Genomic DNA, 57,158 nt, shown 5'->3' with positions numbered 1-57,158 from the left:
ACCAAGTAATCTAGCTCACTCTGTATGACTCTCCTCTCAGTATTACTGAACATTTTGCCATTCATTTTGAAACCTACAAATTTTATGAATAGCAATTTCATATTGATTGCGAGATGATGAAAATGGTGACTAGTAGAAGTCCAAGTGTCCCTTCCTCTGTAACTTCCTCAGAAATACCCTTAAGCAGCATTGATCCACCGCTGAGGATTCCTTTGCTTTTTGAAATGCCAGCCAGTTCTCCAGCCAGGAAGCATATATCTTCAGGCATCGCACAGCGCTAATTCTTAATCAAAACATCATGAGAAGCAGAAGACAGAAGTAATGGGACGTGTACGAGGTCAGGTTCAAGGACAACTATGTGAATAATTTATTTCTTTGGTCTGGTGGCTAACCTAACATAAAAAATAAATTGCTTTCTCACTTCAAGAAGAAAATGGAAAAAAAAACCCAAACAAACCAAACACCATTCTATGTAAAAAAAAAAAAAAAAAGTATTAGATCAGAAATTAAACACCTTCTGGTTTTAAGAATTTTCCCACTTTCAAAAAAGTAAGCACATTCAGACTATACTTGGCCAACAGACATTGCTTTTCACCAAAGCTTGAATAGTTCATTTTGCAAATGTTTAAAAAGATTCAAACTTTCCAAACTTCCCACAGTTTTTGAGTTCAGAACTTCTCAAAAAAATTTTTTTTTTATCCCAGTAAACATTTTTGACCAGTTAAACCATACATGTAAGCATTTCCTAGGTTTGATACATGATAGGTAATGCAGAGCAGGGTCAATAAGTTATTCACAGCTGGATTAGCAGCATGTGTGTAAAATAAAGACTGTGATATGTTTACAAAGCCATGTGGTTTTGAATAAGCTTGTACAGCCCCTTCGTACCATATGGTCCACTTTATCCAGTGCTAAGAGCCTTACATATTCACAAACTTGTAATTAGCCAACTCAGACACCAAAATTAAACCACAAAAAGAGGTTCAAGGGGAAGAAAATAGAATATTAAGAAGAACTGGTGTTGCTTATAGCCAGGCAGCTATAAACATCTGCAAGCACTAACAGCTTACTGTCTGCACAGAGAACATGACTGCACGGTTCTCAGAACACGCCATGAGACTGAGGAAACCAAGGGAGCATCTCCCTAGTGCAGGAGCTGAAGCAGATCGCTCACCTACAATTTTACCTTCTAAACAACAATTTTGTATTGTGTCACATAAACTGTGTTGCGAAATAGCTCACAAAGTTATGTGTTTACCATGGAGCGTTAAATAACGCATCACAGCAAAGGAACAAGGAGAAACATCAAAGTAGGAGGGAGAAAAGATAATTTTTCAGCTGAGACTAGTATAACAGCTGGAGACAGAGACCCTGGCAACTTCCAACGGTGAGAGGAGGCTCCTGAATCAGGAGGCAATATTGCCAGATGTAACAACAGCAATTCTGTTGCTAAATGACTGACAGAAATGGGTAGGAGAGATGACGGATGAGTTTTGCTCAGGAAAATTATTGATAAACGATACATGTCAAAGTGTTGTATCTTTAGCTTTGTCTAAAGTGCTCATAAGAGGCCAGCTGTCTCGGAGAGAAAGGGAAGTATCTGTCACTCATAGAGGTGATGACAGAGCTGCTGTCACCACAATGCAAAGCCAAAGTCTGATTCCCACTGGAGATGACAAGAGTTTTGGCATAGAAAGACTGCAACAGGACTGTCCTTACCTTCCTCCAAATCTCCCCCATCCTAGAAATTGTAGCAGATAAATTTAGTCTGCAGGACTGGTCTGCCCTGCAGATTAGAAGACGATAAGACAGACAAAATGACTAGAAGACTGCAAGACAGACATTTAGTCTGCCTTACAGTCTTCCTGCCTCTTATCGTATGATTTTTTAATTTCTAATAGGCTGTGTTTGTTTCTTAATCATTCTACCCTTTTCTTCTCTGGCCAGCTTCTGTTTCTCTTCTAGATGAACCATGCCTAGCACAATGGGACTCTTCTCCCTTTGATTCACTAGATGCTAACATAATGATAGCAGTTACTAATTAATAACTAAATTTCTTTGTTTATATATGGTACCATATACTGCCACTTCAACACAAACAGCAACTTACCCATATAAAGCTCCACCTAGTTCCCATCTACTACAACTCCCTGAGAAGTATTTGTTCCCTATTCCACATTTTAACTATACTCTAAAGAGTACATCTCTTGGCTTGATTTAAAAAAAACTTCTATGTAACATACAGATGCCCATTAAACACAGACAGTACAACTCCTGGCATTTAATAGAGAAGTTTTTATTTTAAATCAATATATTTCTACCCCACTTTCAATCTCTCTTCTTCACTTCTCTCTCATGTCCCAATTCAATGATATCCAAGTAGCAGATATCAGAGATTTTATTCCAATCCATTTGCTCTGTATTTTCTGCTTTTTACTTGGACACCTTCAGCTAGATGAACCATAAAGTTACTGAACTTACTGGAAACTATCTGAATAGACAGGATGCCTGGAAAAAAAAAGGGGGGGGGGAGGGGTATTGTACTAAGCTCCCCTCTTTTCCTTTTTCTTCCAAGAATGCCTAAGGGATCTGTATTGCTCTTGCTTTTCTGGTGCAGCCTTGTTGGGATGGCGCCATTTCCATCGGGTCCATCTCCTCTGCCCAAGTTTGCCGAGGCCAGCAATGCCTGGGGAAGTATCCAAGCGGGACAGACACGCAATACGGGACACACCGTGCACGTTGCTTCGGGGGGGTTCACTACACCGCGGCCGTCAGGCGGCGGGTCCGGTCCCGGAGTCGTGGGCCCCACGCAGCCCGGCTGGCTGCCAGGCCCGGGGGTGGCTGCGGCCTGCCGCAACCCACGCCTCGCAGCGGCCTTGAGGCCAGCCCGCACGGACGGAGCCGTCCTCCACAATCCTGTGCGCCCTGAGTCGGCCCTAGAGGAGGCAGATGCCCTCCGGGCCGCCGCGTCCGTCGGAAGGGCCGCTCTGCCCGAGGGCGCAGCCGCTCCCCGACCGCCGCGGCCCAGGCCCGAGCCCCCGCCCTGCCGGCGGCCCCGCCCCAAAGCCCCTCAGCGCCGCTGGGGTGGGCAAACGACAACTCCCAAGACGCCTTGCGGTCTCGTCCGCGTGCGCATCATCACGCCGCGTGTGACGTCACCCAGACTACAATTCCCAGCTACACACCGTGGGGCGTGGCGCATGCGCAACTGCTGCCACCGCTCCTTCCCCCGCGGCCTGGCTCCCGAGAAGACGACGGAGGCGGCAAGATGGCGCTCACCAGGTGGGTTTGGCTGGCGCCGTCCGGCCTGCTTCGGGTGACTGCTCTCCCCGGCCTGCCTGTGGCTTCCCAGCCGCTGTGCGAGGCTCCGGCCGACGAAAGAGGCCGCGCTCGGGGAGCGCGCTGCAGGGCCGCGGCCTCTCCTGGGCAGTGGGCCCGCTGGCCGGTGAGGAGGCCGGGCCGCGGCCAGAGGGAGGGCGGCGAGGGTCGGGTCGGGGCTGGGGGAGCTGCCTTGCCCCGCTTTGTCCTGCGCTGGCGGGAGGGGGTGTTTGGCAGTGCCGCTGGTTCAGGGCTCTACCTGATTCGCCTGTTTTCTGCGGGAAGAAGAAGCTCCTGCGCTTCGGCTGGAGGTGATCGGATCAGTGGGGGTTTTGTTGAGGTCTCCTTACTGTGAGTGAGGGCGAGAGGCCTTTGTTACAAGCTGCTGCGGCTCTTGCAAAGCTTAGGAGTGTAGCTTCGGTGGCTGCCCTGGAATGCCGGCTTTTTGGGAGGTAGACACTTCCTTAATAAACGTGTAAAAGGGTTCCGCAGTGTAGACGAGCTGAAAAATGGGAAGTCAAGAAACTGGAGTGCGACTTTTTGGCTTTGGCCGGGAGGTATCTGGCGTTAAGGGAGGAGGTTGTTGACAGATCTCTTTGTGGATGTTTGCCTTGAGAGAAGGGAACGGGGAGTTGTTGGGACTGGGGCATATTTTCTTTTTCTGCTCTGTAGCGGTGGAAAGAATACTTAGTGGTATGTGACATTCCTGTTGGAGAATGGGCATTGTCACACTGCTGTTCAAACATGATGTAAATGTGGATGAATTTAGCATCAGTTTTTATAGGAATCTTCCAGAGTGCTGAGAGAGCACACATTGCTTTTGCCTGTATAATCTCAGAAGTTACTGTTCTCAGGTTTATGAGTGCAATACTCAAGTTTCGTAAATTGTTTCTTAATCTCTATAGAGTGATTGTAGAGAAAGTAATAATTTAGTAGTAGATTCAAGCATATTTGAGTGTCACTGAGTGAAATTATCAGAATTAACTTTTTATGTCTTTCTTTTTTTGGTGGCTGTCTATGGATGTGCAGTTTTTTACCAGCTCCAACCCAGCTGTCTCAAGACCAGCTAGAACTAGAAGAAAGAGCAAGAGCTCAAAGATCTAGGCAGACTGCTCTAGTCTCATCACGAAAGGAACCTCCCCCATACGGTTACCGGAAAGGATGGATACCACGAGTGCTAGAGGTAGATATTTAAATTCACCCTGTAGTAGTGTGTCTGCTAATGGGGAGAAAAAAAAATATTTTCTGGAGTAGAAATAAACTCTGAGCATCTTGAGTGTAGCTCAGAATTGTGCAAAGCCTTACCACGTGCAGCATTTCCATCCAGACTGCTTGATATATTCTTGGGTTGGGGGAAGTTGTTCTAATTCACCAGATTGCTTAAAACATTTGATGGTAAACAGGATGTTATAAGGATTCTTCCCTTCAAAGATTGTTGTGTTGTAGTATGGAAATAGGTATATGGTCCTTTCAGTTTAAAATCTGTGAATGCAAGGATCCTCTGAGAAAGACATCTATATTGTTCCTCTGTTGTTACTTGTTAAATAAGCGGACATGTGTATATCAGAGAAGAGAATGCTCATGTGTATTCTGTTCTTAGCGTAACAAAAGATAGCTGCTCTTGGGGGAGAAAATTGTTAGAGTTGGAAGGCAACTTAAAAATTTGTCACATAGTCAGTGTTTAAGTATATCACTGGCAAAAGGGTTTTGGACAATGTTGTGTGTATTTAGCTGTAATCCTTGCCAGTTTAATGTAATTTCAACTGGAAATGTTAAAAGGTAGAAGGGAAAATACAGATGTATAGCTCTGATTACAAAACTGTTCTAGTACAGTTTCTCACTGTGAGACATAAAACCTTGCAGATTTTGAAATGGTACTTGACAATAACATCTGAGACCTGCTCTGATGAGTCACAAGCCAGTGCGCTTGGGACAAAGCATGCTGTTGAGGTTTTGATACAGTGTTTCATGTATGATCCTGCATTGTTCCCAAATAGCATAATTTCATGAGCTAGTAACAGCCTTGCCCTCATTTATGTTTGAGTCCCATTTTTGTAAAGATGGATCCAACACTGTACCATGGTGATCCATTAGTGCTAGATAAGGTGACTTCAAATAGTAGTTCCAGTGGTTCTCTAAAAGAAAACATTTTTATGTAGGTTCAGCATTTAATAAAGCGTATGATGTTAAAAATTACACCTTCATTATATCCAGCGTAGGGTTCCCTCCCTACACTGTTGATTACTAAAGTTCATATTTTAGTGCTTATTCTCTCTAAATGTTAGTAAAAGAACTTAATGAAGTTGATGAAGGCTTTCAAAGGGTTTCCAGCATCACTGGGCCAAAAACTGATACACATCTCAAAAAGACTGTTAAGGACTCCTTTCTGCCTCATAAACAAATGCAGATTCTTCAAGAGCAGTAAATGTTTCCAAAGCATAACCTTTGTCCAGTGATCCTGGAATGCCATTGGAAAAAACAAAATCTGTTCTTAATAGATCAAGAGTTATGGAAAAAATTTTGAGGAATGACACGACTTTTGTTCTGGCTAATACTTTAACATTGATTCTGTAACTAACTGTTGAATGTGGGCCATCCAGTAGAAGATTTTAAATAACTGAAGCTGTATTTCAGTGAGCACTTAAAGATGGCATAAGCGTGTTCTTCTTTGGAAGGAAATGTTCTGCTCATTCATTCCTGGCTCAGTCCATGCAGTCTGTTGCAGTCATGTTAACTATTTGGTCACATGGTGAGCATGGAGGGAGATACACCTACCCAAGACACCCATTCTTCTTCTTTGATCGGGTTCGTTATCAGACTGCACATAAGCAGTGCCATTGCAACAGAGGAAGGGGGAGATGCTCATGCTGCTTTAAGCAAATGCTTCCTCTGAAGAACTGCATTTGAAACTGTGGCCTGAGGTTTTTTTATGAATAGTACCAATTCTATGTGCGTCCTTGGTGTTGCTGAGTCAGGATGGTCTGCTTTAAGAGGTCTTTTGGTTATCTGTCCATTAAATGCTTTTACAGCAACATGTTGAATGAGAGAGGAAGTAAACTTTAAGAATATTGGGCTGTTGGGTGCTGGCTCAGTTTGCAATGTATTCACACGTCAAAGTAAGGAAACGGGATAGCTTGGCATTCGTACCATTGTAAAGCTATGAGCTACAGGCTTTGAAAGGAATGGAAAGCTTTTCTAACTTCTCCACTTCATTATGGTGTGAAAAGCGACACATAGCCAGTGGAAATTTTCATTAAAAAAAATGCTGCTCTTGTAATTTTAGTGTTTCCACAGTTGCTTTATTGCAGAACGTAAATTTCTGAAGTTCTAATTCATAACTCAGATGTGAATTAAATACTTAATCATGTATTGTCTGTAGCGTAGTAGTGCCTGCACGTTCTAGTCAGTGATATGGGCTCTTGCTCTGTGCAGGGAGTAATTACTGCAAGATGTCTTGTCTTTTAATAAGTGTAAGTTCTATAGTCCATTGCTCTCTTACCAGCTAAAATAATAAAGTTACTAGAGCATTCTGGCAATGTTTCATTTTATTAAAATCAATTGACTCTTTGATTCCGTTTCCCACCCATGCAAATGTTATACCATGTCTTTGTCTTTCAGTCATTCACTACTTTTTCTTTTGTGTAGGATTTTGGAGATGGGGGTGCTTTCCCAGAAATTCATGTGGCCCAATATCCATTGGATATGGGCCGAAAGAAGAAAATGTCCAATGCTTTGGCTGTTCAGGTGGATGCAGAAGGAAAAATAAAATACGATGCAATTGCTCGACAAGGACAATCAAAGGACAAGGTAATATTTCTTCAAATATGTAGACTGGCATGTATACCTAGAAAAGTTGTATGTACACATTGCATATACTTAAACTCATGGTCTGGCATTAGCCAAATGGATTGTGTCCTGTTTTCTTGAAGTTTAAGAACTGAAATAATGTCAGACAGACATGAGCATTTTGACTGGGATCACTGTATGATCTTCTCTGTTATGTAATTAAAAGGTAAGGCAAAAATGGTGAGAGTCTCTACACAAAACTTGCTTGATAGCTTAGCAGCTTTCATTAGAGAGCTCTCCAATGAAGGCAAGAAACTGAAAACAGGCCTGATCACAGGCAGCCTCGTTTCAGTGGGTAGAGAGAGGGGGCAAAAAAAAAGACAGAAAACACAGAATACTATTTCAGTATTTCAGAATTCAAATTTCAGAATACTACACCTTGTGTCTTACTAATTTAACATTTGATGCTTCTGGCTGTTTTCAGTATTGCTGGGCGCTTTTTTTTTCTTTTTTTAATTGCAGCAGAAAGTATTGCCAGTGGTTATACTCCAAAATTTTTGTGCTAAGTTCAGTGATGCCAAGATTCTCATCGAGTTTAATGGGAACCAACTTCAATTTCCTGTATACGGTAGCCTTTCTAAAAACAAAGAGATGACACTTTATCTTGAAGTCCTAACTAGTGTTGAGGAGACCAGGTACTTGGGTCTCCTAAGTACACTTTGAGGAGTATTTACGTCTGCCTTTTCAAATGTAACAAAGTGGACTACATTAAAACTTCAATTCTCTTAAGCAGGTGTTGGGGACTGGAAGACTGCTGAGGTGTTACCAAGTGTGTGAATGACCAGCTGCTTGTTACAGCAAGCATCACCTGTAAAGAATAGGGTAACCCCCCAAAAAAATCTAAAAAGAGGGTTAACTACAAAGGGTGTTTTAGTTAATAGATATGAATAGTTGTTTTCAAAATAATTTGACTTCTCCTGCTTTAGTTTAGGATGCCTTGAAAAGCTTATGGGTATGTAATATGCCCCATGTCTTACTGCAAATGAGGAAAGGGGAAAACCTATCTAAACAGAAAAACAAAAGGTTAACTTTACCTCTCAAACGAAAAAAAAATAGGGTGAGCATTCTAAGAACATCAGGGGAAATCTTTCTTTCTTAACAGATAAATTTTTTTTGTTCTAAATTGATCCTACAATTGCCAAAGTTGCAGAAAGATAATGCCAATAGGATTTTATATTTAACTAACACTCTGTTGAATGTCAAAAAAGTGTCACATCTTGTATATCCTCATCCTGTGCATCATAAGTTACTGCAATACCTTTGAAAAAAATGAATTCAAATCAGACTCCATGCTGTCATGTGGTAGAAAGTAATCAGACTAAACCGAAACAGCAGTTGCAATATTTTTATTGAGGGGACTTTCATTGGGGTTCCATCAGACTTTATGTAGTGTCTTGAATTATTTGTCAAGAGGAAGGTGTTAAAATATTAATTACACTTAAAGAATTTTGTGACTAAATATTTGATACTTGAAACTAAATACTTGATACTAAATAGAAATTTGACTTATCCCAAAGCATAAAAAATAGTTTGGAGCAGATAAGTAGGCAAGAAGTAATAATCATACTGATTTTGGGGAAGCTGTAGGGCAAATAAGAAGGGAAAAAAAAAAAAAAGGTGTAGTTAAACACTCATTTTCACAACTTGTCAAATATATCTTTACCTACCTGCAGGATCAGATTTAACTTGCATGTAACAGAATGTTCATGCATGTTCAGACTGGGATCTAAGTATATTTGAAAAAGAACTAGAAATGATAGTAGGCTTTAGGCAAAAATGACTAATCTTTCGCTGTGCCTTATTTGGTTCAGAGTTAGGAAAATACTTAGAACAGGTAAAGTTAAATTTAAGCTGTTAACATTTGTCATATTTGATTCATGAAGATCTGTATCAGTGTTCATTAATTTTCCATATGGCATCTATAACAAAGCAGTAATATTCTCATTTTGTAGCCATACTTACCAAGATGGAAGAGATGTGTGGCTTTTCCAAAACTGGACTCTGTAGAACTGGAATTAGGGTTTCCTAACCCTAAGCTCTGCCTTCTGGGTCAGCTTGATTCTGATTGCATCCAGCTCGTTGTAAATGCTGAGACTAAAGATTAAGTATTGTGATTCAAGGGGAAGTAAAACTGGGGGAAGATAAGATATTTGAAACAATTTCACTGGAAGTAGCAGAACTACTATTGCTTGATTTGTTTTGCAGGAGAGAGAAAGTATTGGCAGAGATGTCATAGGGAGCGGTTCTTCAGTGATATGTCTTATGTGGAATATTTTCTCTGAGGGAACTTCTGATAGTACAGTGTCAGTAGGATTACATACAGAAGTTTGATTATCCTGAGAGCTGCAGTGATAATTCAAATATTTCTTCAATCTTAATACTTAGAGCTAAGAGAAACAGATGCTTAGAAGCCTGCCAGAAATGAGATGGAATTTCTGATCCTATTCTATGAGCTACTTGCTTGGTCTGAGTTAAGAAGCAAATTTTGCTTTTGCTACAGCTTATGGATTTTTTGAAGTTGAATTTAGTATTCTGCCTTCTTGTAAAGGCAGCAGTTCCATCACCCAGACCCTGTATCTAGATGGCTTGTCAGCACTTTCTACTATTGCAGTGGTTCATCTCTCTTGCATCTGTTCCCTTACATATTTAAAAAATAGTTGCTTCAGAGAATTTTCCTTGAAAAATGCTGACATATATGAGATAGTCTGACAAGTCTCCTGTTTGGGGCTGGCAGAAAGTCTGCTAGACATGAAATGCTGGATAATGTTGATGAACCTGGATGCATGACCTTATGGATCCGAGGATGGAGTTCCGTCTGGTTGTCCAGATGAAGCATTTCCAGCATTAGCCACATGGCTAGGTCTTGTGCTGCTATAGATTCTTCCAATACTTTCTCTACTCACATTACTAAAAGCCAGGCTAAAATAATGCATCGATAATTGATATATTTTGGTGAGGCTGATGCTCTGTCCCCTTATTAGGAAAATAAGGACATATAATTGCTTCCTGTGTTTTTATTAAGACAGAAGAGAGAGTGAAATCAAGGAATGGAACTATTAGGTCCATTACTTTTTTTCTGGCGAGGATTTTTCTGTGCAGGAGTTGGATTTCTTCTTGGTGGCCCAAGGCTGTGGCTTAGATGTTAAAGGAGAAAAAAGTACCACAAATCTTACCTACAGTTTTCTTCTCAAGATTGTGAATTCAATTGAAACATTGACAAGAGAGAGCAGTTCCATTGTTGAAGGAACTCCTGTCACAGCAATGGAACAGGTCAAGAGAACATGAATATAACTAAAATAATCAAAAGTGTTCTTTATTCATAATGTATTTGCCTTTGTGGTAGAGCTTGGTTTGAGAGCTTATCGCCAGTTTTCTCTGGTGTGTGTGCCAGGCTTTCAACCAGGTAATTGTAATGACTTCTAAAATGTTATATGCTTCATATGGAGAAACCGTTCTTTGACAAGGAAGGAATTCATTCTGCAATGCTTGACGGTAGCTTCTTGATTTACACATAGGATTGATGAGCCCTGTACAGGGCTGCTTCGGATATATAGAATAAAATATGTTGAAGGGAGGGATTTATGTGTTACAAATTAAGAAATTTCTGTCGAGACACTTGCGTCTATCAGGTGTCTTGTGAAACTCTGAATGTGATTGATGTCTAAATCCTACCATGAGCTACAGTATCTTACACAACTAGTTAGGTAAGATTGTTCTCTTTCTCATGGTAGTGGCATGCAGATTTCTAATTTCTGCCTGTTAAGGCCGCCCCAGCCAGAGAGGGAATCATGCAGCTGTACCAAAAATTGAGCATTTAGTTTCTGCCTAGAAGGCAATTCTGCTTTTCAGTAGCAATCAAAATGAAATATCTGAAATGCAGGCTGATGCTTTCTTTTAAATTTTGTAGATGAAAAATGGTAGTGGATGGGCATACTACAGTATCAAACAATCCGAGTCTCCTCTTTATCTTAGATAAATAAAATGTCTCAACATTACTGTTAAAATAAGGTAAATATCTAGAAAAATAACACAGTGCAACATCTTTATCTGCCTGTCTGTATCACCTCAAAAAAGCACTCCAATTAGAACATGCAGGTGTATCAAGTTTTTGATGGAGACAAAAATTTTTGTATTTTCAGGCTAGTTCAATCTATATTATGGATTTCTTCCATATCAATGCAGCTTGCCATTTGCATGCAATACTTTAGGGTTTAAATAGTTCATGTAGCTCATTTGTACCTCAGTGTACTGTAGTTCTTAGAGCACCTCTTAGACTTTTTTATTTTCTTTTTTGTCTTCTGGGATACTCTGAGCTCTTTCAGCATACTTTGTTCTTCATGCAGCAAGACACTTGGACTTAGAGTTAATTACCTTAGAGGAACACTGCTCTTCAGATGTCCTTCATTCAGCATCTGAGAAGCTAGGATATTATTGATACTAATTCAAAGGATTAAAATTTTAGGAGTGAAGGCTGAGAAGCAGTAAGTGGCTCTTGTGTGACAAATTAATGCTGAGGCTAAAGGTCAATTTCATAGTTGGACATGCACTTTATAATGAACTTGAAATAATAGTTGTAATGACTTTTAACCCTTTGAACTAAGACTTTCTGATGTTATTTTGTTGGACAAATGTGAAGCATTAATGCAATACAATAATTTTTTCCCTGTAGCCATCTAATAGTTTTCTTTCCCTATATTTAAAATCGGGGCTTAAAGCTACTGACAGCTGCTGCATGTTGTATGAAGACTGAAGTACCTATATAAGGGAAAGTGTCAAAAACAGATTTCTTGAGCATTTATTTTCTCAAGAAAATAGCAAACACAATGCAATGACAAAAAATCTAGATGCTGAAAAAGACTTGTATCAAATTATTAAGTAATCCTTGAAAACAGAAGTACAAATGTGGATTTTTTTTTTTTTTTTTTTTTTTTTTTTTGGTCTGTCTTGGGGACCCTGAAAAAGGGAAAGATTAGGAAAGGGAGGCAGGAAACTGGTGTCTAATCCCAGCTCTGAGAGTGATTTACATATTATATTTATTTAATCAGATTGCTTCTTTTCTTCAATTATTCCGTCTGTAAAATGGGGTCCAGAGTATATTCTTGTTCTATTGGAGTCATTGATGAGTATGTAATTGTAATGCATTTAGAGTTGTATACAAGTTTTAATTAGTACCTAAAGTATAATCTAGGCCTGAAACATTTCCTTTGATATATGTACATTTATTCCTATTCGCCAGCACTAATAAAATATAATGTCTTCCAGGTTATTTACAGCAAATATACAGATCTTGTGCCAAAAGAGGTCATGAACGTGGATGATCCTGAACTGCAAAGACCAGACGAGGAGGCAATTAGAGAGGTATTATATGCACTGATGTTCCTAGTTCTCAGTGGTACATTGTATGTCTTGCATATGTGATGAGATGCATACTGTGGTAATTTTGTCTTCAGATAACAGAGAAGACAAGAGCAGCCTTGGAGAAATCAGTCTCCCAAAAAGTTGCAGCAGCCATGCCAGTTCGAGCAGCTGACAAACTAGCTCCTGCACAGTACATTCGGTATGTAGTGCGGGTGTGTATGTAAGATGTTATATATAAAATTGATTAAAATTGGGATATTCCTTGAATTTCTGAGAACAGAAATTCCTCTTGAATTCTGTTCTTCTGGAAGTAATATGAAACTGTCTTACATATTTTGAATTAACCCACTAATGATAACCTAATTTGAAATGTGTGGAAATATGTCTTAACATGTCATGAGTTGTGGCACTTTGTGGAGGGGTTATGTTTTAGTAACAAAATATACATTTGTCAGGGAGCACTATTAATGATGCTGCCCTGAAAACAGTCTTTACTGGGAGTTTCAAGCCAAGACAAGGCATGTAACAAAGTTCTTCCCTCATATACAATGAGCAATTGGAAAGAAATAGAATTACTAGGAGGCTGATACTCATTTATGATTTTCTGCTGCAAATACAGAAAAATTCCATGGCAGGGTTAGGCTTGGCCTGAGGTGAATTCTGAAGAACGTATGCGAAGAGGTTCTTAATAACCAGTAAGTAGTCATCAGGGATTCACAGACATAGGTAAAGAGTATTGTGACATGCTCTGTGTCCTCTATTAGTTTGTTTCTTCTATTTCAGAATCTAGGTTGAAACAGGAGAATATAGCCCTGGGAAGATACATTCTGTCTGGTGTAATTGATTCTCTGCATTCAGTCCGGTATCCTCTGTGCAGTTACCTGCTCTTGGCATTCACTGTGGAAAAGTCTTAAACTGGTGTGGATAAAATGAAAATGTGGCTAGAGCAGTGAACTGAGTAAAAATGGCGATGGGCAAGGAATATCTAGCTGTGTGCAGAGAACTGAGTGCTTTGTTTTATTCAGGTACACACCATCTCAGCAAGGTGTTGCCTTCAACTCTGGAGCTAAACAGAGAGTTATTCGGATGGTGGAAATGCAGAAGGATCCTATGGAGCCTCCACGATTCAAGTAACTATTCAAAACTTGTTCATGGGAAATAGAAGATTCTAAAGTGTGTTTCCATACAATATGCTGATTGTAATTGTTTTCTTAATTGTTCAGAATTAACAAGAAGATTCCACGTGGACCACCTTCTCCTCCAGCACCTGTAATGCACTCTCCTAGCAGAAAGGTATGAAATGCCATAGCTGTTCTCAGTTTTGAATTCTAGATGGGTGTCGTGGTTTAACCCCAGCCAGCAACTAAGCACCATGCACCTGCTCACCCACTCCTCCCTGCTCCCCTTCCCCCCAGTGGGATGGGGAGGAGAATGGAAAACCAAGTAAAACTCGTGGGTTGAGATAAGAAAAGTTTAATAATTGAAATAAAAAGTAAAATACAATAATTGTAATTAAAAGGAAGATAACAAAAAGAGAGTGAAATATAACCCAAGAAAGACAAGTAATGAACAATGCAATTGCTCACCACCCGCTGACCAATGCTCAGCCAGTCCCCGAGCGGCGATCTGCCCCGAGCGGCTAACTCCCCCCAGTTATATACTGGGCGTGATGTCATATGGTATGGCATATTCCTTTGGCCAGTGTGGGTCAGCTGTCCTGGCTGTGTTCCCTCCCAGCTTCTTGTGCCCCTCCAGCCTTCTTGCTGGCAGGGCATGAGAAAAATGACAAATCCTTCACTTAATATGAACACTACGTAGCAACAACTGAAAACATCAGTGTGTTATCAACATTATTCTCATACTAAATCCAAAACACATCATTATACCAGCTACTAGGAAGAAAATTAACTCTATCCCAGCCAAAACCAGGACAATGGGTTCACAGATGCTACTTAGATCTAGTTCATTTCTGTGCACCTTCTCCTTATTGTTCTTTGATGTGATGTTAAGTGTAAACTTGGTGCCTGGTGCAGTCTTTTTGTTTTTTTTCATTTGGACAGTTCTGAAAGTAGCTCTCTTCTTTGTAGATCTCGTCAAAGGTTGAGTAGATTTCTCATATTTTATGCAGGGCTGCATTGCTGGAGTTGTTCATGGCATGGATGAGTTGACTGAGGCTTTAGCCTTGGTACACTGATGCTGCTTTTAGACAACACTATTAGGCTAATCCTTCATAACACTAATTTGCGTTATTAAGAATTAGCTCCTTCTGAGAGATGAGTGTAGTGGTGGTTCATCAGTTTCCTACATCTTGAACTGCCATTAAATGTGCAAATGTTAACAAGCTGGCTGTGAGTCCCGGCCTGTGTGACAAAAGTTTAAGAGGATGGCTGAAAAGCTGTTGTGACTTCATTCAATGTTGACAAAGGTACAGTGCAGAAATTAATATCTTATTGCTGCTAAGAAGGGGGTTTTGCAGCAGTGTCCTGAACTTTGTACTCTAATTTATTTAAATAGTTTCATAGCTGCCTTTGAGAAAGAAAACAATATTTCCTTTTGCTATAAATCTAAAGATGACTTTGCTTCTTCTCTTAAATCAGATGACTGTGAAAGAGCAGCAAGAGTGGAAAATTCCTCCATGCATTTCAAACTGGAAAAATGCAAAGGTAATTAAGTTGTCATAAATTCATCTTTCTAATGTTGCACCCTGCTGGGAGACTTCTGTGAATGATTTAAGCTTGAATAATACTAGTTTTAAACCTCTAGAGTTAGGTAAACTGGCTGCTTCCAGCATGGAGAACACGATTGTACAACTCAGTTTTTCTCACTTTGGCATATAAGGGTTGTCAAATTGACAGGCGTATAGAACTGAGAGAGAATGTATTACTTCATGGCAGAGATTATGCATTTTGAGAGGAAAAAATGGCATTAGCTAAAATCCCCATAATAGTGCAGTATGTGGAGTCTGAAACCAAAGTCTCTGGAGCTTACAAAGTAAGGCCATCTAAACTGAAAAAGGGAAGGGTAATTCGTAGAGAACCAAGCATGTTTCTTTTTAATACTGCAGTCCAAATTTCTGGAAAGTTCTCTGTGTTGCATTCTTTCACTAATTAATTTTCATCACTGGTTAGCTTAGCTATTTTATTCCTTGTTTGAGTAGGTATGTCCTGTCCCTTTGATTTTTATCAGCCAGTAAGTTTATGTTCAGAGAGAAGGGAGAATTTATAATTTGCTGCAGTAACTGGTCTAATCATTCTCAAACTTACCAAGCTGTTGTCATGAGGCAGCCTCTTCAAATGGAGGAAGGAAAAGCTGCATGTTTGGATGTTATTTTTCTTCTACCCCAACACAGCTGTATAACTGGGACCGACGCTAATTAGTAGATAAAATTTTAGGTTACAGATGCTGAAACCAAAGCAAAAATTCTGTAGAGCTTGCTAAAGAATCTTAAAATATCATTTATAAATAATTTAGGTTTCAGCTTTTGAAAGCAAAATTGGCATTTAGTGTCTCTTACTTTTGCTGGCAGCCTTGCCCCTTACTTTCTCATTTTGAATCAGCTAACCTCTTAACAGGTATGAAAGCAGTTTAGGGAAAACAGTTTTTAAGCACAAATGGTAGAACAGCATAGAGACTGGGAAAGCTATTATCTGTAGTTCTTAACACAAAGCAAAGAGTGGACCTTATCAATCAAAAACTCATTTGTACTAAGGTGTAACTCGAAGGGAAGTTGTGATTCGGTTTGGGGGGAGTGTGGAATTGGAGCAAAGCTTAGTATTACCTGGTATGAATTTGAAGTACGTATAAAGGAGGTCCATTGAGGCGTATTAATGACGGGCTGTGAATTTTGTGTGTGTTTCTGGTTTTTTACACAATAAATGCAATAATGTTTGTTATTACAAATAACGTTAGTTTCTGTGATTAACTGCCTTTCTGTTTCCACTGTAGGGTTACACCATTCCATTAGATAAGCGTCTGGCTGCAGATGGCAGAGGATTGCAGACTGTTCATATTAATGAAAACTTTGCCAAGCTTGCTGAGGCTCTCTATATAGCTGACAGAAAGGTCAGGTGGTTGTTAAAGTGTTTTGTTCCATGTGGTTTTACCTTCTTTGTATGTTTAATTCCTTGGGAAAATCAACTGTGAATAGGCTATAGCTTTTTGATTTGTCCTGCTTCTTGGCTAACAGAAGACATAAGGTCTTATCCCCAGTATCTTTGAATCAGTTGCTCAGCGTGGGTTAAATTATTGGAGGTCATGGGTCTTGTTTCTCAGCTCTAACTGCTGTGGCTGTCTGGCTTTGAACTTCCTCTTTGTGGCTTGATTCCTGCCCTGTTTACTGGATAAGTCCATGACAGAAGATCTGCTTGCATCCCAGGTGCTAGCTTTCTGTCTTTTTAACTATGTCTTATGTGTGCAGGCTCGTGAGGCAGTAGAGATGCGTGCCCAGGTGGAGAGGAAGATGGCCCAGAAAGAAAAGGAGAAACATGAGGAAAAGCTCCGAGAAATGGCTCAGAAAGCCAGGGAGAGAAGAGCAGGGATCAAAACCCATGTTGAAAAAGGTACATTTCTTTGTTACTAAGATGCTACGGGGTTTTTTAGCACTCTCTGAAGTGTGAGTTTGGAGAAATAACCTGAGAACTTATAATACGTAAATAACCACTGTAATTTCTAAGCATGACATCTGTTCTTCATGTCTTTACTTGATCAGCCAGTGAATTTGGTTAATTCACTGGCTTGTTTGATGGGATCTGGATTTGAACCTCACAGCAGTATGTCAGTGTGTACAGGTCTAGGACGTTGTTGAGAATTTCAGAGTTGTTAATAGATCAGTGCAAGTAATGACTTTCACGGACTGTTCTAATTTTTTTTTTTAGAAAAGGTTTGTTGCAGATGAAGAGCAACTTTGTTTACAAGAAATAAATCATCTTTAAGTTTTCAAAGATGGTAAATGGAATATTCTGTCTCTTGCACTGTTATAACTGGTCTCACAGAACTGTAGTTCTGTTGGCCACTAGGCCAAAAAACTGCTAACCTAACTCAATCATAACCATTGTGATAAGTCTTGATATTTTGATTGAAATGACACTTCAAAGATCAAGATGCTGAACTTACAGAGCAGTTATGATCTCTCTAAAAGGTGGAGGATATGGTCATATAATGCCAAATCCTGCAGCTGGGATGGACTAACCTCTTCCCAACAGGCTGGGGACTGGCCGGCTGGAGAGCCACTCAGTTGAAAAGGACCTGGGAGTCCTAGTGGACAATATGCTAAACGTAAGGCAGGAGTGTGCCCTGGCAGCAATAATGCTAAGGGCATACTAAGCTGCATCTGCAGGAGTGTAACCAGTAGGTCAGGGGAAGTAATAATTTCCTTTTACTGGTGACCTGTTAGACTGCATCTGGAATACTGTGTGCAGTTATGGGTCCCCAGGTACAAGACAGACATTTATAAACTGGAGTGAGTTCAGTGGAGGGCCATCAAAATGGTCAGGGGCCTAGAGTGTCTGCCTAGTCAAGAGATGCTGAGAGAATGAACCTTGTTCTGCCAGGAGAAGATGGGGCTTTGGGGGCATCTAGTGGGAGCTTTCCCATATCTGCAAGGAGATCATCAGAGCTCTTCACTAAGCTGCACAGTGGAAGAATGAGACAGTGGTCAAAAGTTGAAACAGGAGATTCCAACTACATGTGAGGAGAAAAATTTTCACCATGAGGACAAGCAGCAGTGGAACAGGTTGCCCAGGGAGGCTGGCAATCTCTATCCTTGGAGGCTTCCCACCTGAGTGGGCAAAGCCCTGAGCAACCTGGTTTGAATTCAGCATTGATCCTGCTTTCAGCAGGCGGTTGAACTAGCGACTCCCTTCCAACCTGAGTGATTCTCTGATATTGAGTCACAGAATGTTCTTCAAAGCACTGAGATGCCTGCATGTTTGAATGATATTTTTACACTTAAGAGATAAAAGTACGATATGATGATCTGTAGGTGTTTTAGGATGTTAATTCCTAGATGGACAAGTATTCTAAGCTCTTGAAAGTTGAGAAAATGTAGTTGTTAGATATGTCTGCTTTAACTCTCTTGTCAAGGACAGTTAATGGCTTGTGGCACAAGAAAGCTGTGGTTTTCCATGTGTTCAGTTTGTTTAAACTGTAACATTTTAAATAGTGCTAAGGGTCACTTCTTTTCTGTAAAAGAATACTGAATTGAGTCACTGTGCCAATGTCTGTGGCATAGTTAATTCAAACTTCAAATGTTTGTCTATAATGAGCAATCTTGCATTTGTTCAGAGGATGGAGAAGCTAGAGAAAGAGATGAAATCAGACACGACCGGCGCAAAGAGAGACAGCATGACAGAAATCTTTCCAGGGCAGCCCCTGACAAAAGGTGAGTTACAAAAGCAAGCAGCTTTATTCCTGTACTGGCACTGGCTTCCCCACTAGGGAAACTATTACACTGGGCTTCCTTTTGCTTGATGTGAGTGCCTGAATTTTACCTTGTGGAGCTACTCAGTGGTATGAAGCACTGTTCATTCTATGAAATGGTATTACTGTGTTAAGGTAGTGCAGTACTCTCTTCTAAATTTACAATTTTCCAGATGAATGGGGGGGGGGGGGGGTGTTGGTTTTGGGTGGGTTTTTCTTTAGCAGAACTTCAGTATATTCAGAATTAACATGTTGACAGCAAAGGTTGAAACCTGGATCCTGTAACTTCAGTGAGACCAGAGTATCATTAGTGGCTTTGTTTCTTGAAGCTGTTCATTTGAAGTAAGCTTAGATTTATGAGTGTAGGCTGAAGTATCGTGTTTGCCCAAGCCAGTGAGATTTCTGGGCACAAATGGTTTCTGGAGGCTTAAAATCTCTAGTACCTTAAAATTAGATTGCTCGGCCTTCCCAGAATATAACTACACTGGTTCTTGCAAAAAATAACTATGACATTTTAGACCAAGTCAGCTTGATGTAAATTGCAGATAGTGGAAAGCAGATTTAAATGTCATGCCCAGCTGAACATAACTTTCCCAAATGTTTCCTTTGCCAGGAGACAAATTTTAAATGTTACCTAGTAAGGAAGGGCAACAGTCAAAATCTGGCTCCTGAGGCAAAGTGTTAGCAACTAATACAGGATCAGGTTGCAGTTGAGCATGTCAACAAACATGGTTTACTGACCTAATAAAACTTTAAAATTTTTAATTCAGGTCAAAGCTGCAGAGAAATGAGAACAGAGATATCAGTGAAGTTATTGCCCTAGGGGTACCCAACCCCAGGCCTTCCAATGAAATCCAGTATGACCAGAGGCTGTTCAACCAGAGCAAGGTAAAAATACCTTTTCACAGCTGTGTAGCTTCCTATGAGAACAAGGTCATCGTTCCTTGGTGGGTATGGCTAGAATACTAAAGGGACCCTGTTCTCATGGTTGATGTGGATACACTCTGAAAGAAGTCTCTACATAACTGGTTAGGAAACTATTGATCTCCTTTATCCATAGCTGATGCAACAAAAATGGAATATTCTGAATGTGTAACTGGATTAAAATGTTTTTGTTGTGGCTTTTCTCACTGGGGAGTGGGGAGAAAGAAGCTATTTTGCCTTCAAGCTGCAGTGACCTCATTTTCTTCTTTTGTACAAATGTACTGACTGAATAAGGGAAGTCTGTTCTGAGAGAGAAGCAAGTAAATACTTTCTATTCCCATTATTGCTTATGTTAAAAATCCTTCTGAAGATATAAATAGTTAACAGCAACATTTATTTTCCCTGAACTTCATACTATTCAGAGATGAAAAAGTAGATTAGGCTTCACAAAGTCCCTGAATAGACCTCCAGTTTGTCAATCATTCTTTTTCATGTCTCCAGTGAAAGACTTGCAGGCAGAAGGGAAAGCTGATGAATCAAAAGTGAACAAGCAGGCACTTCACAGTTTACATAAGCCTCTGTGTGATTTGGATCAGTCAGCTTAAATCATGTTTTCCAGAAATTCTGAATAATACACATTTATGTATGGTTGTACTTGGCTATTATTGACAGCTGTACTTGCAGGGTAAACTGAAATGATCCATTATTCTGAAATATGAATGGCCTGTAATACTTCCTGGTGCTTTCTGGAAGAGTCGAAGTGGCCCTGACCGAGGCTTGTAGTGATTGTGTCATGTTCTTGGGACTTAATCCCAGACCCAAAACCACTCATATCCTAATGAAGTGCTTGAACTCATTTGAAATCAATAGCAAATCACACAATACCATCTTTGTGTGTCTGTGTGACACCATCATTGTATCTTGAGTTAAAACAAATTAGCTGAAGTTTTGCAGACTCATTTGCGTTATACTGCTGTTCTTCTTTCTTCTTCACAGGGTATGGACAGTGGCTTTGCTGGAGGAGAGGATGAAATTTATAATGTTTATGACCAGCCTTGGAGAAGTGGCAAGGATATGGCCCAAAACATCTACAGGCCAAGTAAAAATGTCGATAAGGACATGTATGGTGATGATCTAGAGGCTCGAATAAAGACCAATAGGTAAGAAAATAAACTTAAGAAATATTCTTAATTAGTACTCTGAAGTTAGAGTTAACTGAATATCACCTCCTCTCCTGCAGGTTTGTTCCTGACAAAGAGTTTTCTAACTCGGATCGTAACACCAGAGGGAGGGGCAGAGATGGACCAGTTCAATTTGAGGAGGATCCGTTTGGTTTGGACAAGTTTCTGGAAGAAGCTAAGCAACATGGTGGTTCTAAACGGCCATCAGATAGCAGCCGCCCTAAAGAACACGAGCATGAGAGCAAAAAGAGGAGGAAGGACTGAATGGCTCTGCTCCTTGAGAGGTAGAGAAATGGACTACAAGCTTGGACTTCATGCAAAAGGCATTTTTAATATCAGAGGTGTATAGGGGGATGGCGTTGTAATGCGGCAGTTCACAACTCTCGTGTGGATATATATACACACACACACTAGTTCTTCTACATAGGACAGCTACCCCTGGAGAGTGGAGGAATGGACACCACTTTGAAACATTTCACAAGGGAATTACTCTTTAGCAAGTGCTCTGACTTTGCTGATTCCCTGTTGCCCAGCATCTCAGGGTAAGAATGTAGCCCCTTCCTACAGCTTTAGTTTTTGTAGGTAGCTAAAGCTTTTACTTCATCTGTTAAAAGCTTTCCTGCTGTATATAATTACTGTCTTATGCTGTAATGGATGCTAGGGAGTTTATGATTCAGTATTTCTTTAGTGTGGCTATACAATTTATTTGAACAAGGAGGGGAAACAGCTGGATTCTGTTTTAAAACAAATACTCATTCATAGTTTCTCAGTGATCTTTATTTTAGTTTCTTTACATGTAGTGAAATAAAGCCTCCTTCCACTGCTCACTCACTTTGATTCTTTCTTTGACTGCGTCTTCTATAGGCCTGCTGTTTGAGAGTGAGCTGAAAACAATGGAAATTATTCAAATTGGTTAGGCAAGAAGGTTTAATATTTTTCATTTCTGATCTTCTAAAACATTCATATGGAAAGCAGAAGATGGGTTTATAACCAGTTCCGTTTCATGAGCCATAACCAGAAGTGCTAAGCTCCTGATGGGAAAGTTGAATATAATTTGCACAGCAATTGCTAGTTGTAGCAGCAAAATGCATCTTAAAAGCCTGTGCTTTCAAGTGGAACTAATAGAAGGTAACTGTCTAAACCTAGCCTAGAACAAAGTGGGAGAAGTGCTCCTGTATTTTTGCTTCTCTAGAAGCCTGCACTTTTGAAGAAATGAAGACAGCTAACTAAACTACTTGCCTGCCTTCTGCTTTTTATTTCACTATAAAGAAGCCTCTTAGCTCTTGCACCTCTTATGAGAGTACAGTCCTCAAAGCCTAGGCAGTTAAGTGAATGTGGCTATCTTACAGCTTCAAGAATAAAAAGCAGCAAAATAATTTCCAAGAAATTGACACTAAATACTCATCTGTGCTATTTCTAATACTTACTTTGAGAACTGCATACAGATAACATCCTAGTTATTTTCAGCCCAATTTGAGGGATCAGCCTATTGCCTGGCTTGTCACTGTTTAAGACTGAAGTCAGCAAACCACTCCATAATTTCTGCTTCCACTTTTGCACCACAGTTGTAACACACATCAGCTCTTCTTAGGAATAGGTACTGAAGTGACCATAACCAATGAAGACTTCTGCAGTAGTATGAACCATGTCAAGCAAAACACTTTACCACAATCAACATACTGCATCCCTGAAGTCTCTTACCAATTCATTTTACATTTACCATCTCCTAGCATTGAAAGTCTCAAAATGAGAAACTAGTTGTCACAAGGATATTGAAGAATTCTTATTAATTATTCAAAGACATGAATTGATTATGTCTGTTATACCAGCCTGCTTGTTGCTCATGGCTTCAATCTGTACTATTAGGTCTGAGTAGCTAGGTCAGCTGAAGCACACGTAAGTCTACAAGAAAGTCTGCCTTAGTAATTTGCCCCCCTTCAGTGACCATACTAGATACACGTTTCTAATGATTTTGACATGAGACCTGTTAATTTATTAATGGCTTTGGGTAGCCATTGACTCACTGTCCTTTTATCCTTATCTGTCAACACCACTGCATACTAAATGTTTGGAAAGCAGTGGAATGGCCATTTCTTTGCTCTATTTATTTGCTGCAGTGAAGCTAGATGATACAGTTGTCTGGCTCTGACCAGTCAATGAGAGACACCTTTGTATGGGTATTAGACCAAAGGTTTTTAACTGATGATGTACACTGTCTCTTGATACCATACACTAATGCACTGAGATTGCCAGTGTGTTGTATTTTTTCCTTTACTAACATTTAAAATGTTAGAGACAGCAAGTAAAAAAAGCTACACTAAAGCTGATTTAAAGTTATCTTGAACACATGAAAGCAGGCAGCAGATTTTTCCTGTACAAAACAACAGCTGAAAAAAAAGACATTTTCACTAAAGTTCAAAGTTTAGCTTTACATTCTTTGTCATCTTCTCCCTGCCACCCAACATCCAAATTAGATGCTGGAATCCACCTGCAGAAACCTGTATTACAAACAATAACTAGTTGCATGGCAGTTCCTGAACAGTTTTACTGCATTCATATTCCCTTAGCTTAGCATAGCAGGAGGTTTTGGTCTCTTGTATGTGATCTCTGTGGTATCTATATGATCTCAGACCCTAACGAGTCGAGTTGAGAGGGGGGAATAAACAAAAGTGTTAACGATTTAAAAAACATTAAAAGCACACCAAGTGGCAAAATGCTTAATCACACTTGGAATGAGTATGGCACTATTTTGATGTTACTGTGTCCAACCAAAGGCAGAATTAAAAAGCTCAACTCATTACATTACTTCATTAAAGGAATTAGCACATTACCTTGGCACCTTCAAGTATGTGGGAGTCCTTCTGAAACACATTCTGAACATCTTGTGGAGTCGAGAATTTAATCCAGCAATAACGTCTGTGAAAGCCTGTATCTTTGTCCTAGTTACCAGTTTAAAAAAATAAAATCCAATTACTGTAGAAAATATTCACATAGGCTGTTAAAAACTTTCTATGGATATTCAATTTAAGGATTCAGAAATTATCAGAGAAATCAGCACACTTGCTGTTTCAGAAGCCTTTTTCACACTTTAAGACATTTACTCTCATTGACAGCATGTGGGGGCCTAGCAGAGGCTGTTCTGCATCCCTTTCTCTCAATTTGAGTCCAGCTATCATAAAAAAATTTAAGATTTTAAGTTATAGTTGAAGACTGGAATAATGCGTAGCCGGTTGTTTCAAACTGCAGTAGTTATCTACTGTTAAGCCAGTCACAACAGAACTGACATTTAAATGGCTGCCTGATTTGAAAATAAGCCTGCCACAGTACTTGAAAAGCCTTCAGCAAGATAAAGCAGCTGCTTAAGATACTAAGAAAGCAGACTGCAATTCGAGATGACAAGCACTAACTGCACTGAAAAGAAAAAAAAAAAGTTATTTTTAAGAATAATTTGCCAGTTGGAAAAGACAGTTGTCAATAAAGAGGAGATAATGCAGAAAAGCCAGGTCTACCAAAGTACCTTTTATCCCATCTCTGATCCCCATCAGAGTTCACAACAGCTCTGCCACTCTGATCATCAGGCAGGACTGGCAGCACTTCCAAACACCGCTGAAGTTTTCACCCACAAGGTACTGTAGTCACACTGCCCGGTTTCAGTATCCCAGTGATGTCTTAATTAGGGTGTCTTACACTGCTGGCAGATTTTTGTACCTCTGGCAGTTTTAAGTATTAATGAACGCTCCTAAAGTAATCACTGAATCAAAACGTACACACATGCATCAGTTCAGCTTTAATCAGTGATGGAGGCAGGTTTACAGTAAGCTGCCAGCCTTCACAATGAAGCAACGCATACCATCCCGGGCCTGAGGAATAGAGCGTGGCAGGCAGACACCTAAGCTTCAGTGTTCAGAAATAACCAGACTGTTTCAACCTATCCTTCTCCATTTCCAAACTAGTCCTCAACTGATTGTGAACCCATCAGCTCACTAGCCGAAGTTCACTACACAATGAGCTTAATTTAACAGACCATTACTTCACATGGAGAAACATGAGCAGGCAGGAGAACCTCCACTCCTTCAGCAACGACCTGCAATTTATCCGTAACGGAGTGGGAAAGGAAGACTTTTTTTTTTTGACTGTTCATCTCTAAGAAACTGCACTAGGTACTGTTATCCCTGACCTACATGCTCAGAAGATAAATAACCTAAACAGCAGAAGCATGAACAGCTGACAGCTTGAGAGCATCCTGAAGAGGTTGTGGGTTTTGTGTTAGTCCCACACTCTGGATGGGGTATGAACCCACAGCAGGAAAAGATTGTAGGTTCCTACCCACACCTTTAGATTTTTTAGGCCAGTGAGCCCAGGCACATAAGCACTTTATTCTTTGTCAGAAGAAAGAAAACACGATGATAGAGAAGCTCAAAGCACTTTTAGGTTAATTATTCAGAAATGGCAGCATCAGCAGGATCTGAGGGATGTGCTTTCTAGAGCTCTTTCAAAGCCAATGGAAACCACTAAGCTTCAATGAGGCCTACAGCTCGCAGACAAGCGGCGGCACCCACTGCGAGAAGGAACTAAGGGTGGAGAGCACCGAAAATCTGACGAGTACAAAGAGGCTTCCAGAAAGCAGCTCCGAGGGAGTGGGGGAACCGGCTTCGGGGCAGGGCCCCAGCAGCAGGGCCAACCGTGCCGGGGCCCGGCGAGCACCAGCCGGCGGCTCTTCCCCGTTTTACCGAGAAGACACGAGCAGCGGCGTGGAGGATGAGCGGGTACTCACAAACGGCAGCTGGCACCTCTGTACTGACCCGAACTGGGAGAAGTACTCCTTCAGCTCCTCTGTGGGGGAAACGCACAACCGGTTACACGGGGCCAGCACCCCCGCGCAGCCGCAACCGCCCTAGCCCGGCCCCCACGGCCTGTGTCGGTACATGCGGAGGGGCCGCCTCCTCCCGCGGGGCGGCCTCCTCCCGCGCCGCCCGGCCCGCGCCAGCCCTAGCACCGGTGGGGGCTGAGGGGGGTGGTGAAGACTCACTGCTCGACACTGTCCAGGGAACCTCAGCCACGAAGATGTCGAACAGCCTCCTGGAGCGGCGCCCCACCGCCCGCACCGCGCTGGTCGCCGCCATCTTGGGAGCTGCGGCGGGAAGGGGGGCGGCCGGCCCCGCCCCGGCAGTGCGCACCGCCGCCCTCCGCGGCCTGGCCAAAATGGCGGCGGCGGCCGTGACCCGGGAGGGCGGAGAGGACGCCTTCCGCCGGCTTTTTCGCTTCTACCGGCAACGCGACGCGTCGGACTTGCGGGGCGTGGTGGATTTCTCCGTGCCGGGGGGCCAGGTAACGCTGGGCTCCTCTTGTCCTCGCCCCGCGGCGAGGAGCCGGGCGGTGCGGCGCGCTGCGCTCCGAGCTCGCCCCGCCCTCTGAGCGGTGTCGCGGTGTTTCAGCGCGGTGCTGTGGCCGTGTTGCCGCAGCCGGTTCTCTCCACCTGCTGCTTCCCTTCGTGCTCGACGCCAAGTCTCTAATGCCGTCCCGTTACTGGCTAGAAGGCGCTGCCCTCCAGCGCTGAGCCCCTTACGGGTCGCTATAACGTTTAAAAACTAGTTGCGTGATTAGAGGCGAGCAGCTGAGGACAGGCGTGCAGCTCTAAGGGCCCAGCACCCCTCTGCCCGCGGGACCCAGAGGCAGGCTTGCCCAGGGTCCCCTTGGGCCGGCTGCCTTTGGGGTTATGGGACCTTGCCTGAGGGCACAAGGTGCTCTCCCAGTCGCCCCTGGCCAGCATGCTGCCTGTTCACAGATTTACCATTTTTGCTTATGTTTATTTATTCCCATAATGTTTAATTAGCTCTCTACACTGCAGTAAGGGATCTCCAAAGCCTCTAATAGAACCCGTGTTACTTAAGGGAAGCAAAGGAACACGTGGATGGAAAAAAGCAAGTTTTGCTATTGGAGCTGATGCTGTCTTCTGGCCCTGCTGGTCCTTGTCTTGGCCCTGAAATACCTGGGTGGACCAGAAAGGGAGCTGGGATCAGCTTCCACCTGCTGTGCAGTGCGTGCCCAGGGTTCTTGCTGTCTTCCCCTTGGTAAAGTTTATTATCCTTTGTTACTCCTGTATGATAACGTTTGGCTTAGCCATCAGGGCAAGTCCAGCCGTTGCAATGGATTAGGGTCTCGCAGTCAGGAGCACATCTGAAAGTATCACATCATGGTTAGTAGTTTACCATGTCTTGAGTGATGGAGAAGTGGTTCTTTAAACTCATCTTCTGTTTTGTCACCTTACAAAAGAATAACGGATATCTGCTGAAGTATTGTTAACCAGGGTTTTTCTACGTATGCGTCTATATGAAAAAAGGGAGTAGGGAATATAGTTAAAATGAAACTTTGCCTGATTTTTCATAGTTCAAATGCTTAGCCTTTTCTTTTTATTGTTCTATTAGAATATATATTTTTCTATCTTTTCAGACTATAATTTTGATATTGTTAACAGGACACAAAACCTGGCCCATATGAAATTGTTCAAGGCGTTAGCATTAAACAAGGGAGTTGTTAACATTTCAGCCTTTCTTGAGCTTGCTGCAATCCTTTATCAAATAAAGGATTCCAGCATTACAGCCCTTCTGGGAAATTCAAAGTACTTGAAAGCATCACAAGCATCTGTCCCCTCTCTATATCATTCTTTCTGTGCCTGTTACCTTCTAAGATCAGTTGATAGCTTACTAGTGAAAGCATCTTTTATTCCGCTTTCCCCTGGGTTAAAAACATCTGGCTTTTCTCTTTAAGAAGAGCTACAGGCCAGGCAAATTGGCCCAGATACTATTGTTCCTTTTCTTTCAGAAAACTGCTTCAAGTGATTGAGCTCTCCAGTGAAGTGTGACATACCCCAGCTGCCCTGCTACCAGGCTTATTTAACTGATTCAGCACATGTAATTCTTCAGCATAGAAACAGCTCCTGTTCTCCAGAAGCCCTGGCAGCAGCTGGTGTGTAAGCAGTTTGAGAAGGCAGAGAGGTGGCAGAGTCATAGTCAAAGGAAGAGCGTTCCTGGGGACGTTCTGTAGACAGGACTCTGAACTAAGCTCTTTAAGGCTGGCAGTTGCAAAGCTGCTTTTGGCAGAGAGCTGAAAATTTGGTAAAACTGAGCACGTTGCCAGAAGCTGCTGCCTGGCACTAGTTTAAGAGTTTTCTTACAAATTCTATATACATAATTTAGACTCGTTGCTCAGAAGACGTTAACCAGAGCTGTCAGCCTGCAGAGAGACTGATTTACACATTCACCACTGCAGAGTCTGCGTGCAAAGACCTTAATTTCATATACATTTTAAATTGTCATAAACAAAGTCTTGCCTGTCTCTGCCTGCTTATTCCCACTATGCCTGGCCAGCTCTTTCCTTATACGAGCCTGTACTTTTGCACAGCCACATGGAAAGCTGGACTGGGGAATTAAGCCAGAACAAAACCAACCTGCCTCTACTCCGCCCTCCCTAAGACAGTTCCCAGTCCTAAGGGAAGAAGGGAGTGGGAACACAGTGGATGAGTTTGGTTTTTTCAGCAAGTGTTGGCTTATTGCAGCTTAAATACATGTGCTATTGTGACCCAAGAGAGTACATCAAGAAAATATATCTTGTTAAGCCTTGAGCTGTTAACTCTGCTGTTGGAAACAGAAGTGGCAATGTGGTGTTCAGAAATTACAGGGTTTCTGCAGTCCTTCACATCAGACAACTTTGGCCACTTCATCACTGTACTACTTCTCCTTCTGTAAATTACAGATGAGAATAGTAATCTACCTTATGGGATCATGAGCAACTTGTATTTGGAACATTCTTTGAAGGCATAAAGTGTTATGGGTACTAAATGTTGCCCTCTAATGGAGATTGATAATTACCAGAATGTTTTATAATGATGAGGCTGTACTGTCGAAATGGACAAATAGTGCAGAATTTTTTCTTATTGGTATAAATTGTTTGGGGTTTTTTATGAATGGAGGATGTCTCTCCTGATCCCTAAGTATTGTAAAAACTGTAGGTGCCTTTTGATTCTTGTGTTGAGTACATACTAGCTATGTTAGCAACATGCCCTGTTTTGGTCACAGTTGTTTAGACAATAGTTCTGTGGTACAGTTGGCATTTTCACAAGACTTACCTTGGAATATGGTAGCACTCTTTCTTATAGGTGCTATTTTGGGACGAGTTTTGCATTTCTTCCTTTTTTTTTTTTCTTTTTAACCAGATCTGTTTTCTTTTGCCAGGTATTCAGATCACAGCTCAGTATTTCTTCAGTCAGTGATCAAGATGCCTACAGAGCAGGATTACAGCCAGTTAGCCAGTGGAAAGCCTATGGCCTCAATGGGTATCCGGGTAGGTAGATTTCAAGAAAAATTAAACGCAACCTTGTTGCTTTGGATTCGGGCCTCTTCCATCCTATCCTCCTTGCCCTGCCTGAAAAAGCTATTTTGGTTTGCCTAAGTGTAGTTTAATGTTATTTCAAGTGCAGGAGGACAAATGAGTCAGCTAAAGGGTGGAATGTGGCAATATATATGAAGGTGAGAACAGAAGGGCCAGTTGTTTCACAGTCTCTGATCAACCAGACCATCCCTCATGAGAATGGATTCCTGTTGCCTTTGATAGAGATTTTGTATTTCTGTAGCATCTATTTTTCCTCAACATACATCATGAAAATGAGATAAGTGGCTGAAATACAGTCATTTCAAGGGTGAAGTGTGGCATCTACTTGCTGGTGTAGAACACCGAGTACAATAAGTGAATAAGAATCTCTTGTCCTATTCAAGGTACAAAGTAATTTCATTAGGCAGATTATTTCAAAAACTGAAATGGATCTTAGGTTTGCAGGTCACCTGGTAGAATCACAGAAAGATGTTAGGTTGGAAGGGGCCTCTAGAGGTCTAGTGCAACTCCCTGCTTAAAGCAGGGTCAAGTTGACAGTTAGATCAGGTCGCTCAGAGCTTTGTATGGGTGAGTTTTGGAAATCTCCAAGGTCAGAGATTACACACCCTCTCTGGGCACCTGTTCCGGTGTTTGGCCACTCTTCTTGTGATCCCCCCCCCCCATCTAATCAAAATTTGCCTTGCTGTAATTTGTGACTGTTGCCTCTCATAATCTTGCTATGCACCTCTGAGAAGAATCTGGCTCCACCTTCTCTATAATGCCCCTTTAGGTAGCTCTTACTAATGTAGGCCAATGTGTAATCAGCCTTTATTGCCACAAGGGTGCACTACTGACTCGTGCTCAATTTGTCCTCCAAGACCCCCTGGTCCTTTGATTTAGAGCTGCTTCCTGGTCCTCAGATCGTACTGTTGGATGGGGTTATTCTGCCCAAGGTGCAGGATTATCACTGTTGAGCTTCCTAAGGTTCTTGTTGGCCCATTCCTTCAGTTTGTCAAGGTCCCTTCCAGTGGCAGTAGCCTCCGGCATAACCACTGCTGCCCCAATTTAGTGTTACCTGTAAGTATGATGAGGATGACTGTCCCATCGTCCAGGTTGTTGGTGTAGATGTAGTTATCAGTCTCGGCCCCAGTATCAACCTGAGGAACGCAGCTCATAACAGCCACTGGTTAGACTTCAAACCATCAAATCACTATTCTTTAAGCCTGGTGGCCCAGCCAGCTTCTGCTCACCCTTTTAGTTTACCCATAAAATCCATGAGCCCCCAGTTTGGCTCCAGTGATGCTGCAGGAGACCAACTGGAAAACTTTGCTAAAGCCAAAGTAAACAGCATCCCCTGCTCTCCCCTTGTCTGGGCATCTCACTGTAGCAGGCAGTAAGGCTGGTTAGACAAAATTTGCCTTCAGTAAATCCATGCTGGCTGTTCCCGACCACATTGTGTCTGGAAATGGCTGTCATGAAAGTTTGCTCCGTAATCTTACCAGGGGCTTTGGTAAGGCTGATGAGTTTGTAGTTCCCCAGATCCTCATTTCAGGGATTTTAGTTTGTTTGATTTTGTTTTTTCTCATGTTTCTTTTGGTTCATCAGGACTGTAGTCAGTGTCTGTGTGGGTTGCTATGAAGCCAGCCTACTATTTCTGAAGCTGAGGCAGCCATGCTAGCCATCTGGCATGATTAATACACAAGGAATGGAATAACTTCAGGAGAAAGGCTTCCACCTCTTCTTGCCTCTATAAATTTTTTGTTCCACTTACCTGTCATATTATAGCTGCCCTTGCTTGGTCTCACTTGTCATTTTTATGTCTGTCTAAACGTCTTTCCTTGCAATTACATGGAGGGGGGGATCACAAGTGTTCCACTTAACTGCATTTTTCTTCTGCTTTGACAAAGAAAAACCTTTCACTAAAATGAAATGCAAATATATTAACGAATTCTCAGTCCTGTTTAGAATCAAGTCATGTGTGGACAAGAATAATATTTTATCCTTTTCCAGCTACCTTTATCTGGACATCCTAAAGCACTATAAGATATTTAACCAACTGCCCCAATAGCGCTCTAAAATAAGTTAGAATTTCTTTAGTTTGTCTGTGGGCATATGGAAGGGAAGTCATTTGGTTTTGTCCCCACAGTGAGCAATGAAATATAAGACTAAGGAAGCTGGGTGAATTTCTGTTGCAGTGTCCTGAGTTCTGTGAGATGTGGGTGATGCTGTCTTTGGGTCTTTGTAACTGACACAAATTGGTTTTATGAGGGGTTGTTCTTGTTGCTAGACATCTGTGTGTCTTATCCTTCCTTTGACTGAGGCTGGAGACTACTTTTACCAGGTGTAAATTAGTTCCTAGTGTGCCACAAGATTTTGCTGCAGTAAGAGAACTGCATCTGCTTCTGCAAGGCAGATTCCTTTAGTAGGCAGATCCCCAAAGAATTCATCTTTTGGCCATTCCACTCAGACCAACTCTTTCAAGGCCAAGAGGCTCAATTGTGTTAACTTCAAGGCTTGTCTGTGGTGTTCTTTAGTCAACTTAGAAAGATTGCTACAGAAATATATTTCTTACTCTTCTCCCTCCCATGTGTGGTAAGTCACTGATTTCTAGCACTGTTGGCCCTCACAGGAACTATTAGTCTTGAACGTTAGTGTAGAATTTTATAGTAAAACTCTGCAACTGTTAGCAATTCAGGGTTTTCTGCCTTTCTTGACATCAGAAGCATAGCAGTAACCCACTTTTTAGTTGTTCTTGCTTTTGTAAATCTAGACTGATCTGGTTTCTTAGGAGTAAGCAATGAAAGGTTTGGGGAGACATGAGCATGTTCTAAGCTTCTGATACAAGAGTCATAAAATTTGGATTCTTGTTCTCAGGTCTGTGTGTAACTAGCCCTCCAGGCTTCAATTCCTTCACTAATACCTGGAGATAATACATACATAATAGAGTGTAATTTCATGAATGTAGTAAAGTGCTTTGAGAACCCCACATCAAAAGCTGTAGGCGGGAAGGGCAATATTATTATTCTGTTCTACGCAGAGGCCAACAGAAAGTAAATTTAATGGTTCTGGCAAAGAAACTTCTTGTAACCAGACCTATCAGAAGGCTGCCATAGTCTGAAGGTGCAGAGAATGGAGTGAAATGAATGACAATATATTATTAATACACTGAAGGCTCTTTTCTAACCAGTTAATTTAATCTTGTGAGGTCTGTGAGATATGCTGGCAGGAAGCTTTTTCTGTGCTTTTATTACCACTTTCATAAGGCCACAAGGCAAGTTTGTATCCTACTGAGACTCCTAGCCTTGCTTCTTCCTTTTTCATCTATTTTTATCTCTGTTTAACTTGATATGACTGAGAAGTTCAAAAAGACACAGTAGGGCAAAACCTTGAAACCTCCTTTTCCTTTGTTCCTCTTATACCCTTATCTCTGTTTGTATGTGAATTTTGTGTTGGTGAGTCTTACTGAATTGACAGTCTTTGAGAGAATGCCTTGATTCTCAGAGTAGGTACAATACACATTAATAGCATCTTCCCATCAGACACTCATTCATCAATACTGTCGACCCTGGCCTGGAAGGAAACACCCCTGGGGTGCTGGAGAGAATTCCAGTGAAGAATCCTGTTAGCACTCTTGGTGATGGCAGATCTTATGTCAAGGACTCTTGTTTATTAAGATATAGACCCAATCAATCCATTACATCTCTGCTAACCCTCTTATTTGGGCTGCTGCTTGAACTCTGCCTGAGGTGCCTGGCTAAATGAATGTGCAGACTAGCTACATGTTTGGTTTGTTTTGTTAATTAACATGACTGCAAAGTATTTGCAGTCAGCAACAAGCAGTTTGGGATACAATTTGACTTTCATCCCCTTTGTGTATTACCATACCAAAATACAAAGACTGATACAACCAGACTTACCTGAACATAAGCATGAAGCAAAGGAGAGGACAGTTTATGTTACTAGAGACTTGCTCAGCCCGTGGACTGCTCTCTGCAGTTCATGACACTGAAGTAGCAATAAGAAGACAGTATGAGTTCAGAGGCAGCAACAAGGTTAGTTTGAAGTCTAGAAAAACTAGGCCAGAATTACTTTAACTTCGCAGGGTTCAAGAGAAAAATCTTGCTGAATCATTTCAAAACCAAATTTACTCCAAAGTAATTGGCTTTCCAAGTTCTTACTCCTTTATCTACCTGTAATCAATATGCCTTACACAAATATGTCCTTTATTGTCATTTTTGACTTGGATCAGCATTGGCTGCCCTCCCTGCTTTCTACCTTATGGCCACCATTTGTTTGTACTGAAAAAAACAATAAATTTTAACTTAACTGTTCAGACCTGTTAATAGATTCCATCAGCTTACATGCAAAGTCAGTAGTTGTATGTCTAAGGTGTTTTTTCAGTACCTCCAACCCCTGTCCTTTGCTCTGGTTTTAGAAAAAACAGGGAAATGCCTAATCATACTTTCTCCCCACCCCCTCCCTTTTTCTCTGTGGTCAGGATTTATTTTCATACCAAACCCTTTCCTTCCGGGCTGCCAGCGTCACTGGGTGAAACAGTGTCTCAAGCTATACACCCAGAAACCCAATGTCTGCAACCTGGACCTGCACATGGCTCCTGAGAAGACCATTGACCTGTGGGGACAGAGCAAGGAGCAGCTGAGGTAAGTCCACAATTACTTTTGGTGGTCCAAACTAATGGAGCCAGAAGGTCTCAGCTCTGAGAAGGTCTAAGAAAAATGAGCAGGGAAGGGAAGCTGAAAAAGATTGTGTACATGCTGGCAGTATACAGATGGTGTCAGATATGCCAAGTTAAAGATGGATTTTTCATGGCTTGATGTGCATCCTTGTTCATTCTCTGCTTTCACATTCACAATGGGATTTTCTAGTAGCCAACTATTCCAAAGCCATCAGTCAAATGTAAAATAGTGACCCTGGCTGATATCATGATGCTTGGAAGCTTGCTAAGCTCTGCTACAAGTGGAACCATGAGGTCCCTCTAGGCCTCAGTTTTCCTGAGGCAAAAGGGATCCTTTCCAGACAGCTCACTCATACTAGGGAAGAAGAGCTAGCATACTTCCCGGACCTAGTATACTGTAATTGAAAGGCTGTTGTCTGCACTTTTTTGAACTTCTCAAGTCCACTAGTTTCTGTGTTTTTATTTTCCGAAGTATTTATTTGTTTTGGTTTGGGGTTTTTTTGTTTTCATTCAATCTGAGATGGTGATTAAATGTACCATTTTAATGGCAATCCTGTTTACTCTGCAAGATTCCCACAGGTTCAGAGTTCTGTGGCTGACGCAGCTCCCTTTCCTCTACCTGATTTGGAAATTAATGGAGAATTTGTCCAAGTTTTGAAGTCAAGTAGAAAGTTTTAAAGTCCAAGTTTTAAAGACTTTGTTTTTTAATTAGTGACCTGTAAAAATACATACAAGATAGACACTATTTACAGTACACAATCTTTTAGTTATTTGAATATTTATCATTACCTTGTTGATTTCACTGCTCATTTTTCACAATGATTGTTTCATGTGATGGAGTGACCAGAGTTCCCTACAACTCTCATCTCCCACCTCAGTCTCTTAGTAAAATTGACATGCTGAGATTTTTCTTCAAAAGTACTCTTAACATCTACAAGATGTGGAATGGCAAAAGCAGGATTTGGACTTCTAAATATTTGCACCTAGGAGAGAAGTTATGCCCCCACTTGTGTTTTCCAGGCTCACTCAGAATTAGTTATAGAAATTGAGACACCTTTTTTTGTGTTCCATCAAGGATGAAAAATTGTTCTTTGAAAGTATTGTGCATTGTGCCCTACAGCTGAAAAAAGTGGGGTACTGTTACAGCTTGACAGGCATTTCCCAGCAGCACCTCCTGTGCGCACAGAGAATGATCAGAACAGAGGTTAATTTGCAGCTGAATCCAGTTCAGTTGAAAACAGTGCTTGGAAGAGTGATGGCTGGCAGAAACACTGGCAGTTTTATTAAGATTTGCCTGAGTCTTCAAGTGAGCAAACTGTTGTATTTGTGCTTCTACCTAGGGGACAGGGGATCAGACTAGCCAACTTATCTAGTATCTGGAGTGAGAGCCTTTCAGGGAGGGGAGAAACAGAGTGCTTAACTAAAAAGAGATCTACTTCCAAGATTGGACACAACTTTAATGCTTTTTAAAGCCATCAGGAAGATGCATAAATTTGCTTGGGTCATGGCTTATCTGCTCTTTTCAGGATGCAGGAATCGCAAGGTAGGGAGAGTTCATACAGTTCCTAAAATGTATGCTATGCTTTCTTCACGAAGTGGAGTTTGGGTATTTTTTTTTTAGGCTGGGGACAATTAAAAGCATAAAAGGGGGTAGAGCATCCCTATATAAATCCCCTAAAGGGATTTATATATCCTTGTGTATAAGGAAAAGGCTGGGAGGATTTTATAGATGCAATCATTTACTAGTGAATAAAGAAAAAAGGGAGCTTCAGACAAAAGCCCCCCTGCTGTTCAGTCTTGTTCTCTTTCTAACATAGTTATACCAGAATTTCTCTGTGCTTTCTTGTAGGAGCACCTGCTGCTACAGCTCTAGGAACAAATTGTTTCCAGATACATAACACTCAGACTTTCCTCTCCTTAGCAATCACGTGTGAAATCGCATGCAAAATACTAAGTTCTGGGAATAAGGATCTACCGAGCATATTGGGGTTCCTGCTGTTGTGCAAACACTCTAGCACTGTAGTGAAAGAAGAAGGGCACTTTCAAAAGGCATGTGCTAAAAATGTTTAATTATGAACATTAAGTTTGTTGATTGAAAAATGTAGAGGAACGAGTTGTGGGCTCTCCCTTTTCTAAATGCTGTGTTACCTGCTTGTAGGCTCCATAAATTGTTCCAAGCAGCATATATTTGACAGTTACTGTGTTGCTGCATTATGGTAATTGCAGTTGCTATTACCCTATGACAAAGATGGAAACTGGCAAGATTACCTTCTTTCAATAATCAGCGAGCTATGAAAAATTACTAAAGGTAAAGAAACTGGCCTTTTACTCCTGTTCCTGCTTTAGCTTAGGAGCTATCAGTACAGTACAGTTGAAGGGCAGAAACAAGCTGTGTATCCAGGTAGAAATACACATTAAATGCAGATGCTTTGCTGAGACTTGACCATGGCAGCACAAATATAAATGCTATTTTGTAAGAGAGCATGTCTTACTGAACTAATGAGGCTATAAATGAGAACCAACCATCTGGTGCTACTGTTTATCATGATGTTCTGAGTACATTTCCCTTTTCTTTCTTTCTTTACCATAACACACGACTTACCTTGAGAAAAGAAGCTGAAATTGCTGGAATAAGTGGACTAGAAGATAGATGTGTGCTTTCCTTTTTGTATTTGTCACTAGCATGTTTCTATCTGATTTACTATAGTAATACTCTTTGTAACTTTTTAAGGACTTTTATGTAGGCCATAGTAAAAGCCCATCCCTGAGGTCTCTCCTGCCTTCATCACCTTCAAGTAAGAATGGTAAATTGGCATGTGGCTTCAGACCACTGAGTCCCTCTGCATTAGGGTTGTCACTTGAGAAGAACAGTTTTTTGTCCTGCATAGCAGTCTGGATAGGAGACACCTGCAATCTAGACTTCTTGACATTACAAGAAGTGTATGGTCATAGCTAGAGCAGTCTTGCTTCTTACTGAACGTTGAGTCAGTCTGTCCTAAGGACTTCTTGCAAAAGTACCGAGTAGTAGAACTAACAGTCCTTTGCAGTATTATGCAGCTTGATATGCTTCACTGTCAGGCGAAGCGTTTTCCTGTCTTGTCATTCTCCATTAAATGCCTAGAATATTTTTTCCTTGTGTTTGCAGCTTTTCGATCTTCACAGATTCTGTTCTTTCACTTTCAGGTGCTCAAATCGTACATGCTTAATTCTGACTTGTAAATCTGCACTAGTTCATTGTGTTGTCTCCATCTGATAACCTGTTATGTACCGTGTTGCAAATACAAGCTTTCAAACTGACAGCAGTTGGCAGTAGGCCCTACAGCTTGCACAAATTGCATGAAGTGAATTTTCAAGGTCTTTGGAGGAAAAAAATAATGGCACTGAAAATAAAAGTTTAGCATTGATAGTTTTAATAGGCTGTCATATGGATGAGTGAATCTCATTACTGTATGCTGCACTACCAGAAAACCCCTCAGAAATTAACACATATCCTATTTCTTTCCATTTTGCAGAAGGAAAGGTTCCAGTAAACGGGAGCCCAGAAGCTTATTGGAGAAGCTGCGCTGGGTGACCCTTGGTTACCATTATAATTGGGATACTAAGGTATTGTAATTAAATTCTCCATTTTTCTTAGCTATAAGCACTCAGAATGGCAGACAGAGGAGGGTATCATGGAATAAAATGCTTATGATCCTCGAAGACAGTCTTGAGGAATGGCTGTAACAACCCATGCTTGTAATTACATTTTAATCTGTATTAGCTTACTGTGAAGGATTTAACAGCAAAAGTCCATTGCTGCATTCTTTCCTTTGAAAGGTAACATGGTAGCATACACTCAGCTCTAGACCTGTGACTCTATTTCAGGGTAAGTGAGCATTTTTACCCTACCAAAAGGGATGGTCACAAAAGCGTCGTTAACTACTTAAGGTGAGAATGACCTTGAGTGCTTGAAGACAGCTACTTCTGAGAAACTACTCCTCTTTGGAGGGGTGAGTGAGAGCAGGAAGAGACTGCTGCTGATGTGACTTTGAACTTAAGAGTTTTAGCCAGTATAGTACAGTCTTACCAAATAACAGCTATTGTGGGGCTCCTGACCAAAAGAAACTTTTTCATAAGACTGAGTCAGATAGAGGCTGAGAAAGGATGGCAGAGTGAATATGCAGAATATCAGTATATTGAATATGCAGAATATCAGTATATTGCAGATATGTAACCAAATCTGCTTGTAGCCTTATATTTACCAGGTCAGCCTATTATAGGGTGGCCTTAACAAAAACTTGATTATTCCCTTCCAGTCCTCTCAGAATCACTCATGGGGGAGAGAAAAAGTAGGTTTGCAACTGATTCCTGTTTGGTTTAATCTTCAAAGAAGGAACAAAGATGCTTGTTTCAGAGCTCTGTTGATGAGATACAGAACTGTCTTTCTATTGGCAGCTTTAGGTAGTGACCAAGTAGATCCTCAGGATGTTGGTACTAACCTTAGGTACGAATCTTACTGATTTCAGGTTTGCCATCCGGATATAATTATTAACTCCATGATTAATTGAATCTCTGGCAGTCTCAGCATAGGACCAGAATTAAATGATAAGGGGTAAACTTGCTGTGGTTCTGCCTATGTTGTAGTCATTTTCCAGGCAAATATGATGTCCTTCTCCATGACTATCAGCCAAACTTATGAGTTCTCATTCAATGTTTGTTTCCAGTTGTATTTGCTGCTCTGATGTTCTGGGTGTGGTTTGTTGTTTTTTTTTTTTCCGCTCTCCTTCCTCCAGAAGTACTCAGCAAATCACCACACTCCTTTCCCCTCAGACCTCGCATTCCTGTCGGAACAAGTGGCTGCAGCCTGCGGGTTCTGGGGTTTCCAAGCCCAAGCAGGGATCTTGAACTACTATCATTTTGACTCTTCACTGGGAATTCATGTGGATGAGTCTGAACTAGACCATTCTTGGCCCCTTTTATCATTCAGGTGAGTCAAGGAAAGTACTCGAGTGTTGTGGAAGGATTGGTGGCTTTTTTCTGATGGTTGCATATGGTTATAGGAAGTCAGTATGGTGTACTTTGCTGATTGGGTGTATATAATCTTCACTCCCTGAAGATTTGAATAGTAGGAAGCTGTAGCTCAAGCGATAGGTTTTTCTTTGAAGACTGCTTGAATAGCGTGGATGTGGTGCCTGGAGCAGAAGAGCTCTTTGCACAGAACACAGTTCTGTTCTAAAGCAGCAGAGTGGCAACTGGGTACTAGCAGGCAAGGATGAAATACCTCAGCAGAGCTTCAAACCTGGCAGGGCAACTGCTCACACTGTGCCTGCCTTGAACCAGGCCTCTTAGTCTGTTTTCCATGTTCTCATTGTAAAGTTGTTTCTAGTCCATCTGGTTTTCTTGGTTGGGATTTTTTTTTTTTTTTAATAAAGGGATGTAGCTGCTAATATTTTCTTTATGTACATATAATTGTTCTCTACCTGAATTTGTTTTCTCTTCTCTCTCCATCCTCATACCATCTCTAGTTTTGGGCAATCCTCGATATTTTTGCTTGGGGGCCTGAAGCGGGAGGAGGCCCCAACAGCAATGTTCATGCACAGTGGAGATATCATGGTGATGTCTGGCTTCAGCCGTCTGCTGTACCATGCTGTCCCCCGGGTCCTCCCCAACCCTGAAGGGACAGATTTGCCTTCATGCCTGGACCAAGCACTTTCTTCAGACCTTCCTGTTGGCTCAGTCATTGAGCACAGCTCTGATGAGGATTGGCAGGTCTGTGCCAAGTACTTGCAGTCTTCCCGCATTAATATGACTATTCGGCAGGTGTTGGCTGAGGGTCAGAAATTTCCAGAGGAATCTGGGACAAATGGAAAGGGCCAAGCACCTTCTGAAGACAGTCACCATCAGGAGAACAGCAGAGTCAAGAGACATAAACCAAATACAGACAGCTGAGACCAGGAGATCATGCTGATGTGGACTGGACAGGCAACCTCCATTTCAACTTGGGAGCTAATGTCATCATACTAGAAGTCACTTGTCTGTATTGGGATTAATAAACTTCTGCAGAATAAATGTAGTCCTTCTTGCTGTAAGAAATAGGTTGGGGGAGAAAAAGAATTTAAAAGGAAAAGAAGGGTAAGTTCAGGAGTGGGACTCAGGAGCTGAATTCTACTGCCATTTTGTTGCAGACATTTACTGTACTCTGTTCCCTTTAAAATACCTGTATGTCAGAGAGTTTTAGTCTTGGTTCAGTGATGCTCATGAAGTATTTTGAAATCATTGGGCAGAAAGTGCTAGCAAAAGATACATAATTGCTATGTGTTAAAGAATCCTATTGGGCTTGTAAAGCTTAGCTGAAGTGCAGTAACAAGTATGAATGGGAATAGGCTGCTATGGGTGCGAGACCTACCTGCAGCATTTCCAAGAGAATTACCTCTACAGTAAAAATTGGTTCGGTGACCAGAAACTAGCAGCTCCTTTGAGCAACACCTGGTGTAAGGTTGCTGTAATCCTGTGCTCTCCTTTTGCCTGCTTGCACCCCCTCAGCTGCAGCAGAAACTGCTCTTATGAATGGAACTGGACTTTTTTTGCATACCTCAGATTTTAGAGAGAAACAGTTGGGGGCAATATCTACTTAGAATATCTAGTAGCTCCCAGCTGGGTCTCCTCCCAACAGTAAGTATGTGACTGAGCCCTACATCCCCACATTTTCAAAACTACCCCCTCTTAAGTGCCTGCAGATTATGGTCCTCCAGTCCCAAGCTAGCATCTTTAAGGAACAGAATGACTTGCAAGTAGAAGCAATGAAATTGTAAATTAAGTACCTAAAAAATTAATCAGTGACTATATCTGTCACCCAAAGATAAATATATTGAAACAAAGAAAAGCACTAGCTTTTGTACCAGTTCTCTTTAAGGCTCAGACCTTCCTATCTGCTTCTTAATGCAATTTTAATTGTTGGAGTGGAATGCACTATCCCTGGGGTATTTTGTTGTACTTTCCCAATGAATAAACTTACTTGGTTTTTAAATTAAAGATCTCTATCAGTTTTGGGCTGGCTTTTTTCTTCTTTTCTTTTTCTCCCTGTTAGTTATTTCACTGTATTGTTAATGCTGCCGCATCCCTTGTGCTGTTCCCTCCAGGCTTCTTTTGGATCTACTGCCTCTGCCATCTGCCAGCTCTGGTGGAGGAGCCCTGCATATGTCTGAAGGGTTGCTTTGCTTAGGGGCAGTTCAGCGTTTGTTGGGCAGTTTTGGGGAGGTGTTGCCTGCAGTATCAAAGTCCAATTTAATATGTATATGGCAGCTTTTCCTCATGGGGAAAGTGTGTCTGGTCTGCTTATTTCACAGCAGGTAAATGTGTGTATGTGTGCAATTAATTCCTTATACAATACTGCAAAGAGCTCCAGTAATTTAATGTCTAAAATAATCAGCTTACAACATGACCAGAAAGGAAAGTTGACTAAGTAAGTCTCAGAAAACAGCAAAGCTCCCTTAGTGGCACCTGAAGGTGGGGAAGGGGTGGGGAATATTTGTTTTCCTGACAGTGAGAAGGCAGACTGTCTCTTCTTCAGTCTTGAGAGGGAAGCAAAAATCTGCCAGCTCACTCAGCACTGAAGATGGAGAAGACAGTCACGGAATTAGATGGTCATGAACTGGAGCTGGTTTCTTCATGTCACAGGCTGAGGTTTAAGTCCATGGTTCTCTTTTTTTATGTCTTCAGTTCCTTACAAACATGTAACAAATGACAAGCAATCATTTGTTCCAGGATTCAGTTGTTCCTGTGATTCAAGCACGAGAAACCATACTGTTTATCCTCTGCAGTTTGAAGTTGTAGTAAATGCTGCAAACTACTGATAGCAATTGGTCCTGGGAAGTATCCAATCGATTGAAGCCTTATGTTTAGATGTGACAGAGTTGAGAATTGGCCGAGTTACTGACTTGCAGTCAGGCTTGTTACCTAATGCCATTGTGAGCGAGAGACAGCCCTGATCTAATTCTGTATCAGATACCTGGAAAATGAAAAGTCCATGACCCAGAAATGGGCATATGGGAAATGACCCGGGGTGGGGGGGGGAAGTAATCCGTGTACAAAGAGAAACAACTATAAGAAGGGAGAATTTCCTGGACTGCCAGCCTAGCAGGAGCGTTGGTTCTGTGACCACAGAAGAGTGGAGTACAAATGAGCAAACCACAGGACTTCTGTGGGCTCTGCAAACTGTGCTTCCAGAACATGATTTCAAAGAGGCAGCAACAGCCTTGGGAAGAAGGTGGGGAAGAGGGCAGCATCCAGTGATACACTCTGCTTATTTTCCTTCTAGGACAGAATGATTGGGAACCATTGACCTACTCTACACAGCTCTCAGGCTGTGAGATTGCACCTCATTTGGTCAGGTTTGTGATGACACAACAGGATTTTTCATAGCACTGATCAAAGTTTTGTATCCATAGGTACCACGAATATTTGCTTTATGTTCATATAGGTGCACGCTGAGATAATCTCGGTAGCTTTTAAGTCCTCTAAAGGAGAAGTACTGCCCAAGGGCCACAAGCACAAAAATGTATCAATGGCATAGGCAGCAGTCTTCTAGGATGTCCTGTTGTGCACAGCTGAGGGGAGGGAAAGAAGAGGTCATCTGGACCAATTCTGCAAGAAAATTAATGTAATGAGTTGATTACAGGAAGATAATTGTGTTTAATTCAAGGCCACCTGGAAATGAAGCATGTTGTTTACCACATGTACTCTGTTCATTATGTGATCTATAGATAAAGCTAACTGTCCAACAACATTTAAACAATTACTGATTTTTTTATAATCAAGAGTAAAGGGAATATAAAATCTCCAGTTAAATCAGAATCAAAGCACAGTGGGATGAATACTGGAAGAGGAAACTGCCTGTACAAACTTATAATTTTCAGTCCTCTTGAGAGTACTGTGCTGGAGAAGTTCAGTGTTACAAAACAGACTGCTGGCTAGTGCCCAAGACAGATTTACTGCATGCCCTCTGCATGCCAAGCAGGCAGTAACTTATGGGCAAAGCAGTCCCTAGAGCTGTGCCTGCTGCCGGAATGATTCTGATCTTAGGTATTTTTTCCTTTCTTTGAGAGCTTGTTGACATTTTTTCCTCACTGTTCCACATCAGATATTTCTACAGATAGTAATAAGGTGCACCTAAGCTCCTCTATTTATGCTACATGGTCTGCTGACCTAGTAGGTAGGGAGAAGCTAGTAGCTAGGGAAGAAGGCAGTAGGTACAGAATACCCAGATAGCAGCACAGTATCTCACTGCCATGGCTACAGGTCCGGGGTGAAGCCAGCTTGCATCTTACAGAGTGGAGACGAGAGCTTGGATCTGTCTTCATCTATTCATGTAAGTCATTCTCATTCTCTGCATCACACCTGAAGCAGGATAGATTTAACATGGAAAAGAGACTTGTCGGTGACAAGATTGTCTTCCACTTAATTGGGATGCAAAATTAATTAAGCTATAATCCAGTGTGCTCTAAGCATACTTTAGTTCTGATGAAATCATAAAACTTGCCTGGGTCTGAACACATTACCTCAAAAAGTTAACAGAAGTACATGGACTGCAGAAATTAATGATCCAGAAAAATAAGTTGCTGGAGGCCTCAAAAGACCCATATATAGAAGACCTTTTTTTGGATAATCTCTATGCAAGAAGAGACTTTGAGAGAAAACCAGTGACAGTCATCCACAGTCTGCTGATGCCTCTGTAAATCCTAATAACCAAAGCTGGTTGAAAACAATGTATAGCATAACACTATAGATCTGGTACAAGAGGCAAAAGATGTGGCTGACACAAGTTTAGCACAGTACAAAATAAGTTCCACTATTTATATTAAGCAAATGATAATCACAAATATCTTAATAAAACCATTTTTCTATACAAAGAACGAACACTGACTAAGAATATGTTCACATATGCTCTGGTAAAGTTGAGGTGAGATAATAGTTGCCACTGTGCAAGTTACAGCTTAGCTCGTACAAGCTGTTTCCTTGCATCATCTTCTGATATCTGTAGTCAGAGGACCACAGAAATGGTGGTTGAAGGGACTTTTGGAGGTGTCTAGTCCAGCCTCCCCCTAGGAATAGTGCTGTTGCCAATGGGCTACCCACGTGAGACTTAGAAAGCTTCCATGATGGGGACTCTACCATTTCTTTCGGTAACACCTGTCAGTGCTGCCCTACTCACCTTATGAAGAAATTTCACCTTATGTCCTGCCTGAATTTCCCAAAATACAACTTGTAACCATTTCCTCTGCCTTTTTTTTTTTACCATCTGTTACTACCAAGAATTTGGTTCCACTGTCTTTGTAACTCTCCTTCAAATAATTGAAGTCTACAGTTAGACCTGCCCCCCCCTTAGTCTCCTCTGTGCCACATGAAAGGACTCCAGGACCCACAACATTTCCCCATAGATCATGTGCCCTGGGACCCTGACTTCCCTCACTAGCCCTCTTCAGCACCTTTTCCTATTTCAGGTGGTACACCACTCTCTCTGCTCGTGCTAGTTTCTGTTACAAACAGGATGCCAACAACAAATGGACTACTGAATCCTAGTTCCTAAACCTGCTAGATCCACCAGATCCACTTAAATCCACTGGATCTTAGGCTGTGGGATTTTTTTACAGTTTCCTAAACCAAATAATTTTTTCCTCCCATCTACATCACAATAAACCAAAAGCAGTAGTTTTGTGAGGTGCAGAATGAATGTACCATGGTTCCCTATGGATTTATGTTCCTGAAAAATTGTGAGCTCTCACTGAAGCTTTTCTTCCAGCTGAGCATTTGTAAGTCATTTTTCCCATGTGATCTCTCCAGTGTTTAATACATGCACGGTGCACCCATTTCCTGAATCAGGGTATTTATAGGGTCCCTCTCCTCTAACTGGCTACCTACTAAACTTGCAGGAACTTAATTAGCCGTGAAATTTATGCCCTCTATCAAATCTAATTGAAATAGACCGACAGGTTTCAAAGTTACTGGACAGGAGTGTGAGGACACGCAGAGTTTAACACGTGCACAAACCATGAGAACATAAGCCTTATTCCCTTAGGAAGCCAGGCTCAAAAGCCTACTTTTATGCTCTTAATGCAGACTTGTCTGGACTTTTATAGCAGGTCCTGCTCTGAGGGGTTTTGCCTTGGGGTCCTGGTCAAGAGTGGAACAATCTGGAATATGAGAGTAATTTTAACCCAGTGAGCATCATCCCCATCTGGTTCCTGCTATTTTAAGTGTATGACCCCTCTTAGGAGGAGCTGACTATGCACAGAGACTCTGAACAGGTTAATCAGCTAAATGCTTATCTCTCCAAGATGGTAAATAAGTGTCTGGAGTACAGCAGGGAGCCAGATCTGACTTTTATTCGCAGCTAGGGCTTGTATTCAGACAGGCATCATGGAAGGTATCTACCACTTCCACTACATTGGGGGAGAAGGAGGGAGGGGATAAAGTCTGGAAAGGCCTGCAGTGGCTTTCCCTCTCCGCAGAATAGAGGAGATGTTTATTCCTCTGGACGGTGAAAGTTTTAACCTTGTGGAGGCACTTCCCATCTCATTTTTCCCAAGTCAGTAGGGACTATTCTGTCTCTGACCTTTTCCTATGGTGCTGTTGAATGTCCTGTTCCACAAAATCCCCATGCATAGCGGACTCTCCCCTGAGCTTCTCTGTGTAGCCTTTCCCTTTTTGTGTCTGTAATCACACATCTTAGCACTGAGGTTGTACCCTCCTTCACCATCACTCAATGCTTATTTCCTTAACTCAAGTGCTCAGTGCTGCTGGCTGAAGGCGGCCACTTGCCCACAATACAGCTTTTCTAATCTGTATCATGATCTCAAAGCTCTTCCAAAAGGTAGGGCAGGACCATTACCCCCTAGAAGGTCAGGAGCAAGGCCAATTCATACCAAAATGTGGGGAAACTGAAACAGAAGTAAGGTGAGGTGGCACTCACACTTATGTGTAGATGTGGCGCTTACGGACATGGTTAAGTGGTGGACTTGGCTGTGTTAGGTTTATGGTTGAGACTCGACGATCTTGAAAGTCTTTTCCAACCTAAATTATTCTGAGGTACAATGAAACTCCTCCAAATATTCTTGTTGAAACTGTGTATAGAGAGTAAAAAGTGAGTCAGCCTAGAAGACATACTGCCTCTTTCTTCTCTGATGTTGCAAAGTCAGCACTTTACATTAGCTTTTAGCTTCCTTCTAGGTGAATTTAAAACTCATTCTGTTTTTACTGAGGAAGGCCAGAAGAATCAATAAAGGCCTTGGCTTTCTAGAGGTGATCATCTCACCAATCATTTCTGTCTCTGTTCTGCGCTAAGGGCTCAGATAAGAAGGTTTTGTTTTTGTTTTCTTTCTCCTTAACGGATAGGTTTCTTAATTAGGATGGGGGAAAAATGACTGCAATTTTGCTGTGGCAAATTAAAACCAAAATGAGGTAGCAAAGAGCAGGGTCTGGAGGGGAGGGGGGCAATCAGAGACAGCTATTGATTTTGAAATGATGGAGGAGCCAAAGGAGAGCACACAGCCTAGAAAGGAGACTCATCTTTCAAAGCACTGTTCTTGCTTAAAAACAATCAGTCCAGGCAGAGGTGTTGGTTGTTGCTCAAGTTTCAGAGTTAGCTTTGTTTTCAGACAGAATTTTAATTTTGGAAAGACTCGCTGGTTCATAAGGGGATGGCTCCTTAGACAAATCTTGAGATTGTGGAGCTAGGAATCATGGGATAGAGCTGAACAAAAGTAAACCTGAGTGGAGCATCGAGAAATTCTTAGCAGTAGTGGTAAAATAAAAGAAAAAATGTTTGGCAATAGTTTCTTCCAAGGACAAAGAAAAAGTGTCACTGCTCACAGCCAAGGCAGGCAGAGAAAAGGGAACAAACATACACTGAATATGAGACAAGCACCAAGATCTAACACCCTTCTCACTCCCAGTTGTTGCATAGCAGGTCCCATCTTTTCTAGAACAGAGAGAATTGATCTGGTGTTGTCTTACCTTGTCCCAGAGGCTGAGATCAAGCTTAGGTACAGCTCTCTGCTACTCCAGTCAGCACACTTTCATATACACTGGCCTTTTCCCCCTTGGCTTTTCAGACAGCATTCCTCTAAGATTGAAGTCAGATGTTAGTCTGATCTATTGTCAAATGTAGCCAGCACCTGGAAAGACTGTCAGAGAACCGCACCAATCTTGTAATGACTGGTTTGAGTTTGTCGGCTTGTTGTCATTGCTATGATGAAACCTGACTTTGCAAAAGTGCTGATTGTCAGGTGTCTATGACAGGGGGTCAGGAAGATTTTAGCCGCACTACTGCAAATGATTTGCAGCCATTCTAAACCCAGCTGAATGCTGCACGCAAATAAGCCCCTTTTCAGGCCAGACAGCTGAAAACATGCCACAGGTCCTTTTAAAGCAAGGGTTTTGTTCCACCATGTAGGAGACCTGTCTTCTATTCTTCACACTGACATTGCTCCATCAAATCCTCATCACAATGCTGGTGACAAAGTGGCATTTCTTTTGCTCCCTATAGGACCGGCAGTTTGTAGGAGATAGCATGTCCTTGTCCACAATCCATTTTTTCCCCTCACTCTTCCTCTTGCCTCCAAGCAGTGCTAGAACAAGTGCAACAGAAATCTGTCCTTTCCTTGTCGCCTCCTCTGTCTTTGTAGCTCAGATACTGCCATGTCACCTGTTCCCTGCCTGAATCCCAACTGTAGGCAACACACATAATTAGCTGGCAGACAGAACTCCTCATCCCCTCCTAACACCCTATCCTCAGTTGTCAACAGCAGGAGCACACTTCTCCAACAATTGTTTCTGTGGCTGCTCCTGCCATTGACAGCTGTTGCTGGATGTCAAACATGAGTGTAGGGATACGATCTCCTCCAAGCCCTTCCTGGCCCAGTGCTGTGATTGTGCTCCAGGAGAGATCTGAGTTTGGCACACTGTTTTGATGCTTCAGCATTTACCTGGGCTCAAAGTGGAACCAGTCTGCAGACATCTCCTGGCTTGCACAGGGGTCTTATGCAGCAAGGCAAGTCTTGCATAGTCTTATTACTACCCCTGTCTAATCCACTAGCACTTCTTCCCTTCTCCTAGGACAAAATGATAAGGGAGAAATTAAAGGAAAGAAGGATCCTAGGTGAGCAAGCATAAAGAACTGAAGATAAAGCATGCTCTTTCTGATCCCTGTGGCCTACTCACCCCTCCCCTGTAGCTGCAAGCATCACTGCACACTGTTCTGGAACAGCAGAGGCTGCTCAGTGCTGAGGGCTGCAATCCTTGGCTCCACAGATCTTTAACACTTCCTTTCCCTGGAATTCACACAAGAAATGCTGTTTTTTCAGGTGACATGGAACCTACTGAGAAACCATGGGTCCCATCTGGAGAGTAAGTGTGCAGGTACTCAGCGCTTGATTCATTGAATGTTATTTTCTGCAGCTGAAAAGTGGGAGAGAGAGAAACATTAGTCACATACTTGCTTAATTGAGATCTAATAGCCAAGGTCAGTGCTGAGCCAAGAATAGATAGCAGTAGCTTCCCGTGATGTATTTTTGTGATGAGATGTTCATAGCACACAGACTGATCTATTATCAGTTTTCACTATGAAAAATTTAACTATGTCCTGGAATATGCTCAAATCTATTTTGCATCATTTCCTTGCTTTTTCATTTAAAAATATCTTTTCAATGAGACCTCATGACCGTGCAAATTAGCAAATCTCTGCTGTGTGGAGAGATTGCTTCACCTCCACTGAAGTGCAGCTATTTGTTCTTTTGCCAGCCCTCTGCAAGATGACAATACCTGTTTGTCAGTGTCTAGCATGCTTTTCTGTGCTCTAAACAAAAACCCTTACAGGGGAAAGATAAGTACTCAAGGGAAGATGCTGCAATGGGCACATCGGTGAGGAGGAGCACGGGACGTTTGCCTCGAGCTGTGTTCTGCATGTCTGCAATGTTCCCGTGCAGCAGAAGTGACATGATGACCTACCTGCTGATCTACAGCACCTCTCTGGTCTCCTGTGGCACTTCAGCCTACAGGACCAGCGTGACCATCTACTTGGTTTGTTCTTTCGAGCTTTTGCATATGGGTCTGTGCAGGATGCATCAGTGGTCCTCCCCAAACCAAGCATTTCCAAACATTTTAGGCCACAAAGCCTTTCCTCCTCCAAGTTTTCCCCACAGACCACAAAGCAACCATCTCCCCAAACCTTTAACTGAGAGTACAGAAGAGATATGATTTATATGGCCTCACAGACCACTGAGCACTAAACCTAGAGAGCTGATGAAAGAAATAAGGCCTCTGAAGATGAAAGGAATAAGGTCTCTGAGGAACGCACCTTAGCTCCTGTGGTACCTGAAAGATGCAGCTGTACTTTCTTTGCCAGGGGCTACAGCACAGGACACGACCTGCTCCAACTGAGTACAAACAGTAAACATTGTGTGGGCACTAACAGCAAGCATGAATACACTAGGTGCAAGGAGGCTTTATGTTCTGGTGCACATTTGCCTTCTGTCTATCCTTCAAGTCTTGCAGTACCTATCGCTAGTGAGCTCCAAGCTCCTGGTGGTGCTAGGGTTGAAGCTGTTCACTGTGATGCTCCCTAGAGCACCTCTCTTGCAGCATGGGTGCAAGGTCCTCCAACAGACAGCTCTCTGCGCATGCACAGTAGGTACCTAAGAACTGGCAACTGGCTCAGACTTCACTGCTCCTGAGGACACTGTGTGGACATACAGTGCAAGAACCATAATGTGTCATAGTAATTCAAACCACAGCCCTTCTGTCTTTGCACTGCAGCAGCCACCAGCGTACAAGGTACCCAGACAGTGGCCCCCTTCCGCTGAAAGATGGAGTGTGCAGAAACCACCCCCATATCCCAGTGTCTACCACTCTCCCAGTCTGGAGAGGGGGCAGCATGGTCCTCACCCATTCACAAAAGAGGGAGAGTGAGCTTGGGGCTTTTAGAATAACACACAAACATTATTGCCTGGCAGCCTGGCATCTGGCAGGGAGAGGAGAGTGCGGTCGCCATGGTAATTCTTCGCCTCATTTAACTGCAAAGTAACCTCTTGTGTTGTTACATGCAGCCATTCCCGGCACATCTGCCCTGCACGCAGCACAGGCAGCACGCTGCCCGTGTATCCACACGCACAGCAACCCCCTGCCTGCAGCCCACACACACACTGCATCCCCTGCTGTGCAACACCCTTGCCCACACATGATACACAACATGTATGTGCTAAGCAATACACATTCCCTCAGCTCTGTCCCACTCACATCACCTATGCCTCTAGATAACCAGCCAGGCTTACAGTCCCTGCTCCTACATCTATAGGTGCCTCTGCTGCACAGGCATAAGATGCTTTAGAAGCACAAGATCAACGCATGCTCAGCCAGCCACCAAAAGATGCTTGGGCCCTGTCTCCCCCAGCCTTGCCACAACACCTACCTACAGCTCTTGTACAGGTTATTCTTGTATACATTTTGTTTTCATTCTGTGGCATGAACAAGGAATGAATTCAGCTCCATCTCATTCATTTTCCTCTGGTTTTGCCTCTGAGGAAAAAATGTCCCTGAGAAGCAGATCTATAAGGAGAAGACTGTGTGCCTCTCTGCAGTGCCAACTCATGGGAAGCTGGTGGTCAGGTCATTTGGTGCTCCTGACCGGACCATGCTGCTCACGTTTCTTGGCAGGTAACTATAGGAAATCAATCTCAATTCCATTTCTCCTCAAAGCACCCAGTGGGTCCCTGCAGGAAGGCTCAGTTCCCTGCTGATAGCAGGGAAACAGAAGTCCAGAACAGCAGTGACTGATTTTATAGCATAGCAGGAGCATGGTAGATAGGAGCCATGAGCTGAGTCCCTAACTCCTCTGCTACACAACAGCCAGGTATCACCCCATATCAAAAGATGAAACTCAGCTCCCACTTACACCACCAGACACAGCCTGGGGACCTCTCCCAAGCTACCACTGTCACATCAGGTTCCCTCAGCTCTTCCAGAAGGCGCTGGTGTGATTAGAGCTTGGGCAGTGTTACTACGGTGGGCACAGACCTGCCCTCAGCCAGGCCAGGTGGCAAGTAGAAACTCCTCAGCCATACGTACGTGACAGCTCCAGCTAACAGGGCCCACGGGAGCCAGCAGGCATAGATAGACTTGGCGGAGCCTCAAGTTCCCGTATTGCATGGTGCAAGTGTCCTTTTCTGCCTTGTGCTGTGGTGAGTTTTAACAAGCACGTAGGAAAGGCAGACAGTCAGGGATGGCCCATATCGTGAGGGTGACAGTCACCTGAGTCTCATGGGGTTGCGAACAACCAAGTCCCACTTGTTACTGCTATATAGCTTGCGTGCTCTATACATGTGGCCGACAAAATACTCTGAGAAGTGTTTCACGAAAAACGTCTCCTTCAGAGAGCTGGCATGGATGCCTGCCCATAGCCTTTTGGACCCACCCTCCTCTTTGTAAACCTTTTAAGCTGACCTTGCTGACTTCAGCTCTCTTTCTCTTGAGGTCCCCTACCCCTCCTAAAAGCACCTCAACATCACCATCCTCAAGCCTGAGTGCCCTAATCTGAGTATGATCCAGCCAATACAACCAGTGATCTGATGTACATGAGCGAGGATACAACTGAAATGAGATTTCCCCACCTGGCTGCCCAGCATCTCTGGACAAGGCAGCCCCAGTTCTCCTAGGACTGGTCAGGGTTGCACATCTCATCCTCCCCCATCTCCAGGAAGTGACAGGCACCCGCACGTGGCAATTCACCTTCCCACCCCTGCTCCCCTCTCTCCCCATCCCCATCATTGCGACCTGCACACCTGGCTCCGGCTGAGCTCAGGTGCCCCCGGAGGCACAGGCCCTGCTTTTAGTCCTGCACAGGAGGTGGGACCCCGGCAGAGTCCATGCTGCTTGCAGAGCCCACAACCAACCCAGCTGGGGTTGCTCCAGCCCGGAGAAAGACACCCAATGCCTGAGCACACACTTCCCTCTTATGGCCATGCCCGATACAGCAACCACTCAGGCCTGCAGCATCTTCACTGGAAATGCGATTTTCCTGTGAATATTGACATTTCCCATAGTTGCCTCTTAAACTTGTCGGGCACAGACGTCTCCCCTGCACTTGCGGGGCAAGCACAGAGCCTTGCCGCCTTGTTTGGCTGACGCTGATCAACACACACACCGTGAGCAGCGTGAGCAGGAAAGACAACTCGAGTGCTCAGTACATGTCCTGCCTGCGGTGTCACATTGTCTCTCCGATGGAAGCCCAAGTATCCATCCCTGGTCCTGGGGCAGATTTCTCCTATGGTAGGGCACAGCCTTTAACATCTTTCCTTTCCTCAAGTTAAGCATGGCTTTTACTTACTTTGATTTTGAAGGGGAAGTTTTTAACTACCTAGTTATGGGTAGTTAAGGATTCTGTTCAATTTCTCCCTCACCCCATTGCACTGTATGGCAAAGCCTCTCTCTTCTATACAAATAATAATATCCCTGCCAAAACGAGAGCAGCAGCCTTCTGTTTTCCTGTACTGACCTTTTTTCTCTGGACTGAGCTTCAGGTAGCTGGTTCTTTCTGTGCTCCCGTCACACCTAATACCAGATTTGTAATTCAAGAGCAATTCGCTGCACAGAAGGGGTAGTTTCCCTTTACATCTAATCTATGGCCACCTTCCCCCAGCCACCAACTCAGTTCAGTTCATCAACCTGAAGGAAAACTGGACAATTTTCCATGGGATAATTTTCTGTTGGATCAGTGAGTTGAACTGACTCACTCTGCAGGTAGAAAGCTGAGCATTAAAAAAAAGCACGTTTAGCCATGTCTTTTGCCAACTTGTCTATCTACTTTCATCCAGTTTTTCTAAAGAGGAGAGGCAGGAGAATCAGAACCTGCAAAACTGTGCTTGGTACCTGAAAGGGGACAAACTGCTCCTTCCTTCCTTCTCCAAGCTAAGGTTTGGTCACTGCTCAGGTGCTAGAGTACTGTCCTCACCGTCTCTCTTCTTCTCTACGGTATACTGTCTTCTCGTGTGCCACCTTTGTAATAGCATCAGTAAGGGATGAAACGAAAACTATCAACAAAGACACATTTTCAAGGGAACACTGGTTTTAGCTCTGTTCTTCACACAGGACCAGGTGAATAAGGAGGGACCTGTCCAGCCTCCAGCAGTACCAACAACGTTGTCAGAAGCAGCAGCAGACGCAGTTGTGGTCCTCCCTGCAGTTAGCCGTAGCAGCCTGATCGCACTCTGCCAGGCTCAGTGCCCTTTACCCAAGTTTCTCAGAGCGCTCTGCAGCTGCTGATAAAGTGAGACCACATCTGCTCTGAACCTGTTCGCCAGGGTACTGATGGGAGGAGGGTTTGGGGTCACTTCCATAGGGCCGAAAGTCGTAGGCCCAGATCCTCAAAAGTATTTAAGCACCTAAAAAGAAGTTAGGAATTAAAATATCATGGGGCTCTGTGTCCTAATGAGGATGCAGTTATATTGGTACCCAGTGTTTTTGCTGATATTGCTGATAGTGCTTGGAAAAGTTCTGCTCAAAAAAGAGCCCTATTCTGCTGACATAAGCTGCCTGCACACAAGGAGGGCTTCACTGGTACAACTCTGCTGCTACAGCGATATCACATGCATTTACATGTAAATTAGGGCTTTGTTTGTACCGCACAGATGCAGCCTTTCACTTCATCCTGGATGGGGAGGGGAGAGGGAGGGTAATGGTCTCACTACTCTCATTTTATGGACTAAGAAAGGAAGGCACAAACAAAATGAACTCATTGGCTCAATATCACCCAACATAGGTGGCAGAAAAGGCAGAGACCCTGGTCATAGGTTACAGCCACAGGACTTTCTTCACTGCTAGAGACAGGGAGACAAATGAGTGAGTCATTAAATAGGAGCCCCATCATGTCAACTATGCAAGGTCAAATCCCCGACATGTTTGAGATGGAAGGGCTAGTAATGAATGCACTAGGGAGCCCTGAACCTAGGAGACTGAGGCCTATTTAGATACATGAAGCACTATCAGAAAGTAACTGAACCTGAGACCTAAAGAAAGTTTGTACTATGCTGCTTCACCACTTGCCAACCTGAGTGGCAACAAGCATGAGTGACAATGAATGTCCACAGAGGATGGACATGAAAGCTGAAGCAGTACGGGTGATTAACGACATATCACAGGAGCCAAATACGAGTTCAGAAGCTACTGAGATTACCTTGCTTCCAACCACTGCTGCCCAAGTAAGTATGCACTGAATGCACCTCCATTCTGCTAATACTCCTGTATCTTGACCACAGACTCTGCCAGGCCATACTTCCATTTACAAAAGCCAACATAAACCAAGAATGATAAAATAACTGATCCCATCTCAGCCATTCATTCGCAAACCTGCCTCTCCTGCTCTACTAAACCACGTATCTGACATGGATACAAGGTGAATTGCATGGTAGGACCAAACTCATCATTTTTGCTAGGAAAGTTTTAACCCATATCAGCTTCTCTCAGTGGCAAGTACAAGGGTTACTGGAGCTACAGCTTTTGTTGGTCCCACAGTGCCAGTAAGTGACCCGAGAAGACACATCACCACACAGTTCCACTGTGATGGCGTAAAGAAAGATCCAAAACTCAGGCTCCAGAAAAAGCAGGTGTTGCCATGGGTTGGGTGAAACACAGTGAAAGTGGGTGGATGTTACTGCTGGCCTTAAGTTAGCTATAAAATACAGTCTAGCTCCATTGCAGAGAAACAGCAATCTCCATTCCAAAACACTGCACAAGTCACTGCCCACCAGGGAGGCAAACATCCAGAAATTTGAACTGGGGGGAGGGACAGGGACAGACAGGGTCATGACTTTCTGAGTACTGCTTTGCACAGGAGTCTTGGGGACAGGGGACATGAGGAAAAGCAGATAAAGCATAGAGAAGAAGGCTCCAAACAAAGCTAGGACAATCTTGGTAGTCAGCCCTGACTGAAACCTAGAGAAAAACAGCTCTTCAGTACTGGCTGAACGAAGGCTGGAGCCATGAGCAAGGAAACAGTGTCCTGCTCTTCGATTCCCTCACAGCATTGGAAACATAACCTTACACATATTTTGTAACTTTAAAAAAAAGGTAAATACAGTTATCTACTTCTCTCCTAACTGAAGGATTAAACTTTTGGCTAGCTATATGTATCAAAAGGAATAACAACTGCAGGGGATTAAGTCAGTCTGTCGTTAATCCCCTCTGCCACACTGGATTCCCTCCCATGCCCTGTTCTGCTGGCCAACACCCTGACCCTACATGTATCATCCCACCCCTTCTTGCATCTCTCTTTTCTTGTGGCTCATCAGACCCATATTAATACACATCTTTCAGTCCCTGGTATATCCTCTCACACCTCTTGCACCTCCGATCACAAACCTCCCGTCCTGACTCCTATCCCATTTCACCTCAAAAACATTATGCAAGCCTGGCTGGTTTCTCCAGGCAAACACGCTGAACAGCAAACAGTTCATCACGTTTACAAATTCTGGTCCAAATCAGTGCCCAGAGAGAGGTTCAGTCAAGGCTTCATTGCAAAAAACAGGACAAAATAGTCTGAACAGAGTCTTTTTAGTATAGCATAGCTTTAGAGGTTAAGTTGTCTCCAGAATAATAATATTCTCTGAGCCAGTGAAACAGCAGCTGTCGTGAGCCTAGAACTGTAGCATTCACAGCAGAAAGTGTTAAGGACAGGGAGGGTCTCTCCTGCAGCAGAAACACAATTCTCAACTTAGCTAAATTTAAACCAACCAACTCCATTGTTTACAGAGATGTACCTGCCTACCCTTGCTTCCACCAGAAGGAAGCAATCTGCTGTGGGCCTTCACGGTTTACTTACTTACCAAGATATGCTGAGGACAAATGATGGTCATTCCTACACGAGGCTAGCCAACCTTCCAAGCATCGCTCCCTCTTATGAGCTACACCAACGCCTCTCCAGCTTTCCATGAAGTTTAGCTAGGGGCTTGACAAATTCTCCTGGGGAACCCTCATAGCTATCTGTTTTCTTGAAGGGCTATGAGGTCCCCAAAGAGTTTTCCACACTTCTGCTAATTCTTCTCCTATGCTTCAGGCAGGCATTCTGCCATTCAGACCCAAGCTAAAAACCAAGGTTCACTGCTCCCCTGGAGTAACTTCCCAGCACAGTCCCTGCAGTTGCAGTGCTAGGTTGCTATAACTGTGAAAAACAGGAAACAAAAACAATACTCACCTCACAGCACTGCGTTGGTCTGCCCAAACTGCAGACTTTTCAATTACACCTTCAGCACTCATTTCATGCTTACTTCAGCCTGCACCTGGAGACTGAGGATGAAGAAGAGGAAAGGCACCTGAAGAATGCAGACTGTTCCCTCTCAGAGCAGCCTGCCTGCTATTAACTGTCTTGAATGCAATGGCTGAGCCACTGCTTATTCTGTCTCTGCATCAGAAATATAGAAGTTGAGAACTTCCATCAAGACTCTCTGCGTAGCTGGCATCATTCACACACCCAATTTTGTCTCAGTTATCAACTCTCTCCTTTCTCGAGGGAAATTCTTCCTCTCAGTCACATCTTAGTGACGAGTTCTGATTATCTCTTATCAGTGCAGAAGGCCCTTATTCTCTCTGTTTGGGACATTGGAGTGAAAAATTTTTCTGCTTCACTTCTCTGTCCCAGTGGTTACCCAATTGTTCCTTCCTGAATTTGCCCTTCTGCTGTCTCCAAACTTCACAACTCTACTCTGTGAACCCCAAACCTACAGATGGTTAGAACCAGTACCCATTGACTCATGTCAGTGATGTAGGCTCTCTGTTGGTATGAGCCTGCTGTGCAGCAATCCCTGCCCATCTGACTTGTTACTATGGTCCACTGTTCCTTTTGACTCATTTTGATACAGTCCTTTGCTTCATTCAGTTGGCTGAGTAAGGCTATTTGCTCTGCCAGCTCACAGGAATAGTATCCTTGAGACCTAAAAGGAAACTTAGAACTGGAATTCACTGTTCTGAGTTTATTTGGCTCCTCTGTTTTGCAACTGCGTAGTCCAACGGCACAAGCTGCAGCCACTTGT

General features: G+C 42.6%; 3 protein-coding genes across 3 annotated transcripts; 2 read left to right on the top strand and 1 right to left on the bottom strand.

Annotated features, from left to right (window-relative positions):
- The first annotated feature begins 3,226 nt into the window (after positions 1-3,226).
- On the top strand, positions 3,227-21,875 carry SNW1 (SNW domain containing 1). The gene is made up of 14 exons (XM_050898390.1): positions 3,227-3,282; positions 4,348-4,501; positions 6,964-7,125; positions 12,427-12,522; positions 12,615-12,721; positions 13,548-13,652; positions 13,746-13,815; positions 15,120-15,185; positions 16,468-16,584; positions 16,940-17,081; positions 18,805-18,901; positions 19,710-19,827; positions 20,860-21,023; positions 21,104-21,875. Exons 1-14 carry the CDS (start codon positions 3,269-3,271, stop codon positions 21,306-21,308), a joined length of 1,617 nt encoding a protein of 538 aa, XP_050754347.1. The 5' UTR covers positions 3,227-3,268; the 3' UTR covers positions 21,309-21,875.
- On the bottom strand, positions 21,790-26,238 carry SLIRP (SRA stem-loop interacting RNA binding protein). The gene is made up of 4 exons (XM_050898392.1): positions 26,074-26,238; positions 25,819-25,877; positions 23,876-23,983; positions 21,790-21,928 (listed from the first exon to the last, which is right to left on the bottom strand). The coding sequence occupies exons 1-4, from the start codon at positions 26,165-26,167 to the stop codon at positions 21,869-21,871; spliced, it is 321 nt and encodes a 106-aa protein (XP_050754349.1). The 5' UTR covers positions 26,168-26,238; the 3' UTR covers positions 21,790-21,868.
- On the top strand, positions 26,201-41,134 carry ALKBH1 (alkB homolog 1, histone H2A dioxygenase). The gene is made up of 6 exons (XM_050898391.1): positions 26,201-26,372; positions 29,276-29,384; positions 33,910-34,072; positions 37,620-37,710; positions 38,880-39,073; positions 39,612-41,134. Exons 1-6 carry the CDS (start codon positions 26,247-26,249, stop codon positions 40,033-40,035), a joined length of 1,107 nt encoding a protein of 368 aa, XP_050754348.1. The 5' UTR covers positions 26,201-26,246; the 3' UTR covers positions 40,036-41,134.
- The last annotated feature ends 16,024 nt before the right edge of the window (positions 41,135-57,158 follow it).

Source organism: Gymnogyps californianus, chromosome 5 (genome assembly GCF_018139145.2).
Source record: "Gymnogyps californianus isolate 813 chromosome 5, ASM1813914v2, whole genome shotgun sequence".
Taxonomy (NCBI): domain Eukaryota; kingdom Metazoa; phylum Chordata; class Aves; order Accipitriformes; family Cathartidae; genus Gymnogyps; species Gymnogyps californianus.
Note: the sequence above shows the minus strand (reverse complement) of the source record. Positions and strands in the feature narration are given on the sequence as shown.

Coding starts and splice junctions, on each gene's coding strand:
- SNW1 (XM_050898390.1), top strand. Junction 12,722..13,547: donor GCTCCTGCACAGTACATTCG/GTATGTAGTGCG, acceptor TGTTTTATTCAG/GTACACACCATCTCAGCAAG. Junction 13,653..13,745: donor ATGGAGCCTCCACGATTCAA/GTAACTATTCAA, acceptor TTAATTGTTCAG/AATTAACAAGAAGATTCCAC.
- ALKBH1 (XM_050898391.1), top strand. CDS start 26,247: ATGGCGGCGGCGGCCGTGACCCGGGAGGGCGGAGAGGACGCCTTCCGC. Junction 26,373..29,275: donor TCTCCGTGCCGGGGGGCCAG/GTAACGCTGGGC, acceptor TTCTTTTGCCAG/GTATTCAGATCACAGCTCAG. Junction 37,711..38,879: donor ATTATAATTGGGATACTAAG/GTATTGTAATTA, acceptor TCCTTCCTCCAG/AAGTACTCAGCAAATCACCA.
- SLIRP (XM_050898392.1), bottom strand. CDS start 26,167: ATGGCGGCGACCAGCGCGGTGCGGGCGGTGGGGCGCCGCTCCAGGAGG. Junction 23,984..25,818: donor AGAGGTGCCAGCTGCCGTTT/GTGAGTACCCGC, acceptor ACTGGTAACTAG/GACAAAGATACAGGCTTTCA. Junction 21,929..23,875: donor ACATACTTGAAGGTGCCAAG/GTAATGTGCTAA, acceptor CATTGTTTTCAG/CTCACTCTCAAACAGCAGGC.